Source organism: Vicia villosa, linkage group LG1 (assembly GCF_029867415.1).
Source record: "Vicia villosa cultivar HV-30 ecotype Madison, WI linkage group LG1, Vvil1.0, whole genome shotgun sequence".
Taxonomy (NCBI): Eukaryota; Viridiplantae; Streptophyta; class Magnoliopsida; order Fabales; family Fabaceae; genus Vicia; species Vicia villosa.
Genome location: NC_081180.1, coordinates 117134956 through 117207044, shown reverse-complemented (window position 1 = coordinate 117207044; position 72089 = coordinate 117134956). Strand labels below are relative to the sequence as shown.

The window sequence follows — 72089 nt, the reverse complement described above, 5'->3', positions numbered from 1 at the left end:
AAGAAACATCGGGAAACTGACAGCTTACCTTAAGGTCACCAATATTATTCAAGTCTGCATCTTGATCAGAATTATTCTTATTTCTTGTAGTAGTTAAAGGATCTTCACCAATATTGACGTTTGGTAAGACCTGTGGACCAGTAGAATCTGGGATAGCATTTGATGCCTCCTCTCTTAAAGTTTTGGACAATCCAGGAGTCACAGTTGTACCAAATTTTGAACCAGGGGGGCTTTTGCTTGTATTCCTTCCCCCTAATTGCCCCAGCTTGGAATCTTCAGCCTCATCCTCAGAATCCTTAGCCTCTTCCACCACTATCTCCAATTCAAAACCACTGTTTGAGAATGAAATAAAGTTGAGTTATTATTTGAAAATGGATAACATGGAAAAGCCCAGGGAAATAAACATGTAAATGATTATGACATCTTAAGAATGAATGATTTGCATCGGTTCTTAAAGCTTTTAAAAAATAATATAACAAGTATTTTCAATTACATATTGTATGCCTATTAAAGTAATTCATTTAATTGCCTTAAAATCAATCAGTTGGAAGTTGGAAAGTTGAAATCCCAAATATGATACGGGGTAGGCACAGGTTGCATGATGCATCAAGATATTATGATGCATCATGATATTGTGATGTTGGTCAAAGCAGCAGCTAAGCCTTGCCCACTAAGTGGAGTCTGCTACATGGATCAAGTTATGCCATAATGTTCTAACAAATACTAGGTTTCTATCTAATTAGTTAATCTCAAGATCTTTCTTAATAGTTTCTCTAACAATTTTTCGAGGTCTTCTTCTACCTCTAGTTGTTTGACTTCTCTACATTTGATCTACTCTCCTTAAAACTGACACTACAAGTTTTCTCTCTATCTAAACCACCTACTTACCACACATCTAACGCAACATCCTTATCTATACTTATTTTATTCTCCTGTTGCCACTAAACCGCCCAACAAGCTCCCATATTATATTCCTATATTCCATAGAATAAGCTAAAATATATTGTCATAAGATCAATCATCACAATCATTATCAAATTGGTCAATAATAACAGAAAAATATCGTCAGCAATCCTCAAATACAAGACTCTTGATAATGAGGGGGAAAATATGGTAACAACTAACAAGAGTGTCCACGATAAATATGCAAGCAGAGAAAAATATTCCCCCTCATCAACCTTCATGAATGTTAGTACGTTAGAGGTGAAACACAACAGTTACATTGCCTGCTACAACGTGATAAAAACATATTCTAAATGATGATTAACTTTTATCTAGACTATGGTACAATGCCTAACCTCTTGTTATATTTGTCTTCAGGAAGAAGCACCCAATCCTTCAAGCTTGAAAAATAAACAGCAAGTTAGACTTGGAAAACAAAGAAAAATGTAACCATTTGAACCTATCACTTGTAAGAGCTTAAATACATAAGATTTCATCTATATCTATAATCCATGAAAAGTGATAAACCTCGTAATTCCAAGTAAAGCAAGGGATAAGGCATACATACCAATCTTCCAGCCAACGATGATTAACTAGCTTTATTGTGCCCATTCTCTTTGCAAGCTCATACTTTTCCCCTAGATGCCAAAGTCAAGAAAAATGTTTTGAAATTTAAAGTCAAATTTCAAAAAGGAATTTAAAAGAAAGAAGGAATGAAATAATATTCCTACTCATCAATGATGAATAAAGTACCAATTTTGTCTCTGAAATTACACCACATCTCTTATTTTGTCTCTCAAGTCTCAAGTTAATGAAAAATGATCAGTAGTCACTATCACTTTGTCACATCTGTTATGTTAGTCCGTATCATTTTGTGACATTTATCAAAATATAGGAGCAAGAACTAAAGATACAAATCTGACAAAGTGTTGGGACTACTTGTGAAACTTAAGGAATACTAACTTACTACAAATTATTTTCATTTACTTTGTGTAAATCCAGAGATAAAATGGGTGGTTTACGTCATCAATAATCTATGAGCGAAAGCAATGAATTGATCAAAAGTAGTATAGGTATGCTCTTGATTGCAAATACCAAGAACAGATATAAAACACACCTTCAAATTTGTAGCATACAAGATGAGTAACCTTGTTTGCCACCAACGGCTTAGAAAACCGTGCACCCATCAAGCCAACCATAGTCTGAAGACAAAAAATATGGTGAAGTCAAAAACTGTTGCATAACAATGTGCATAACCTCTTCAGCAAATTAAAAATGACAAAGTATAACAGATGCTCGCCATGATGTCTTCCCGATCCTGGCGTAGATAACCAGTCAAGCAGACAAACAAATCTTTTGCACCAGGAATTCCATTCAAGTCTTTAAGCGGTCTGTACATAACCTAGTAAATGAAAAACACAATTATGACAATTAGAAGGTGACATTTCAACTAATACTGATGATGACTGATACAGAAATTCATGAATTACAACAGTAGCGAAAGAAAGAAGAAACAAACCGAGGTAACATCAACGGGCATTCCAATATCGGCACTGTGCTCAACCCACAACGATGTAACCAGCGTCTTTCCATTATCTCTTGCAGCAGCACACACGGGATCATCCTGCACAAAAACAGTTAACTTCCTTGAATCCAAATTAAGCAAAAACAAACAAATGAAAAGAAATAGATAAAAACCAAACTTACATAAACAAGGTTATCAACAATAACATGAGTACAATTCCCACTGTTCCTTCCCGCATCAATTCCACCGCCATTCACAAGTTTGAACCGTATCTACACAGCAAAAAATAACAATTTATCAAATTAAATAAAAAAGAACGTTCTAGATCGGAAATGAAAAATTGAAAAGAGGGAAAACAAAAACCTTGCTTTCAGTGAGAGGGTCGAAACCAAAGAGGGAGAAATGAACACCGCGAAAGACTCGCGGTGAGTGACTGTTTTCGAGCATTTGATAAGAAATTGAAGCGAAGTTGCAGATTTGGTGCAGATGACAGAGAGAGGCAAATTTCCCCTTTTTTTTATTTTTGAAAGCAAAAACTTCTCCTGGAAGACTTGGGATATGGTAATAGTTCAGTTTAGCGGCGAAGGGTTTTTAATTTATTTTCGTTTTTATTTATTTGTATTATTCGGCTTTAAAAAATGGGAGGGAATGTTTTTCTCATTCGTCTTTTTGATTTTAGTGGCGGGAGGGTGAAATCTAAAAAGTGCATGGATTCAGGGCCGTATTAATTCCAGTTGGGCCGGTCATTCTAGATTTTTTTGGACAATTTTTTTTTTGGAATTTCTTAATACACCCTTATAGAGGTGAAATAAATCTTTGAAAATTCAATAATGTCTTTCGGAAATTCATCTTGAAACGCATTCTAAATCAATTTTTAAGGTATTTCGAAAATGTATTTCCAAAAACATTCCTTCATTTAAAAAAAAATAACAGGGGTTATTTCGGATATGCATATCTGAAAATCCCCTATTTTCGTTAAAAAATGGTGAATTTGAAGGTTAATATCTGAAACATGCTCTGGTGGCAGGATAAGAATTATTAGGTTCAAATTGCTCCAAATCTTCTATAAATAGGGTCTCCAAATCATTTCTTTAACATCACACACCACGAACAAAGATGAGTCACACATATCTTCATCTTGCTTTTGTCTACTTCAGTGGTGAGATGATGTTATTTTAATTTAGGTTCTCCGAGGACACGTCTCTCATCGAGCTGATTGGCATACTAAATTCTCTCTTGCAATAACCAGAAAATCGAAAGGTGGTCAAGCTCGAGTATCGTTCGCTCTCACTTGACACTAAAAGAAAGATAAAGTTCACACAGTTTGTACTGAAGACGGATGACGATTTAAGTCGATGTGAAGCTTAAATTTTGCTCTACCAAGGGTATGATTTGAAGTCAATGTGAAGCTTCAAAGATCGGAAGAAGATGTTATCAAAACGTTGCAACGTCCTCAGCTGCTCGTTTATAATAATATGTAATCTTAAATTTTTATTTCATTATCTATGTAATTTCGACAATCTATGTTAAGTTGATTTGGTTTTGAGTTTTTTGTTTCTTTTTGGTAATCAATGTTTATTTCGAATATGTGTGTCTGAAAGCTACCATTTCGTGCCTTCGGATTGGCATCTCCGAACCTATTCAATAAAAAACTAAAATATGGTGAGTTCGGATATGCATATCCGAATTAAAGGGGTATTACGGGAATTTCGCCAAGGTCCCCTAAGAACTCATAAGGGTGTATTAAAAATTTGTCTTTCTTTTTTCACTATGTTACTTTCTCTCAGGCCTCTGGTGAAATGTCAAAAATATCTTATATTTTTGGAGATGTATTTTCGAACGCACCATTTGTTCATTTTACTTAAATTAAATTCGAAGATGCATATGTGAAGGTGTCTTAGGGTCAGTTCGCAGATACATCTCAAAATTAACCCTTTTTTTAATTCAAGTATTTGTTCGGAGATTCATCTCCGAACAAGGTAAATGTATTTAAATCTCGCGTTAGGCCCTCCCTCTTATCCTTCTTCATTTTCAGAAACTTTTTCTTCCCATTAGAGCCTGTGAACAACATTGTTCAAGTAAAATTTATCTTACCCATCCCAACTCACTCTACCTACTACATTCAACATTTTGCATCATCATTAACACTTTTTTTAGTAAGTTTCTCATTTAACGTACTTTGAGTTTTGAGTAATGTATTATTAGGTAAAATAGGTTACTTTTAATGCATTATGTAGTATTAGCATTCGAAATGAGTAATGTGCAGGAGATGTTTATATGATTTGAATTATTTTTGAGTGGTTATGGCGAGTGTGGGAGATGTTTCTGCAATTGAAATAAAAACTAAAGCTTTTTCGAAGATGCATCTCCAAAATGTGTCCTTTCTGGTATTTTTTTTATGTTTTTTCGAGGAGAATGGCTGTAAATAACAATAGAATGAGACTTGATTGTGAAACCCCCTAACCACGTTTGCTCGTCGCGAGAGGGCTCTTCAGCATGAGCAGGCCAAAGATACGGGGGAGTCGTCCATGTGGCTCACGAAGGGAAAGCGTCGGCTTCTAATAGCCGACTATCACAAGGGTCGTTATCTCAGGCTCGTGTACACCAAGAGGGTGAGGCTCTAGTTGCACATGATGATTGTAACATCCCAATTTTATTAGCTATTCTATTAATTAACTTATTTGGTGTTTTTAATAATTATTTATATTTTAAGTAATTATTAGGTGGTATAATGATTATTTGAATATTTAATTATATGTGTAATTGTGCTATTTGGGTTAATAGAGTTATTAATGAGATAATATGTTATTGGGCCTAATTGGTAGAAGTATGATAATGAGTGAAATTTGTGGGTTAAGCCCAACCAGCTTAAGGGAAAATAGTAACGGAATTAGGTTTTTAGAATCATAATTTTATTTTGGGGAAAAGAGGAAGAAAAGAGAAGAGTAGAAGAGAGAAAATAATTATGTAGAAACTTGAAGAGGAAGGAGTTTTGAATCAAGTAAGGGGGAGAATCCTCATTATCTTGTTCATAGACTTATGCAATGTGTAGTACTATGATATGTGTTCATCTCTCTATTTCATAATTTTCAAAATGTTAGGGTTGAGTATAAATCCATGTAATCTAACGCTTGAACATGTTTTGGTATAAATTGTTGGTAGTATGTGCTAAATACTAGTTGTTTGTACCATAAATCGTTGTATGCAAGTGGTTTATAGGGGTGGAAGTACCCATTTGGCAGAACTGATTGCTCCGCAGTTTTTCTGCAAAATCGCGAGTCCGCTAAGTGAACTTGGCCTGCTAAGCGAGATTTTGGAAACCAAACTTTCTATTTATAGTTTTAGCTAGCGCGCTGGGAGTCCGCTAAGTGAACCCGGTTATGCAGAATTTTCTGAAACTTCTAAATATCATAACTTTTGATTTGTAACTCCATTTTATGTGTCGTTCGAAGCGTTAGGAAGATAATTTGATATTCTATATGTTATGATAGGATATGTTATCACTTGATGAATTAATTATGATGTTGTTGTGTAAACACCATGTAATTATCGTTATGTGTGCTATGAGTTGGTAAACGATGAATGACACTTGTGGTATGATATGTGGTATGATATTCATGATGATTGTGATTGAATATATGTTAGTTGTTGTACATTGTTGTGATTGTTATTTTACATGTGTGTTGTGTACAATTGGTGGATAATTCATTGTGTGAATTATTGTGATATGCGGTATGTTAAGATTGTATGATAATCTTAATTGCATAGGTTTGGTGATAATTGTACATGCATGCATGGTTGACTTTGAAACATAAGCGGTGAAACTTTGGATTCACAATGGGTGACTTTGAAACATAGGTGGTGAAACTTTGAATTCACAATGGGTGGCTTTGAAACATAGGCGGTGAAACATAGGCGGTATAACATACAAGATTATACATAACTGCCTACCCGCTAATCAGTCCCATTTACATACAGGACTCTGCATAATCACCACATAAACTACCCACGCCGCCTTTCTCTTCTCTAAACACCTCATCTTTATCTTTCTTCCTATTTTTTCAAGCATATACTCTCCATATTTTAGGAACACCGAGTGGACTACTAGCCACGCTATCATTTATATATTTGTCTCGCTAACTCCATCAATTATAAATTATTAACATTTTTTATTTTGGTAAAAACATAAATATTTTTATATTTTATTGAATATATTTTGTTCGAATTTATTTTGTAATATTTATTTTATAAAAGGATTGTTTTTTAAAGGATGTTTGTAAACTTTCTATTAACAAAACATTTTTTATTTTTACAATTTTTAAAACATCTCTTTAACCATATCAAATCTTTTTCTTACACAATATATCAATTTTTTTTATTGTAGTAACTAAACAATATTAGATGATATAAATTCATTCAAAACTTTAAATTTAATTTTCAAATAAAATACATAGTTGAAATTTGAGATAGAGAAATTAATTGTGGTAGTTAGTTAGGTGTAGAATGTTCTAGAAACACAGTAATTCAATCAATACAATGAACTGGTTAGACGGTTTTGGCAGATAGAAAGAGTTAATAATCAATAACAAAGCATATTATAATTTGCTCCTTTTTCACCCTTTCAACCATCTCACCAGTCCTTTGTCAGAACCACCATAACCGCCGCAATCAATGGGTAGAGCCGCCCTCATAACAACGGCGGTAGTCTTCTTAGCCGTCGGAGTAATTTTCTCTCCAGAAACATTCGGATCGAAATCAACCGCTCTTTCCACTTACCTCAAACTAGCTCACCTCCTCGGTTTCTCCATCGCTTTCGGCGCTGCTCTATGGGTAACCTTCATCGGCGGGATCATCATGTTCAAGTACGCACTTTTTAATTTTCACCTATCAATTTCTTGTAATTGTAATTATATGTTGATTCAATCTATGATTAGTGCTAATTTGTTGTTGAATTTGTTGGTTTAGGAATTTGCCTAGGCATCAATTTGGTAATCTTCAGAGCAAGATGTTTCCGGCTTATTTCTCGATGGTTGGTGTTTGTATCTCCGTCGCAGTGGCTTCCTTTGGATACCTTCACCCATGGAAAAGTTCATCTACTAGTGAGAAATATCAACTTGGATTCTTGCTTTCAGCTCTTGCTTTCAATCTTACTAATTTGTTCGTCTTTACACCAATGACAATTGAGGTATTTTTTTTGTCCTCTTTTAATTTCTCTTTGAAAAATTCTGTTATTGGTTGTTTTTTATCAGATTTTGTTATTACAATTGTTATAATATGTCACTCGAATATTCATGTAATTTAGGGTTAGTTAGGTTAAACAGATCAAATAAGATTTTGCTCATCTTACGATAGTGTTTATATATAATTTAGAATTAGGATATGTTTAAATATTGTTAAACAAACGGAGCGGAACGGAGCTGAGAGGAATGAACTAAAGAAGTTGTTCCATTGTATGGGTATTTCACGATAGAATAGAGCAATTTTGTTATTTTGCCCAAATTGGAGATACAAAAAATGATGAAAAGGGATGAAATGCATTTCATCTGGTTCCGCTCCATTCCATTTTTTTAATTAACCCAAACAATAGAACATAAGTTTATACCATCCCATTCCATTTCATTCCATCAATCCAAACGTAATCTTAGTTTTCCGAAATCCAACTCCCGAACAAACCCTAAAAATCTACAACCTTGAGTGGTTGAGATCTCTTATAAGCGTGAACTCTTTTCTTGAATCTCAGTTTGATTTTAGTTTGCATAATTCAATCAGTTTGCCAAGTATGTCTGGTGAAACATTATGCAAAAAAAGCTTAGTATTTGCCAGAATAGGGAAAAAGCTTGCTCATATTGCATAGTTTTAAATGAAGACAATGTTTAAAAGTAGTTTTTCCTTAAACCTCAGTAAATTTCACGATGTGTATAACTTTATAATCTCTTCTCTCTACTCCCACATTTTCTCTTCTTCCATCATTTCCTGTTCTAGTAACTACCAAATTTTCTCCCTTGTTCTTTCTCTTTGGTACTTTTCTTTTTCTCATTGTTGTCTATCATTAACAGCAGCACTGATGCAACAACAGTACTTTTCCTCTTCAATGTTGACAACATATGTTCAGGAACTAAATTATGTTTTCAGGCTAAATGGAATTTGACTTTTTGGTTGAGTTCATTAGCCAAGCCATGTTTGGCTTCAAATGTTGGTCGACACCGAAGTAATAGAGCTGCTATTTTGTTTGTCATTGAGAAAGTTTCATTTACCATTTTTTCCTATATCTGTTATACTTTGCTTTAGCACTCATAACATTTTTGGTTATTACACATTTATAAGTACTTTTGATTAGTATCATACTATCATCCAAATAAATTTCACTTTATCAAATATATTTGAAAAAAATGAACTAAAGTATAAATTAAGTTACAACAAACTTAGTTAGTTTTAGCCAATTTTATATTTACAAAATGAGGTTTAATTGAACACAAGGTCGCCAGCATTTGTCAATTTTCCCCCTGGAAGCTGTAATCATATTCAGGTTATTTCATGACAACATTTTATGTTGTCAAACTACCAATAGTTGCTCAATGCTCGTTTTTCTTGTTTATAAATAATGCAACCATTTTGTTGGTCTGATACAGATGATGAAACAAAGGCATAAAGTGGAGAGAGAGAATAAGATTGGAGATGAAGTTGGGTGGTCAAAAAATGTTGAAGTTGCAAAGAAAAACCCAAAGCTTGCAGCGATGAATAAGAAGTTTGGTATGATTCACGGATTATCTTCCCTTGCCAATATCTTGTCATTCGGAAGCCTTGCAATACACTCTTGGTACTTGGCTGGTAAACTTGATCTCTGATTCAGTTTTTGCCTCCCTTTCTAGTAGAAGAGAAACTTGTCCACACAATGCAATTTGTGAAATGTATTAGCAAAAACATTAGACAGTATTGGTTTACCAAGAGTATCTTGTGTCTCGCTGTGAAAACCTAATGTATTGCCTTAATTCACATGAATAAAATAATTAGTCAGTGTGCCTTTCTGCAGTTGAAGGTAACTTACATTATGGTATAAATTATATAAAGCACCAATTTGTGATTTCTCAGTGTGCCACTCTGGTTTTCTTTTGTTTGGATAACACTTTCATAAAATTACTATTTAGGTGCTTGTCCTACTGTTCTCTAATTAAAAATCTAACTCAATAAATGGCGACTGACAAGTTTGTCATGTAGGAGCATTTTCCTCAAACGGTCTAAAACAGTGATTACAATCGCAGTTAAGTTGGAAACACAGAAACTGTCAACTTGCCTTTCATCGGTTCAGCTATTCTTGTTTTGAAGCATTCTCTCCTTTTAGCATTCAAAACAGTGTAACTAGAACACATTCTTTCATACATCACTTGTTTTTCCAATACTACTCTGTTACCCCTTTGTTGTACGGGAAAATGATATTGACCATATTCCCAAAAGGGCCTCTTTTGGAGCGAAAGTGTTAGTCCTATGAAGGTGAAACCTATGAAGATGGAGAGAGTGACAAGAGTTTAAATCCATAAATAAGAATAATACCGACAACCTTGAGGTTTAATTTGTTGATCTCTTAGATTCATAGTCCATGTTCTCTGAAAAGGAGGTGATCTCATCGAAATTTGGTGATCACAGTATGCAGCATCGCAGATGACCCTCGTAGACACAATTGTGTTCGCCTGTACCAGCTAGGTGCTAGCACCCCATCAGAAACTACTCTTGAGACAATTCGCAACAATCTCTGAATTCAAACAAACCTTTATTCTCCGAAAATCTCGAGCTTTAGCGCCATGGATAAGCTTTTAAAACACCTCAAGTTTTGTGAGACAATTCAAATGTTTTTGTTTAATTCCAATCAAACCCCACAATCGACCTGCCTTGGCACACATGAATTAATTGTGTTTAAATGAAGTAATTAAATTTTTGTACAGAATTTTAAAATTATAAGTAACTTAGATGATTCAATTGATATTTATTTATTTTTAAATTTTATTGTATGGATAGAGTATTAGAATTATTTCTTTTAAATTTTTTAGGGTTATTTTTATAAATTATAAATTTTTTGGGTCAAATTAAAAAATATAAAAGTAGGGACCAAATTGCCATTTTAAAAATTTAAACAAATTAATGTGTAAAATTTAAAACTTATTAAGGGTTAATTTTCAATTTTTGGGAAATTTTAAGACTCAATTTATAATTTTTGGAAAATATGAAAATTAATTTGCAAATTTTGAAATAATACTAATAATATTTAATTTGACATTCACATTCTATAGAGTATGAGAGAAATTTTAAATTTTTTGATTTTATATGTCATTTTAAAACTATTAAATTTAACTTGATTTTATGTGTCATTTTAAAACTATTAAATTTAACTTGGACAAATATTTCATAGATTTTTATAATAATTTTTTATATTTTTTATATTTTTTATTTAATTTATAAATTTTGTATAAATAATTTTTTAAAAGGCAAGGCTTAAGGGCCAAGTATATATATAGATAAAAACAGCGTGCATACAAAAAGAAGGAGGACCGAACTAAAACCCTACTAAGATATGTATTTATCGTAAAGAATACCTTTTACATGCTTAGCTTTAAAAAGTCCACTTTAATGGAATCATGCATATGATCAAACTATTTTATTTTGTGTGAAATCAATGGTAACAAGTTTATCTGCACAAGCATTCAGTTTCCTGAAAGTGTGAGAGACGAAAAAGTGTATATTGAGGGTTATATTTATGCAATCCAACCATCCATCTAGTTTTAAGTTGCCAAGAGACAAAGTCAAGATTAGAGAAAGCTTGCACAACAAGCAAACAATTAGATTCAAGCCAAAAGTGAGACAAATTATTTTTTACAGCAAACTCCATTGCCACCATAGCACAAATAAATTAAAAACAGATGGCATTATCTTTGTTAATGAAGATGGAGAAGCTTCCCACATGTTCACTCTTAGAGTTCCTAAAGATGCAAGATGCTAGAGAGGTAGTTCTAAATGCCATATCATCAGAGTTATTTTTAATCCAACCAATTGAAGGAGGTTGCTACAACACTTTCAATATATTATGGATAGAATTAAAACCAAATTATGTGCTTGGAAAGCTTCCCTCTTATTCATTGTTGGTAGAGTCTAATTGGTAAAGTCTATCATTCATAGCATGCTCACCTAATGCATCCAAAGTTTATGATGGCATGTTAGTTTAATCAAGACATTGGAAGCCTGGATGCAAAACTTTATTTGGAGTAGTGACATTGAGAAAAGGAAGCTCGTGGTTGCGGCTTGGTGGAAATGTTGCAAACCACTTGCAGCTTAAGGCCTTGGCATTAGATCACTATTTACTTTGAACCAAGCATCAAATCTTAAGCTTTGTTGGGATATCCTCTTGTCCTCAGAAAATTGGGCTCATCTCCTCAAAGATAGAGTTTTGAAAAATATAGGAGCTATCAAACATCATATATCCTACTCCATATGGAGTTCGGTTAAAAAAATTTACCAAGTAGTCATGGACAATTCTTCTTGGATTCTTGGAAATGGAAAGAAAATCAACTTTTGATTGGACTCTTAATGTGGACCTCCATTGTCTCATACACTTAATTTTTCTTTTTTGGGTGCTTCCTCATATTCTCATGTTGGCATTTCCAAAGTTATACTCCACCAGGTCTGCTTGTCACATTCTAGATGGAATATTGGCATAATTCCTTTCTAATATATGTGGGAGCTCCAATCTTCATAGGATATGCCAATATAGAAGCCAATATGAGAGGCAAATTGTAATCTCCTAAAATTACTCATAACACCTGCATAGACAATGGATTTGGAAGCCAGAACGTTTCATATCTACAAGCAGATCACAAATAACTTTTATGGATCTTAAGTCTCTTTTATAAAAAATCATAATGTCATGAACAAACAAAGTATAGGATGGAACCGGAGTATCCCTAGTTACCTTCATAGGAAAGATCTTAGAAGAAACAATAAGGTTGAAAATACCCCTACTAAAAACTATCTCAACAACGAGAAAAAAAAAAGAGATACGGGGTTACTCTATCTCACTCTTTGACAATTAAAGAAGCTCTGCAGGTTGCCATTTATGGACACAAATATGCAGGCAGACTGAAGAATATTGTGGATCCATAAACAAAATTTGATGAAACACCAAATTTCCTAAGGACTAGAATAATGAATTTCTAGTTTAAAGTGTCAAAAGCTACATTCATACATTTTACAATCATATTTGATCAAGGGGACCATAGATATTATTCCTGTATATGTAATAGGGTAAATCTCATCTAGGTCACTTACATCCCCCAATTTGATTTGTAGAGTACCCATCAACCATCTTTATGGTCATCCTGTTACGAATAATGTTTGATTAATAATAAGATACCCGATTCCATATCTATGGTCCTTAGTGGTTTCAGGTTGAATGGTAGTATACACCACTATCACTATGAGAATAACATATGACACTTACATAACATACTATGTATTATTCTCATGGTGGGCAATCCAGTATGAATATTACATCTACACACACACACACACACGCACACGCACACGCACACGCACACGCACACGCACACGCACACGCACACGCACATGTTGAATAGTATTTTCAAGGCAAATATTTTTATATCGTATCCATAGAGACTGGGTGATATTACCGCCGTTCTATAGTTACTATCGCTTTAAGTTCAATTTGTAACAAAGTTGGTTTGAGTTGAGTTTCTATTTTTCTATTCAAAAGATAAAGTAAGCAATAAAATAAGATTTGTTCAAAGATAAAAGATTGACAAGATTGGTTTGGTTTCACTATCCCTATCTTCCATGTGACTTTAACACCAAATGCATAACTTCAATAGTGGTGAAATGCTCTAGTATCCTCCCAACAATGTTTATGTCTAAACAAAGTTGTGAAAGTTAATATATTAATCTTTAGATGATCTCTCACTCTAACTATCAATATACTAATCTTGATTGTTTGATACAAATAGAAAAGTGACAAATAAATCTATCTCTAGCATTTATTCACTACTTGATAAAATGTTGTAGATCAAGACTTGAAATATATTTCTCAATCATAAATCAAATCTAAATATAAAAGATAAAACAAAAACATTCATCCATTTCAATACCAGTGAAGTTAATACAAATGTGCTAGAGAAAATACATAGTTAACAAGGATAGCTACTACCTCCAATCTTGTCAAAGTGGGATTTATCTACTCATCACCATGGTTGACAGCAAGAAGAATGAAGAAGAAGCTAAGAACATCAATCTCTCACAAAGTTGTTCTTTTCTCTCCCAAAACCCTAGCCTCAATGTTTGGTTCACAATGAATAGAATAATCTAATTTCACTTTTTTATCTCCCTAAATAACCCCTAATTCGTACTAACTTTTAATCTTCAAAAGATAAGCCCATCTCTCATGACAAGTGGCAACAAAGTAAAAGATAAAATTCTGCAGCGCAGTGTTTGCGGGGCAAACAATGTTTGCGGGGCAAACAGTGAATCTTTTGCCACATCAGTTGCAATTTAAAACTGGACTTGTTCAGCATCTATCAGTTGGCGGCGCAAAGGATGTTTGCGGGGCAAATTGGCTTCAACAACACTTCTTTTGCTATTCCAAGTCTTCAAGTAATTCCTCTTTGCTTCCATGATCTTCAAACCTTTTAAAAACACTACAAAACTAACAAACATGTGAAATAACAATTCAATTGAACTAAAATGAACAAAATTGCAAAATTATTAAATTGTATGAATAAAAGTGTGATTATTGAGTAAAAAGTGGTTAAAGGGACCAAAAACAATATATGAAAATTAGTACTATTTGGTCCCTAACAACTCTCCCCAACTTACCATTTTGTTTGTCCCTAAACAAAAATTCACAAGAGTAGCAAGAGCAACGTACAAGAGAATGATGACAAGGTAACCGAACACTCAAATTGCTCAAAAGTATAAGTCTTTCCAAAGTACACTCACCACAATGCTAAAACAAAGCATGAGAAAGAATGATGGTAAAGTGCAAATTATTATCAAGAAATTCCAAAAGAGACATGTCAAAATTGAATCAAACCTACACACACATCATAGTAATGATGAATACAAGAGGGTTTACTTTCATTCATCCGGGCATTTAAATCAACAACAACTCAAATCATGCTTTTACCACAACAAGTTCAAAATTATGTGCAAAGTGAGAATCAAGAGGGCTTTCATAGGTTGTAATGTGGCTTGGGTTACAAAGAAAGGGTTTTATTAAAGGGAAATTAACAAAAACGCCTATCCTAAGGGAGCATTCCTATCAATTCACTTAACAACAACACTTATTTGAATCCTTTTTTTTTTCTTTTTCTTTTTTTTTTCATTATTTTTCAACAACACATAACGGGAACAATTTTATTTCTTTTTCTTGCCCCATACTTTCAAAATGTGTTGTTCTTTTCTTACTACCACAAAACTCATAAGTACCACTTTTTCATTTGTTTTTCAATCAACTCTCCCCAACTTTAGGATTCAAACCATATTAGATACAACAATGCTCCCTACATAGACATAGGCACAAGGCAAAATTGCAACCATAGTGGTTGAAGGTTTCAATGAACAAAAAAGATTAGGATTCACATATAAAACATATTCAATAATCACATGAATCCTAATATAAGCTCAATGGGGTTAACTAAGAATCACTCCTCACAAGGTTAATTGATTTAACTTTTTGGACAAGTGGTTTTTCTCAAATTCAAACAATGCCTCTATCACTTTCACACTTTTCACAAACAAGAATAATGCATGGTTTAGCATGATAAAAATGAGTTGAAATAAATTCCGGTATCCCGCATTTAGTGTACAATGGAAAGTTTCCTTACAATTGGTTAAGTTCTAAATTTTGATTCAAAAATGACATGTGACTCAAGGAATTTATGCTAAGCAATTTGCACACACCATCAACTAACCATGTTAAGTCTAGAGAGCGATAAAGTGTACCTTAATCTTTCTTGATACCGATTCTCATCATTGCCACTCGAAGTGTTCACAACATCATCTCTTGTCCGTGCCCATTGATTCCTCAAGCTCCCTTTGAATAAGAACAATTAAACAAAAACACTTTGAAAAGTTGGGTTAATCAATTTCCACCAAAACACACAATTAAACTACAATAATAAAAATGCAAATTTTAAAGATGTTCAAATGGTGAAACGAGAGCCACCATAAAGTACACAATTAAAAACCAAAAAGTGAAACCATAAATAAAGCAAAACAGAATTAAGACTAAAATAAAGTAAAAATAAAAAAAAATACAAAAAAAATTGCTACAACACCACTTCAATCTTCTTCATCATCACCGCCACCAACTGTCCCGATCACATCTTTTATTGCGTCGTCCTCATTTCCGGTACCGCTGCCTCCTGCACCCCCCCATGAAAAGTGGCCTGCCCACAGGCCAATTTGCGTATGCATCATACTCCGCTTCCAAGGAATGTGGGTGAAGATAGGGTATTAGAATGGGAGATGAGTTTAGTGAGGACGAGAGCGGTAGAGTGAGAGGAGAGAAGTAAAAATAAAAGATGAAAATAAAAAACTAGGTTAAATTAAAAGCTTTTTTTTTTAAGTGGAATTTTTTTTGTACTGAAGTGTTTGCGGGGCAAACAAGAAAAATTTTCTTTGTAAAATTGGCTTACTCACTGTTTGTGCTCTGTTTGCGGGGCAATCACTGATGAAAATTTCTTTTTCAAAATTGGCTGACCTGTTTGCGGGGCAAACAGGAGAAATTTTCTTTGTAAAATTGGCTTACTCACTGTTTGTGCTCTGTTTGCGGGGCAAACAATGTTTGCGGCGCAAACAGACTTGAATTTTTGAAAAATGCCAATTTTTACACTTAACTTCCACTTCCTTTCAAAAATAGTTACTAAATAACTCTGAAAACAAAAATCAAAAAGCATAATAGAATTTACTTACGACGTTGGGTTGCCTCCCAACAAGCGCTTTGTTTAACGTCGTTCGAGCTCGACGGTTCGATGGTGCACCAAGGCTTGACGAGCGAAATGACACACCATCGCGGCTTGCTTATCCATCGTGGTGGACTTTGAGTCTTCGTTCCTTTACAGTCCAGCTTTCTTGTGTTTTAGGGTCCTCCACCATAATGGATCCATAATTTCGCACCTCTTTCACAACAAATGGCCCCGACCACTTTGACTTTAACTTTCTAGAAAACACCTTGAGTCTTGAATTGCACACAAGCACCATTTGTCCAACTTTAAAGTTTTTGTGATGAGTCTTTCCCTCATGATTTGCCTTGTCCTTGTCCTTGTGAAATTGATTCTCCACCTCAATGATTTCTCCTTTTTCATCATCGATTCGGAAGTTGTCATGTTCATCCTTAGGAGGCTTCATAGACTCAAAAAGAGTAAAAATTACCTCTTTATCTTGCACCCTCACTTTCATAATCCCATCATCGATATCAATCATCATTCGAGTGGTCTTCATGAATGGTCTTCCAAGTATTAATGGCACATCACGATCCTCCTCCATGTCCACTACCACAAAATCAACCAGGAACAAAAATTTGTCCACCTTTACCAGCATGTCTTGTACAACTCCATATGGTGAAATGATAGACTTATCGGCTAGTTGTAAAGTTATCCTGGTGTGTTTCATCTCAATGTTCCCCAATCTCTTGACAACGGATAAAGGTATTAAATTGATGCTAGACCCCAAATCAACCAAACCATTACTAATGTAGTTACCTCCAATGGTGATCGGTAAAATGACTCGTCCCGAGTCGGCTTCCTTTCTTGGGGGAGTTTTTTGAATAGTTGCACTACAATGAGCATCAAGCACAACTGTCTCTTCATCCGTGTACTTCTTTTTCTTTGTGAGCATCTTCTTCATGAATTTTGCATACTTGGGCATTTTCTCCAATGCTTCGGAAAATGGAATATTTATGTGAAGTTGTTTAAATATATCCATAAATCGAGCGTAGCGCCTTGCGTCTTCCTTCCTTGATTGCACATGCGGGTAAGGTAGATGTTGGAGAGGAATTATGCTCACATTCTCATTTCTCTTTTTATTCCTCTTCACTTTTTTGTCATTTTTCTCTCTTTCTTCTTTTTCTTTCCGCTCTTTTTCAACTAATTCTTCCTCTATCTTCTCCTCACTCTTTTCTCCCTCATTTTCAACTGTCACTTCCTCCTCTTCATCTTCAACTATTATTTCCTCCTCATCTTCCACTATAACCTCTTCATTTACGCCACTATTCACCTCCTTCACACTTCTTGTAACAATGGCTTTGCAATGCTCCTTTGGATTGGTTTGGGTGTTGGCGGAAAAGGATGCTCCTGGTTGTTGCTCGGAAAATTGCTTTGCAAGTTGACCCACTTGATTTTCTAAATTCTTTATGGACGCTTCATTACTCCTTTGATTAGCCATGGATGCTTGCATGAATTGTGTAAGAGTGTCTTCCAACTTTGAGCTTCCACCTTGAGATTGTTGACCTTGGCCTTGTGGGTTTGAATTTTGATAAGGACTTTGACGTTGATAGTGTTGATTACTGAATCGTGAAGGTTGGAATCCTTGGTTGTTTCTTTGGTAAGGATTGTTGTGAGGTGGAGGTTGCCTTTGATAGCCTTGGTTTTGATTGTTGACATAATTCACTTCTTCACCATCGGGAGGAGGGCAAAACCCGATAGGATGGTCACCTTGACAAAGTTCACAACTTGCTACGTGAGACGTCATTTGCATCCCATGAATTTCCTTCATTTGTTGTGGGAGCTTCGACATTTGCTTGGTGAGTAACTCAAATTGTTGAGAGAGAATCTTGTTTTGAGCAAGGATGGCATCATTGGTGTTTAATTTAAGAACACCCGGCTTTCTGTGTGATGGACTCCTATCATGTTCAGTTTGGAGATCATTGAGTGCCATACGATCAATTATCATTATTGCATCCTCCGCGCTTTTTAACATTAAAGATCCACCCGCGGTAGCATCCAAAAGTGTCTTGTGCACCAGTTGAAGCCCATTGCGGAAGATGTGAATTTGTGTGAGAGCATCAAAACCATGACCCTTGCATTTTCTAAGCATGGATTTGAATCTTTCCCACGCTTCATTAAGAGATTCGTTGCTTCCTTGGTTGAACACCGCGATTGCCGTTTTGGCTTCCATGAATCGGGATTGAGGCAAATATCTTTCTAAAAATTTTTCTTCCAATAGATTCCAATCCGTCATCACATTTGGTAATTGATCAAGATACCATTCTTTGGCTTTCCCAATTAATGAATGTGGAAATAATCTCTTGAACAATGATTCTTCATTCGCTGCATTAACTCCCGTTGAACCCGCAATCTCGTAAAATTTGGTGAGATGTGCGAAAGGATCCTCATGATCCATTCCGGTGAATGGATTTGCATAAACAAGTTGGAGGATTCCGATCTTCATCTCCGTATTTGCTCCACCTTGAGCATTGCGTGCAAATTGGGCGGTGCGTCTTGGACTATTGGCGGACATTTCGGTTGGAACAACACTCGCCATGTCTCCTTCAAAAGTATCTACAACTACTTTGTTGAAAGAGTATTGTGGTGTACTTTTCGTTATTATCGTATCCACAGGGATTATTGCGATATCACCGCCGTTCTATAGCCTACTTTGTCTTGAGTTAATGTTACTTTAGTTTTAGGTTTGCAAAAGATCATTCAATTCTTTTAGTAGCAAAGAGTAAATTAATGAAAGTTCTAAGTTAAAGAAAATGTATCAAGATTCGATTTCATCGACCTAAATTTGTATGTTTCCTTATAAATAGATGCTTATGAACTTGCTAATGATCAATATAATTACGTATCGACACCTATATCGTCCGTGTCCGCAACGATATAGTTAGATTTACCGTATTGTTTAACCGACGATTTCTCCACCGTTTAAACGATACAAATAACGTTTTAAATCCGATACTTAGTAAACATCAAACTCTAAATCCATGTCTGCAACTTATAGTTTGAAAGATGATGAGTTAGGTTTAGATACAAACATTGATGTCTCAAACATTTATACCAAAGAAAAAGCTTTAATAAACAAACTAAACCATCTATATTGATCATCACTTGTTCATACACATATATTCACAAGAAAAACATACAAAAGGCTAGGAAGATTACATCTTATCTTGATACAAAAGGGATTTAGCTATCCATGAGAATGGTAGCTTGCACAAGAAGGAAAGGATGAAGATCGACAAGCATCAAAGGCGATTAATCGACGATCAAGGCTTCCAATCTTCAACTCTATATTTGCTACAGTGTATTATGCTCTTGTTTCTCTCTAAAATATCTCTACCTCCTTCCAAAAGTGATATGGCCCATAAACAAATAAACAAAGTTTCGCAGACCGCGCTTAGCGCGGTGCAGCCCGCTAAGCGCGCTATCAATAATTGCTTAAACCGCCCAACCGCGCTAAGCGGGCTCCCGACCTCGCTTAGCGCGGAACTCTCTGCCAGAACTTCCTTCTTTTCTTCAAAAGCGCGCTTAGCGGGCTCACCCTCGCTTAGCGCGCTACCTCTTTTCAGCAATCCTTGGCTTTGGTCTTGGAACATCTTCAAAGTGCTTTTTCCATGGTCCAAGCTTCCAATTATCTATAAAAACTACAAAATCCAACATAGATTGCAAAGATAAGAACTATTCAACAATAATATAAATATAAGAATAAATATATACCAAATGACAATAAAATACTACTATTAACCACAAAAAGACTTGAGAGTTACCAAAAATTACCTAAGATATTTACACAAATTGGTAACTAACAACTCTCCCCAACTTAAACCTTTGTTTGTCCTCAAACAAAACAAATACACCAAGAGATCACAAGGTAAGACAAAAACAATTGGGTGGTTCAAATTCCATAAGCACACAAGTAACATCTTACCTTTACTAAAATAACACCATGATGCAGATACTAATACTAAATACATATTTGATGTCTAAAATTCCTAAAACAAAATAAGTTCAAAATTGAATCACAACCTATACACTTCTCTAGTAAGAGACAAAATTGAGGTCCTAACACTCACACAACAATGTCGCCAACATCCAGAATTAATTATGCATTCATCTACACAACATTTATATAAAAAGCGTAAAAGCAAGAATCACAAAGACTTTAGGGTTGAAACTTGGGTTGGTTAACAAGGAAATGTCATTTCTCAAGGCCATTGAAACAAAAGGGGTCAATTCCTAAGAGAGCATTCAAATCATGATTATATCCACACATCCTTATCAACCGATCACACAATTTTATTGCTCAAGAGTTCATCTTTTTATTTTAAAGGAACTAGCTATATACAAAGCTCTTTTCTTTTCCTTTTTCTTTTTCTTTTCATTCATTTTCTCTTTTTTTTTTTTTTTTTCTTTTTCTCTCTTGAGCAATTATTTATTTTCTTCTACACACCAATACAACCAAGATCAAAATTTTATTCTCCCCAACTTGAATATTACCACCACATAATCACGAATGCTCCCTATTCTAAGGCGAAAAGGAATCAATCCTAACCACATTTCATGGTACTTTTCAAGGTTCAAAGAAAGTCATCAAGATTCAAATCAAAAATCGGCAATTATAAGGCATGACATGATATCGATTGAATCTTGGCAAAATGGCTCCAAGTGGTTAGCAAATACTCACACACTCACCGGGTAGGTTATATTTGGAAGAGAAGTTATACTCGTAATGCGAAACAAAATGCTTTGATCACTTTCATGCTTTACACAATTAAATAAAACCGCAAGATTAAACATAATAAACACGAGTTAAACGCACATTGTTGGTAACCACAAAATAATATATATATGTACAATGGAAAGGCTCCTCACACTAGTTTTAGAGCTAAAATGATTCATTATTGAACTATATTTGTTAAATAAAATATGACATCTAATTTGTACAATTAGAAGTATCTACTTCATGGTATATTAAAGAAACGATAAAAATGTACCTTGTACGTACTAGTTTTACATTATATCATGACCGCCCCAATTGGATGTAAAACTTGCTCCCTCAAGGAAACACTTTCACAAGAACAACAACAAAAATTTAAAAACACAATTGCATATGTATATAGAAATAAAAGCAATTAAACTAAAAACTTAATAAATTAAAAACAAACACCAACAGGTGTCAAAATATCCAAAAACAAAAAAAACTAGCAAGCTTCAGACAAAAATAATTAAAAAAAAAAAACTAGCACTAAACATACTAACTAAACATACTAAGCATCAACTAAAAAGAACTACTCATCCTCATCATCTTCCACATTCTCATTCTCGCCACCATCTCCCTCCTCCTCAGGAAATGGACTGACCTCAGGCCAATTAGCATAATCCACCAAATCTTGGCGAGAACTCCACAGATGAGCCACACGGGGCTCCATCATCTGCAACCTCAGCTGAGACATAGCGTCATGCATAAACATGAATGCTCTCTGATGTGCCATATGAAATGCCAAGTTCTCCTCTCTATCAGGATCACTACGGCGGCGAGCAGGGCGAGCAGCAGCAACAGGAACAGCAGTTAACCTGGATAAACAATAACGCTCAATAAAAGTATCATCAATAAAAGTGTCAATGGACATAAGCCCCTCAGAAGGAATCTGCACTCTCGCTTTCCTGCACAGATTCATGATCAAACCCGGGAATATCAACTTGCAGGGAGCACGATCACCATGGCGAGTTCCACTCAAAGCAACCCTCTTCAGCTCATTCGCAATAATGCGAGTAATATCAATCGGCTCATGCTCAATCATACGAGCAACCAAAGCAGCAGACTCAGCAGGTAAAGAAGTGTGACTCCTAGGCCTCAAATTATGAAGGACCACAAACATGAGAATCTGAGCATTAGTAGATAACGACTTCCTAGAGAATTTCTGGGGCTGTTGTGAAGGATTAAGATCATAAGACTGCCCAACCGAACACAAGACCTCCCTCAGATGCTCCCAATCGAAATTACCCCTTGCTAATTGCACATGATACCCACACAGCTCACCATCCTCAAAAGGTAATTGAGTTCCAAGAAACTCACGGATAGCCTGACGAGAAAAATCAATTTCCTTACCACGCACCCAAGTTTTGAACTCAAAGGGGACACCTTCGACCGGAAATTCTTCATTTGGAACGGCATTAGCATAGAACTCTCTTACTATCTCCAAATGAAACTTAGGTGCAGGCTCACAAAGTCTAAGCCAACCATACTCCTCAATGGTGCGATGACACCATCCATAGGTTCCCTCAGGATTGATTCTCACGATTCGCTCAGGCCACCATGTCCTAACCTCTAACTTTTTGTACCTCTCCTCTTGGACATGACTCTTAAAACGGTTATGATTAAACGGAATAGCCCTAGGTGCTTGAGAAGAGCTGCCACCTTCGGTTCCGGACTTTCTTTTCTTAGAGCCTAGGAATTTCGGTCCCATCTGAAATGATTAAAGAAATAGCACACAAAAACCAATATGTTAACACATTATATACAAAAAATAAACAGCCCTAGTATGAATCAAAGAACAAGATCACTCCCCCTGCATCAAACAAAAACAGGCAGAAGAGGGGATTTTTCTGAAATCCCCAGACCGCGCTAAGCGCGCCTACCGCGCTAAGCGGGCTCTGCGATTTGCAGAAAAAATCCCCTGCGAACCAGGGTTATTTCCAAACATCTCCAGCACCCAAATACGATTTTAAACACAACATGGTACTGGAAAAGAGGTTCTACTACTAGGTTTTCAACACACAAATCCTAACCACAAAATTTCTATTCCTAATCTAAAATTAAACCCTAATATATAAAACAAACATAAAGAAATAGCAAAGGAAATGGAGAAATTACCTTGGTGAAGATGAAGGAGAAGAAAAAGCAAGGAATTTGAATGCTAAGCAACACAAAAATGGAGAAGCAAAGAGAGAAATTTCTTTAGGAGAGCAAAATGAGGGAAATGAGGCAACAAGACCTCAAAACCCTATTTTCTCCACTTGGTAACGCGCTGGGCCGGGTCAAAAACATAAAGGCCCAAAATTGCAATATTTTTTTTTCTGAAAAACCAACCCGCGCTAAGCGGGCTCTGAAGCGCGCTAAGCGCGCAAGTCTCTGGAACTTGGGGTTCCAAAATTGCAAAAGCGCGCTAAGCGGGCTAGTGGCGCGCTAAGCGCCCTTGACAGAACACAGAAAATTTTTTCTTCTACCAGCAAGTGTAACTTTACCGGTAGACTGATTTTGGCTCGACCAGAACGCAAAAAAAACATAAACGGTAAAAAACACATAAAACAAGCTGAATATTTACAAATTGGGGTGCCTCCCAATAAGCGCTTTGTTTAACGTCGGTCAGCTCGACGGTCAAAGGCAATCAAGGATCACCAAACGATAAAACACAAGTTTCACGATTAAAATCTCATCCTCGATAAACCTTCAACCTCTGACCATTAACTACCCATTCTTGCTTTGATTTTTGGTCCTCTATCACAATAGCCCCATGGCTTCTAACCTCTTTGACCAAAAACGGTCCGGACCATTTAGACTTCAACTTTCCCGGAAAAAGTCTTAACCGGGAATTGAAAAGTAAAACTAATTGCCCTACCTTAAAGTCCTTCATTCTAACCTTACTATCATGATAGAATTTGGTCTTTTCCTTGTAAATCGAATTAGACTTATAGGCATGCAATCTCATCTCTTCCAACTCATTAAGTTGGATTTTTCTTCTCTCTCCACACAACTTGTGGTCAAAATTCAAAAGCTTCAAGGCCCAATATGCCTTATGTTCTAGTTCTACGGGAAGGTGACAGCTTTTACCATACACCATTTGGAATGGTGTAAGACCGATCGGTGCTTTGAAAGCGGTCCGATACGCCCACAAGGTTTCATCAAGCTTCGTCGACCAATCCTTCCTAGAGCTAGACACAGTTTTCTCAAGAATTCTCTTAATTTCTCTATTGGTCCTCTCAACTTGCCCATTAGTTTGTGGATGATATGGAGTAGCCACCTTGTGCTTTACTCCATATTGCTCCAACACTTTCTCAAGCGGGGCATTACAAAAATGAGATCCACCATCACTAATTAATACTCTTGGCGAGCCAAACCGCGAAAATATATTTTTCTTCAAAAACTTTATCACGGTCTTACCATCCGCTTTGGGTGAAGCAATCGCTTCCACCCACTTAGACACGTAATCCACAGCTACCAAGATGTATTCATTTGACATAGAGGAAGGGAAGGGTCCAACGAAATCAATGCCCCAACAATCAAATACTTCTACTTCTACAATACTTTGGAGGGGCATTTCCTCTCTTTTCCCTATTCCACCAGTTCGTTGACAACTGTCGCATGAGGCAACATGGTGGTAAGCATCTTTGAACAAAGTAGGCCACCAAAATCCCGATTGAAGGACTTTTGTGGCCGTACGCAAACCATTAAAATGACCACCATAAGGCGAATTGTGGCAATGCCACAAAATGCTTTTTGTCTCCTCATCCGCGACACATCTTCTCAAAAGATTGTCACTACTCAACTTAAACAAGTGAGGATCATCCCAAACATAGAAATTAGCATCGTTCAAAAACTTTTTTCTTTGATTCCAAGTTAGATCCTCAGGTATCCAGCCGGATGCTTTGTGGTTAGCCATATCCGCGAACCAGGGTCTAACTTCTTGTACCATGTACAGTTTTTCATCAGGGAATTCTTCCCTCACCTCTTTTTCATTGTTTGTCACCTCGGTATTCACTAACCGAGACAAATGATCCGCAATCAAATTTTCTGTACCTTTCTTATCTTTCACTTCAAGATCAAATTCTTGAAGCAAAAGAATCCACCGAATAAGCCTCTGTTTTGAATCAGGCTTGGTGAGAAGATATTTGATTGCGGCATGATCAGTATAACACACCACTTTAGAACCAATGAGGTAAGAGCGAAACTTTTCTAATGCAAATACAATTGCAAGCAATTCTTTTTCGGTAGTGGCATAGTTAACCTGTGCCTCATTTAAAACTTTGCTCGCATAATGTATAGCATGGAATTGTTTGTTCTTCCTTTGGCCTAAGACCGCACCAACCGCATAGTCACTCGCATCGCACATGAGTTCAAACTCAAGCGACCAATTAGGAGCGACAATTATGGGTGTGGTGGTCAAATTTGCTTTAAGTTCTAGGAAAGCTTTTAGACATGATTCATCAAAATTAAATTCCATACCTTTGTTGAGCAAATTACTCAAAGGCTTTGCGACCTTGGAGAAATCCTTGATGAATCTTCTATAGAACCCAGCATGTCCTAAGAAGCTCCTTATGCCTTTCACATTCACCGGAGGGGGAAGCTTTTCAATAACTTCAATTTTTGCCGGATCGACCTCAAGCCCCTTTGAAGAAACCTTGTGGCCAAGAACAATCCCATCCGTCACCATGAAAGTGCATTTCTCCCAGTTGAGAACCAAATTTGTTTCAATGCATCTCTCCATTACCACATCAAGGTTCTTTAAGCACAAGTCGAATGACGACCCGTACACAGAAAAATCATCCATGAACACCTCAATGCTTTTCTCGATCAAATCTGAGAAGATAGCTTGCATGCACCTTTGAAATGTTGCAGGAGCATTACATAGTCCAAATGGCATTCTTCGGTATGCGAAAACGCCAAAAGGACATGTAAAAGCAGTTTTCTCGTGGTCCGCCGGATTCACTGATATTTGATTGTATCCCGAATAACCATCCAAGAAACAATAGAAATTTCTTCCGGCTAACCTCTCTAACATTTGATCCATAAAAGGTAATGGAAAGTGATCTTTTCTTGTTGCTTGGTTCAACCTCCTATAATCAATACACATACGCCACCCGGTCACCGCTCTTGAAGGAATCAACTCGTTCTTCTCATTTCTCACAACTGTCAATCCACCCTTCTTAGGAACCACATGCACCGGGCTCACCCATTCGCTATCGGAGATGGGATAAATCATCCCCGCCTCTAATAACTTCACAACCTCTTTTCTAACAACTTCTTTCATGGTTGGATTCAATCGCCTTTGAGGTTGTGCCACGGGCCGAAAATCATCTTCTAACATAATCTTATGCATACAATAGGCCGGACTAATACCCTTCAAGTCGGATAAAACCCATCCTATTGCTTCTTGATTCTTTGTCAACACTTCCTTCAATCGATGTTCTTCCTTGTTAGACAAACCACTATTAATGATAACCGGCTTAGTAGAATTGTCACCGAGAAACACGTATTTCAAGTGAGAAGGTAACACATTCAACTCCACCTTTTGCTCTTCAACTTTAGGTTCATCCTTCAACTCTTCAATTCGAGTTTCAAATGGATTCATCTCCTCACAAGCCTCTAAATTTCTCAAGCAATCTTCAATTTCCTTCTCTTGATCTTTGGTGAGAACTTCGAGAGCTTCCATTAAAGTCTTCTCAAGAGGATTTGACAAGTGCATTTGATTCTCCACTTTCATAATAGCTCTTTCGGTAGCATCGATTCTAAAACAATCATCCTCATCATTAGGATGCTTGATGGCTTCAAAGAGATCAAGACATAATTCTTCATCTTGGTACCTTAATTTCATTAAGCCATCATCAATATCTATCATCATTCGGGCCGTCTTCATAAAAGGCCTTCCTAAGATCAATGGAATCTCAGGATCTTCTTCCATGTCTATGACGATAAAATCAACAGGATACCAAAATTTGTCAACCTTGACAAGCAAGTCTTCCGCAACTCCATGAGGATGAGCTGTGGATTTATCTGCTAATGATAACGTCATTCTTGTCGGCTTCAAATCGTTGATTCCTAATCTTCTCACCATAGACAATGGGATCAAATTAATGCTAGAACCGGTATCTACCAAACCTTTGCCTATGTGAACATTTCCAATAGACACCGGTAAGGTTACCCGCCCAGGATCATTTGATTTTATCGGAGTAGTGCGTTGAATTAACGCATTACAACAAGAGCTCACCGTTACTACCTCCGGATCCAAGAATCTTCTCTTCTTAGTGATGATGTCTTTGATGAATTTTGCATACATCGGCATTTGCTCTAATGCTTCGGAAAAAGGAACATTAATTTGCAACTTGCTAAAAATATCCAAGAACCGAGCATAGTGCTTTGCATCTTCTTTCTTTGACGGACCGGGAGGGTAAGGTAATTTCTTCACTTGTATAGAATCATCCACCTTCTTCTTTCCCTTTTCACTCACACTCAATTTTTTTCTCTCTTTTTCTACAACTTTCTCAAGAGTTTCTTTTTCCACTAATTCTTTCTCTTTCTCATTTTCAACTAAATCACCCTCAACATTTTTTTCTACTTCAATCACCCTATCTTTTTCACTCTCAACAATTTCCTCCTCAACTATTTCTCCTACACCCATATCAATATTTCTACCGCTACGAGTTAGAATTGACTTACAATGCTCACGAGGATTTTCTTGTGTAGTAGCCGGAAAAGGACCTTTGTTTTGATCGGCAAGTTGCTTTGACAATTTCCCGACTTGAGTTTCAAGGTTCTTTATTGCGGCATCCGTACTCTTTTGGCTTGCAATTTGCAATTGCATGAATTGGCTAAGAGTGTCCTCGATTGAAAGCTTTGTTTGTTGAGGTTGTTGATTGTAACCGCCTTGATAAGGATTTTGACGATTCGATGGGCCCGCTTCCGGCCTCCATCCTTGTTGATAACCTTGATTACCTCTTTGTTGGTAACCTTGGTTATTGTTGTAAGGTTGTTGTTGTGGTCTCCCACCATATCCTTGATTAGGATTAGACACATAATTCACCTCTTCATCCGGTGGAGGACAAAAACCAGTTTGATGGTCACCCCTACACAATTCACAACACATCACATGTTGATTTTTAGAAGGGCTCCCATTTATCTCTTTGATTTGTTGAGGGAGTTTTGACATTTGTTGAGTGAGCAATTCTACTTGTTGTGTCAATAACTTGTTTTGAGCAAGTATTGCATCACTAGTATTCAATTCAAGAACTCCCGGTTTTCTTTGCAATGCACTACGGTTGTGTTGCCCTTGATGATCATTCAAAGTCATTCTATCAATGATAGCAATCGCTTCTGCAGCAGTTTTTGACATCAACGAACCACCCGCGGTAGCATCTAAAAGAGTTTTTGGTTGAGGTTGGAGTCCATTTCTAAAGATATGGATTTGAGACAAATCATCAAACCCATGACCTTTGCATTTTCTAACCATGGACTTGAACCTCTCCCATGCTTCATTGAGAGATTCATTCGAACCTTGAGAGAACACCGCAATAGAAGTTTTCGCTTCCATGAACCTATTGTGAGGAAAGAACCGATCCAAGAACTTCTCTTCTAACTCGTTCCAATTTGTCATGACATTATTTGGTTGATCAAGGTACCATTCCTTAGCTTTTCCAATTAAGGAATGAGGAAAAAGTCTCCTGAACACCTGTTCTTCTTGGTCTTCCGGAGCACCAATTGTTCCGGCGATCTCGTAGAACTTTGTTAGATGAGTAAATGGATCCTCGTGATCTGCCCCTGTGAAAGGATTCTGATAAAGTAATTGAAGTAACCCCGTTTTCATCTCGGAGTTTCTTCCATTGGCTTGATCACGAGCAAATTGTGCATTGAGTCGAGGGCTATTAACACAAGGCCCTCGAGCTGGAACATTAGGAATCTCTCCTGCCATTTCTCCCTCAACTAAGTTTTCAACCGGAGTTGAAGAAGAAGATGCCTCTTGTTGTTGTCTTCTTTCCCTAGCTAGTTGTCTCCTCCTACGAGTTTTGCTATTCTCTCTACGAGCAGTCCTCTCAATCTCAGGATCAAAAAGGAGTTGATCTGCAGGTACACGTCCTCGCATAAACTGTAATCTGAAAAACTAACCAAGCAAATTAACAAACACAAGGAAAATAAATTTAGAAACAAGATATTAATTATAAGACTCAATACAAACCAAACTATTGCAATGCTTGCAATATCTAAACAACAATCCCCGGCAACGGCGCCATTTTGTTGAAAGAGTATTGTGGTGTACTTTTCGTTATTATCGTATCCACAGGGATTATTGCGATATCACCGCCGTTCTATAGCCTACTTTGTCTTGAGTTAATGTTACTTTAGTTTTAGGTTTGCAAAAGATCATTCAATTCTTTTAGTAGCAAAGAGTAAATTAATGAAAGTTCTAAGTTAAAGAAAATGTATCAAGATTCGATTTCATCGACCTAAATTTGTATGTTTCCTTATAAATAGATGCTTATGAACTTGCTAACGATCAATATAATTACGTATCGACACCTATATCGTCCGTGTCCGCAACGATATAGTTAGATTTACCGTATTGTTTAACCGACGATTTCTCCACCGTTTAAACAATACAAATAACGTTTTAAATCCGATACTTAGTAAACATCAAACTCTAAATCCATGTCTGCAACTTATAGTTTGAAAGATGATGAGTTAGGTCTAGATACAAACATTGATGTCTCAAACATTTATACCAAAGAAAAAGCTTTAATAAACAAACTAAACCATCTATATTGATCATCACTTGTTCATACACATATATTCACAAGAAAAACATACAAAAGGGTAGGAAGATTACATCTTATCTTGATACAAAAGGGATTTAGCTATCCATGAGAATGGTAGCTTGCACAAGAAGGAAAGGATGAAGATCGACAAGCATCAAAGGCGATTAATCGACGATCAAGGCTTCCAATCTTCAACTCTATATTTGCTACAGTGTATTATGCTCTTGTTTCTCTCTAAAATATCTCTACCTCCTTCCAAAAGTGATCTGGCCCATAAACAAATAAACAAAGTTTCGCAGACCGCGCTTAGCGCGGTGCAGCCCGCTAAGCGCGCTATCAATAATTGCTTAAACCGCCCAACCGCGCTAAGCGGGCTCCAGACCTCGCTTAGCGCGGAACTCTCTGCCAGAACTTCCTTCTTTTCTTCAAAAGCGCGCTTAGCGGGCTCACCCTCGCTTAGCGCGCTACCTCTTTTCAGCAATCCTTGGCTTTGGTCTTGGAACATCTTCAAAGTGCTTTTTCCATGGTCCAAGCTTCCAATTATCTATAAAAACTACAAAATCCAACATAGATTGCAAAGATAAGAACTAGTCAACAATAATATAAATATAAGAATAAATATATACCAAATGACAATAAAATACTACTATTAACCACAAAAAGACTTGAGAGTTACCAAAAATTACCTAAGATATTTACACAAATTGGTAACTAACATACTTCTTCAATATGATTGTTAGAAGAAGTAGACGCCTCTTCTCTTTGTCGCCTCTCTTTGGCCAATTTCCTTCTTCTTCGTGCTTTACTATTGAGCTTTCGGAGTGTTCTTTCAATTTCGAGATCGAATTGAAATTGTTCTTCGGTAGCTTTTTCTCGCATGCACAAGAATCTACAAAACTAACAAACCAAGTGAAACGCAAGAGTAATATTAATAAAGTAACAAAACTTAAAACAATGAACTATTGCAATGCTTGCAATATCAAACGCCAATCCCCGGCAACGACGCCAATTTGTTGAATAGTATTTTCAAGGCAAATATTTTTATATCGTATCCACAGAGATTGGGTGATATTACCGTCGTTCTATAGTTACTATCGCTTTAAGTTCAATTTGTAACAAAGTTGGTTTGAGTTGAGTTTCTATTTTTCTATTCAAAAGATAAAGTAAGCAATAAAATAAGATTTGTTCAAAGATAAAAGATTGACAAGATTGGTTTGGTTTCACTATCCCTATCTTCCATGTGACTTTAACACCAAATGCATAACTTCAATAGTGGTGAAATGCTCTAGTATCCTCCCAACAATGTTTATGTCTAAACAAAGTTGTGAAAGTTAATATATTAATCTTTAGATGATCTCTCACTCTAACTATCAATATACTAATTTTGATTGTTTGATACAAATAGAAAAGTGGCAAATAAATCTATCTCTAGCATTTATTCACTAGATAAAATGTTGTAGATCAAGACTTGAAATATATTTCTCAATCATAAATCAAATCTAAATATAAAAGATAAAACAACAACATTCATCCATTTCAATACCAATGATGTTAATACAAATGTTCTAGAGAAAATACATAGTTAACAAGGATAGCTACTACCTCCAATCTTGTCAAAGTGGGATTTAGCTACTCATCACCATGGTTGACAGCAAGAAGAATGAAGAAGAAGCTAAGAACATCAATCTCTCACAAAGTTGTTCTTTTCTCTCCCAAAACCCTAGCCTCAATGTTTGGTTCACAATGAATAGAATAATCTAATTTCACTTTTTTATCTCCCTAAATAACCCCTAATTCGTACTAACTTTTAATCTTCAAAAGATAAGCCCATCTCTCATGACAAGTGGCAACAAAGTAAAAGATAAAATTCTGCAGCGCAGTGTTTGCGGGGCAAACAATGTTTGCGGTGCAAACAGTGAATCTTTTGCCACATCAGTTGCAATTCAAAACTTGACTTGTTCAGCATCTATCAGTTGGCGGTGCAAAGGATGTTTGCGGGGCAAATTGGCTTCAACAACACTTCTTTTGCTATTCCAAGTCTTCAAGTAATTCCTCTTTGCTTCCATGATCTTCAAACCTTTTAAAAACACTACAAAACTAACAAACATGTGAAATAACAATTCAAATGAACTAAAATGAACAAAATTGCAAAATTATTAAATTGTATGAATAAAAGTGTGATTATTGAGTAAAAAATGGTTAAAGGGACCAAAAACAATATATGAAAATTAGTACTATTTGGTCCCTAACAGCACACGCACACGCACACGCACACGCACACACACACACACACACATTATTGTGAAGCAGATTTTAATCATTCCAATCTTTTATCCACCTATTTTTGCTTTTGTTTTTACCACCTCCGTTAGAAATGTGTTGTCATCATTATAAAGAGGTAGAATCTGGATATATATGCTCGCAGGTAAGATTGTCTATAATTGTAGATGTTCTATTTGGTTTTGATGATGACAACACTTTATGTCAAATGAAATTATGTGAAGTCTCTATCTGTTAAGAAGGTTCAATGATCAAGATGTTATTTGTGAAGATCAACATGTTCTTTGTGATATCATATATCAAGCCATTTCAATGATAAGAACACCTAAGGTTAAACAACATTCGATGAAGTCTTTGGTGAGAACTGTACATCAATATCTAATGACTGCGTCTGAACAAAGAAGTTATATCAAGCCTCATTAGTTAGAAGAGTCAAGTTCCAAATGAACAACTAAATAAATGTTGAATAAAGCAAGGAAACTTGAAACTTCAAAGTTATGAAAGAAAGGAAAGGTGAAACTTTGCCCAATCTTGCGCTTAGCGGCTGTATGAGTGCTTTGCTTAATTTAAAGGTATAAGAGTAACTTTCAAGATATTAAGACCACTCACACAAACATACTTAAATATGCTTCTAATCCTCTATTTTTTTGTTGAAACAACTAAAAATATTTTTATACGTGTACTTAATTTATTACTAATTTTTTTAATCAATTAGGAGGACTTTTAAATTGATTAACTTATTTATAACGCTGTTTACCCAGAAATATGGTAAACAATCGCTAGTTTCCTTTTTAAAGGTTACTTTTGCGGAATCAACTAGAATATTCCAGGACTGATTGCTTTGATTTGTCTATTATGTGTATCTGGTCTGTATTAAATGCAGTAATAACCTTAAAGTAAAAGTACACACTGAATTTTAAGACTTTAAAGTAAATGAAAACGATAAAATGCAGTAAATGTGCACTGAAAGTAATGAATAATGTAAAATGATTGCATAAATTAAATTGGTACGCATACATACATTCCAAAGTTGCACTCGTTACTCATTTTGCACAGAGAATTGAGTTTACTTGTGTTTTTGTAGAAAATGCGGACCCTAAACTGTTCATCTGGAACTTTCTTAAATAGTAAAAATACAATAACTACTACTAACGGTCGACCGACCACTAGCCAACACGTGTCCTCGACATGCAGCATCTTCGTCTGTGAGACTTCCACGCATCCTTCAGAAACTGCTGAAAACTGTCTGAAACTGCTTCCTTTGACTTCTGATGTCTTCCGACTTCAAAACTATACTTGGCAAAATGCCTAAGTTTTCTGCATACTTTAGTCGATCATGCATGGCAAATTTGCCAATTTTAGTCGAACCACCCCTGGCAATGATGGCATTTTGTAGTCGAACAGTAGTCTCGAATAAGAAAGCTTCTTAATCAGGCTGCTTTGCCTTAGACTATTTAATAATCTCATATATCTTAGAGATTATTTACCATTATTTAACAAGTCGAAATCCTAGGGTAACAAATTGCCCCCCAAGCGACTTCTTTCGACTGATTTTACAAAAGAGAAAGATGGTGTTTCATTTTCCTCGAAGGTTTCGACTTCTGTTATCTTTTAACGCCATGATTAATTTACGCATCCCTAGACACTAATTATTACCTAAATCCTAGGTAGTGGGCTATAACTGCTCTCCACTTTCTTGTACACGATTTTAGTGATGTCATTATAGCCCCTATATATGTGAGCTTCTTCTCCTTTTTCCTTTCTTCTCGTTTTTCTGTTCTTCGAAAGCATTTTCAGAGCTTTCTTCTTCTCTAACCTTTAAGCGCTTGTTTTCCTCTTTTCTTCAGCACATTAACAATGGCTGCGAACACCACAACCAACACAAACACGACGGTCTATGCCACAGGTTCCAACCCTTTAGGGGCCATTATCTCTCGTGAAGAAGAAGAGAAAGGGTTGGATTTCGTCCCTCAACCCAAACTCACGGAAGCTAAAGCCATTATCTGGCATAATCAAATGTTGATTCCTTTCCAGATTACTGATAAGTTGATGGCTTTCTCAGGGCCTCTTCCAGATCATCGTTCTCACCCAGCACAAATCACAGGTTTCTTCCCTTCGTTTCCAACCACGATGCCTGTAGCATTTGATAAATCACGCCCTCTCGACCTGAAGTTTATGGATCCTTCAGTGAGGGTTTTTCGTTCGACCCCAGCTCCTGGAAACAAGGAGTATCTGGCTTGGCTCAACAAGGTTCAAGCGAAAAAACAACAAAGATGGGAGGAATTGGGTATCTTCGACGCCATCCAATTGTCCAGAACTGGTCATAAGGTTTGTCCTCCTATGTTGCTTGCTTCGTTGTTCTTCTGGGAAGGTTCGACTAACACTTTTCATCTTCCTTGTGGAATGATGACTCCCACTCTCTTCGACGTGGCTGCCATCACAGGGCTTTCGCCCTTGGGTGAGATCTTCGACCCAACTCTCCCAACGGAGATGAACTTCAACTTCACCAATGCTACTATCACCAAATATATGCAGGATCACTATGACAAGTCCACTGAGGAAGTTTCTGACGAAGAACATGTTGCTTTCCTCACTTACTGGCTCTCGTATTACTTGTTTTGCCCAGGGTCGGTCCAAATAGCTAAAGCTTATATACCCCTGGCTATCCAGATCCATGAAGGTCGAAAGGTTTCCTTGGTAAGCTTTTACTTGCTTATCTTTACCATAGTTTGGGTATAGCGTCTCTAAGAATCAAACGCCTTCATGAAACCCCAAAGCATCTTTCTCTGTCAGGACCTTACTGGCTTTTACAACATTGGTTGAGTGCCACTTTCGAGTCACATATTGGTTATACTATTTCTAGGTCCATTCTAGAAGTCATGTATGACCGGAGGGTCGAAGGCATCAAACTTGCCTTTCAAACTCCTCTCTCATCGCATTGAGTCGACTGGTAAATGTTATGGGTTTGTGGGTTATCAACCAAATCTGGTCTCTCGACAATTTGGTTTGAGCCAAATGCTGCCAAAAAGCCTGTACACCCATGATGCTGACATCTGTTACTCTGGTCGACCATTCACAGCTCGTCAACATCTCGACTGCTTAAAATTCCATAATAAACAATCCTTGGAACATCCCACCTTTACGTTCCAAAATTCTTACTTCACAACTAAGGAATTTAGTGAGTGGTGGTCTGAATATTACCAACTGTATGATGGAGACTCTTTTGTCAAGAAACTGAATACTGCGTTCGACGTGCTGGAGGATCAACTTACTATAAGTAAGCATTTTACATCTAACCTCGTTTTCTTTAGTACCATTCGCAATGTTATAATTTCAATTTTAGACCTTTCAGGGCCTGATCCTACCACTCAAGTCGGAGTCCCTGCTCCTAAACCAGGTCGAAAACGTCCCAGTACGTCGAACACCACCACAACCAAGAAAATTAAAGCTGTAAGAAAGGTACTACCTTTAACCTTCATCTCTTATCAATACTCATTCATTAATTGTTTATTCTCTCTTTAGTTGGTAGTTCCTGAGGATTCAGACGAAACCACATCTCCACCAAATTAGGAGAGTGAAATTTTCTCACGACCTCCTCTTCCAACTCCAACAAAGAAACGAAAGGGTGTTAAAAACATTCCTAAAGTTGTTGTCCAACCACAAACAATTCCAACCACAACCCCTTCTTCGTCTCAAATTCTTGAGGTATAACTTAGCATAATCTTCTAGTGTATTTCTCTTACCAGATCATTTTCTAACAATATCCTTTTGAACAGAATGCACCAACTGTCGACCACACTCAAGAGAAGATCGTCGAGGTTGCTGAAAAGATTACTGAGGCTGCTCCTGACTCCAACCTTTTTAGCCCTCAAAGGACCGACGCTTTTGGGAGCACCACTGATTCAGCTAATACTCCAGGTCGAAGTCGAACGGAGCCCCAAGACAATCCCATCATCGACCAAGCTCAACCGGCAATTAAAAATGTTGAAGTTGCTGACCATGCCTCTCGTCCAGAGCACAATACTATTTCTCAGTCCAAACAACATCTTACTGTTGATGACACTAACTCCAACAGTTCTCTTAGTCAGGAGGAGATTCTGGACTTGAAAAAGACTAATCCTCTAGAGGCTCTCCTTCGACTTCAAAAACTGAGGCCAAGTTCTCTTGACATTCCTGTTCAGTCGACTAATCCTGATGCTGAAGTCGACGCTTCCCTTGTCGATGCTATGTGCCAACTACGAGCCCACTTGAATGAACCTGAGTTTCTTACTGTCCTTGAGAGCTCTGAACATCTTGGTGGAGAAATTCGCAAGTTACTGGACTCACTCATTAAAGCTTCTCTTCCAGCAGTTGTTGCTCAATTCTTCTTTGATTTTGAGGCGTACTTTGACCAGCTCTGGAGAGACCTCATCACCAAGAAAAACATTACTCGACAACTAAAAAAACAAAGAGCGCGAAATGGAGAGGGAGTGGGATGCCAGTGCAGCCTCGACTAAGAAGGTTGAAGAGTTTCAGGAAAAAACTTTAAAGTTTTCTGACAAGGAAGGAGAAATCAACCACAAAATTGTTGATTATAAGGCCCAAATTGATGCTCTCAACAAAAAAATTCAAGATCTTGAACAAGAGAAAATCACTTTGGCTCAAACTGAGAAGATTCCTTCGCCTTAAACTATTAATCAAGAGATTTTGAAGGGTCTTGGTCATGGTGAAAATTCTCTCAAACTGGAAAGTAACATTCGACAACTTAGACAAGGCTTATCTCGACTTGACTCTAAGATTGATTTTGAGTCAGCCAAGCTAGCCTATTTTAGGAACAACTTTCCTACTTTGTAATTTTTTGTTTTCGACTGACTGTCCACGTACTTTATAATGGACTTTTTGTAATGACTGGCCAAATTTTCAGCCATTTTAATATAATCTTTTGGTTTTATTCTATTATGCGAATTTCTTCAAGTATAGGTTTATATTTTTTCAAATATTTACCATTTATCCTCAAGATTCGACCATCTGAATTCAGTTCTTCAATTTCATATGCGTTGTTTGAAAACACTTGCAAAATTTTAAACGGCCCTTCCCAACTTGGGGACCATTTACCACAAAATTTATTCCTTTGATCCATGGGTAAAATAACTTTCCACATATAATCACCTACCACAAATGTTTTCTCTTTTACTTTCTTGTTGTAAGCTTTCGCCACTTTTTGCTTTTGTCTTATTAACCTATCCAACGCTATTAGTCGTTCTTCGTCTAACTCTACTAATTCATCTAACATCATACTCCAGTATTCATCTGTCGAAAGTTCGCTTTTTCGTTGAATTCTAGCCGACTGTAGATGAATTTCTGCAGGCAACACAACATCATGCCCAAAAGTCAAACGAAATGGGGTAGTATTTATTGCTTCTTTTGGTGACGTTCGACAGGCCCAAAGGATTTGGTCGAGCGTTTGATGCCAATTTTTTGGCTTTTTCCCTACATGCTTTTTTATCAAGTTTATAATAACTTTATTAGCAGCTTCGACTTGACCATTAGCCTGAGCATAATAAGGATTGGATGTTAGTAATTTAAATCCTGTCTCTGCTGCAAAAGCTTGCATCTTTCGACCAATAAAGACTGATCCCTGATCAGTGGTAATAGTCTCTGGAATCCCATATCTGTAAATAATATGTTTCTGTATGAAACTAATCACTGCTTCTTGATCAGCACTAACCAATGGAATTGCTTCTATCCATTTAGTAAAATAATCTATTCCTACTAAAATGAATTTTTGTTTAGAAGATGCAGGTTTGATTTCTCCTATTAAATCCAAAGCCCATCCTCTAAAAGGCCAAGGTTTGACAATGGCATGCAACTCACTGGCTGGAACATGTTGAATACCTGAAAACTTCTGGCATTCTTGGCACCCTCTTGCGTATTCAATACAATCTTTTAACATTATCGGCCAATATAAACCTTGCCTAAACAACAACCACTTCATTTTATGGCTTGACTGATGAGCTCCACAAACACCACTATGCACTTCTGACACGGCCAAATATGCTTCGGCTTCACTTAAGCACTTCAACAATACACCTTCAGCCGTTTTCTTGTATAATTTATTTCCCAATATCACATAGTTTAAAGCTCTGTATTTGATCTTTCGGTCAGTTCCTCCGACTGGATTATTTAGGTATTGGACTAATGGGTTTCTCCAATCAGAAACGGTCATATTGTCGATGGCAAAAATTTCCAAGGCATACAAATCTTCACTTTTAATTTTGTCTTCTACCCCCCCAAGGTTTGGTGTTGACAATTGTCCTAACTTGTCCAACACTACATGAGTTTCCTTCTCTTTGATATCGACCATATCTTCTAACTTACTTTTGGAAACTCTATACCCAGAAGCAATCTGTGCCAATTCATTAGCAATATAATTATCAGATCTCGGTACATGCAAAATCTCAACATATTTAAATTTCTCTAATAAGCGTACCACTATTGCATAGTACACTATTAGATTTTCTTTGATGCATTTATACTCTTTCTTGATTTGTCGAATTACCAGCTCAGAATCACCTCGAATTTCAACTCGCTTTGCCCCCAAGTCTATTAGGGCTTTCAAACCGATTATCAAAGCTTCATGTTCGACTTCGTTATTAGAACATACATCTTTCATTCTATAGTGGAACTTGGTTGGAAGTCCTTCAGGAGAAATAATCAGGACTCCAATGCCTGATCCATTTTTATGACTAGAACCATCAAAGAACAACTTCCAGTTAGATTGATCGACCAGATTTGCTGATAGTTCAACTAACCCATGTTCGACTATGAAATCGGCCACGATTTGTCCTTTCATAGCTTTTAAAGGAACATATGTTAAGGAGAATTCAGTTAGCGCCAAGGCCCATTTACCAATTCGACTATGCAAAATTGGTTTAGACAACATATGTTTAATAACATCAAAATGAGAGGACACATACACATCAACAGGCTTTATATATTGCTTAAGTTTATTACATGAGAAGTACAAGCATAAACATAATTTTTCAATATCATTATACCTAGTTTCAGCATCCACTAAGGTTCGACTTAGATAATATATAGCTCTTTCGACGCCATTATCATCCTCTTGGGCTAACATACTCCCAATTGTCGAACCTGATGCAGCTATGTACAACTTCATATTTTTTGTCTTATTGGGGGGTAACAAAATAGGAGGCTTAGCCAGATAAGCTTTTATTTGGTCGAATGCATGTTGATGTTTTTGCTCCCATTTGAATTGATCTTGATTCTTGAGCTTCACAAGTGGTGAAAAGATCTTCGTTTTACCACTTAAATTTGAAATAAATCTCCTCAAGAAATTAATCTTCCCCAACAATGACTGGAGTTGTTTCTTTGTTTCTGGCACCTTCAGCTCCAAGATTGCTTTCGTCTTGTTCTGGTTTATCTCAATACCTTTCTTGTGAACCACGAAACCCAGGAAATCCCCTGCATGTACACCAAAAGCACATTTTAAAGGATTCATTTTGAGTCCATATTTCATCATTCTTTTAAAAGACTGTCGAAGATGGTCTAAGTGACCATTCTCAGAATTAGATTTTATTACAATATCATCAATATAAACCTGCATAAATTTGTCAATAAAATCATGAAACATGGAATTCATAGCTCGTTGGTACGTAGCTCCAGCATTTTTTAAACCAAAAAGCATTACTACCCATTCATAAGTGCCTAAAGCACCTGGGCATCGAAACTCCGTCTTAGGTACATCTTCGTCAGCTATAAAAATTTGGTTATAACCTGAATATCCATCTAATAAGCTAAGATATTCAAATTCGGCTGCGGAATCGACTAACATCTCAGCAACAGGCATGGGATATTCATCTTTAGGGGTAGCACTATTTAAATATCTGAAATCTATGCATATACGAAGGCTACCATTTTTCTTTATGACAGACACTATATTAGCTAACCATTCAACATACCTTGCTGTTCGAATAAACTTGCTTCTCAGCAATCTTTCAATTTCTACTTTGATTTTTTCCATAACCTCCGGCGCAAATCTTCTAGGAAGTTGCTTGATAGGTTTCTTTCCTGGCTTTAAAGGTAATTGATGTTCTACCACACTTCGACTTAAACCAGGCATTTCATTGTAATCCCATGCAAAACAATCTTTATATTCTTTCAAAAGTCGAATCAACTTGGTCTTGAGATCACTTGTAAGTTTTGTACTTACATACGTAGGTCTTTTAGTGATTCCATCACCCAAGTCAATTTCTTCAAGAGGATCTTGAGCCTGCATTCTTTTTACTGATCCCAACGGATCCATCTCGAAGCCTAAAGGTTCGTCATCGTATATCCCATCAAATCTTTCGACCTGGTGATCGACTTCTTGATTGTTTTCACTTTTTACCATCATGGCCTCAAAAGCCATGTTTTTCTCCAATTCGGCTTCTAAAGCCGTTTTTCTCTTGTTTTTGGCCAAATAAGCCGTTATTTGAGCCAGGTATTCTGACTCAGTGGTCATCATCTTTGACTGTTGTCCTCTGCTCTGGAGGACTTTCATGATTCAATGGTTCATTGGGATCTTCCTTATTCCAAATGAAACCATAATTTGGGTCCAAGTTCAGATACTTAGACACACTTTCATTAGAAGAATACACCTCTTCTGCTTTGTAGCAAGGGGCTACATTTGCTAGATGCTGGTCGAAATGCCTGCGACCACTCTCAGTTTTATAATAGCTTTGGTCAGCCTCAACATTTTCAACTATACCATCTGGCCTCCAAATAGCCACACGCTGATGCAAAGTAGAAGGAACTGCCCCTATGCCATGGATCCATTCTCGACCCAGGAGTAATTTAAAATTTGCCTGGGATGCAATCACCATAAAGATGGTTGACCTGACAGTCGAACCAACAACCAATTTTACCTGAATCACTCCAAGTATTCCACTTGTCTTGCCCTCATAATTAAACAGCACCATATTATGGGGCCTTAGATCTTTATCAGACTTACCCACTTTCTGAAGTGAAGAATAGGGCATTAAGTTCACAGCAGCTCCACCATCAACAAACACTTTGTTTATTGGAACACCATCTACCTTTGCCCTTATGAATAAAGGCTTCAAATGATACATCATTCCTCGACCTGGCTTCTCAAACACAGCCTTTTGTTCTTCCACTACTCCTTTTCCCATTACATAATAACAAACAGGTGTTTCTTCCACATTTTCGTCTGGAAGAAAATCATCTTCATTCTCAGACACCTCAGATATTCTGTCGAACTCTGCTGGAAGTACAGATACAATTCCACAGTCAATTAACAACTCATCTGATTCTATGTCAAAGTTGTCGTCGACCTCTTCGTCTGACAATGGAGAATACTCAGCCTCTTTTCCAATATTGAGAGTCGGAGTATCATCGTCGACTAATTCCTTGATGAGCTTCTTTCCTAGGATCATTCCTGCAGCTAGTCTCTCATTTGCCACTTTGGCTTGTTCTTCAGTCAACTTCCTCTGAAAAGGTTTTGGCTGATAATGAGAAAAACCTGCTTGCATCATCTTCGAACTTTCCTGCCCATTCTTATGGCTTCTCTGATAGCGCCTCCACTGTGTTCGAGTCATAGGATTCTTTCCTTTGTAGTTTGGAGATATGTAATCTTTCCTCTTAGATCCACTATCAGTCCAAGAGCCTTCAGCATTTGCTCCAACACCTTGGATCTGCCATTCTGGACGTTTGCCTCCTCTAAAGTTAATGGGTTTTACCCACTTATCCTCAGGGACATCCGTCTTGGGGCGAAAAGTCTTTGGCTTTTCGAATAGCTTCCTGTATTCTCCAGCCCTTCGACCACTGTTTTCTCCTGTATACATGAACTGACGATTCTTGCCTCGACGAGGGTCGAACCTCACCCTATTTGCAGCATTAACGTTGAAAACAACTTCACACCTTGGACATAATCCAACTTGAGAGTTGTTGTTGTGACACCTCTCAAGGAATTTCAGAAGGCTTTCTCTTGGTTCAGGATACACCATGTTCAAGACTTTGCCATCAGTAGCACCGTCTTTCTTTTCACCGAAACCATCAGTAGTCTCGACCATCATCACATCAGCAAGCTCAATATAGTGAGCTTCTTCGACCTGCAAGGGATCATAATCAACTTGCATTGATGACTTTGGTTTTTCTCCAAACTGTAGCCTTCCTTCTTTCAAAGCTTTCTGCACCAAATCCCTGAAAAGGACACATTGAGAAGTCTTATGACCCAAGAAATTATGAAATTTACAAAATCCTCTTTTTTTTCTTTTGTTCAAGAGGAGGATTTTTAAGTCCTGGGGGTACTATGATTTGCCCATCAGTTACCAACAAATCAAATATCTCATCACATTTTGTTATATCAAACGACTACGTTTTATTAGAAAATTTCTCATTTTTACTTTCGATCGGATTTTTATCTTTTGAAGGCTTAAGTAATTTACAGATATAAGGTGGTCCTGGCTTCAATTCAGCCACATTAACCTCTCCTTCCTCGTATTCACTATCACTATCAGAGTCGAACTCATTGGTAGTAACATAAGCTATCTTTTCTTCTTTATGATATTTGTTAACTCTGGCTTTTTCAGCTTTTAACCTTTCGACTTGGCGCACCCTGTCTGCCAGTTGTGCCATATCCCTTAGATGTTGGGTATCTAATTTCTTCCTTATGGAATAATCTAACCCACCTGCAGCCATTTCGACTAACTCATGCTCAGGGATTTGGGTGAAACATCTGGCTTTCAATAACCTAAAACGGTTTAGATAATCATCGACCGCTTCTGTACCTTTTCGCCTGACTCCAGCTAATTCTTTCAAACTGATTTTCGACTGTCCCATATAAAAATGCTCATGGAACAATCATTCTAACTGGTTCCATGAAAACAAAGATTGTGGAGGTAAGGTCGTAAACCAAGTAAAGGCATTTTTTGTTAGAGAACTTGGGAAATATTTCATCTTTAGATTTTCATTGTTTGCTAATTCTCCAGCCTCTGTCTGGAACCTAGCAATATTTTTGACTGTCGATTCGCCAGTCTCACCAGCAAATTCGGTAAATTTTGGGATTTTCCAACCCCTAGGCAATTATGTTTGCCTGACATACTCTGACAATGGAGAAACAAAATTAGGTCTATGTAAACCTACATTTATTCCATTTTGAACTAAAATTTGTTCGACTACATTAGAGATATTATTATGTCCAACATTGACATCTTGCTGGATATTTCTAAGAACCTGATCAGCATCTTGATGTCTTTGTACTACTCTAGGGATCTCTTGTTCAATTTGGTCCCCATGTCTCGTAGTTTCGACTACTCTTACATTCGACCCTTGTGGAGTCGAAAGGTTTGGTTGTGGGGGTGCTCCAAAGAAGTCTGCTATTCTGGCCATTTGTCCAGCCAATATTTCATAACTTTGGTTCGTATTGTTTATCATGGGAGTAAAAACAGTTCCCATTTGTTGAGTAAGGGCATTCACCATTTCATGGTTGCTTTCGTCTATTTGTTGTCGGATTGACAACAAAGACGTAGTACTTAGAGATGGCAAAGCCTGGTTAATGTAACCTATGCCCATAGGTCGACCCCCTGGATTTGATGTGCTTGTTGCCATCATATTGTCGGAATATAATGAAGGATTCGTGTGCAAACCTTGCATCATAGAAGTGGGCATTCCAAACTGAGGGTTAAAACCTGGAGGAGGTATCATTCCTTGAAACGGCGGTCGTAATGGGTTAAACGGTGACCGTACATTCATTGCTGATGATACCAATGTTGCTGCCGTCGATCCACCAGTACTTGTTGTTCTAACTGGGGACGAATTTGCAACATTTTGTGATGTTGTTCCGGTTAGAAAAACTCCTTGATTTCCAGAAAGGTCAGAATCATTTGTATTAACTTCAGACATGTCAGTTAATTTTCGACCACTTCTTAATATCATACATAACTTTTACACTAACAAATATGAAACAAACAGCAATTAACGGGTCCCACTGGACGTGACAATTTGTTTACCCAGAAATATGGTAAACAATCGCTAGTTTCCTTTTTAAAGGTTACTTTTGCGGAATCAACTAGAATATTCCAGGACTGATTGCTTTGATTTGTCTATTATGTGTATCTGGTCTGTATTAAATGCAGTAATAACCTTAAAGTAAAAGTACACACTGAATTTTAAGACTTTAAAGTAAATGAAAACGATAAAATGCAGTAAATGTGCACTGAAAGTAATGCATAATGTAAAATGATTGCATAAATTAAATTGGTACGCATACATACATTCCAAAGTTGCACTCGTTACTCATTTTGCACAGAGAATTGAGTTTACTTGTGTTTTTGTAGAAAATGCGGACCCTAAACTGTTCATCTGGAACTTGCTTAAATAGTAAAAATACAATAACTACTACTAACGGTCGACCGACCACTAGCCAACACGTGTCCTCGACATGCAGCATCTTCGTCTGTGAGACTTCCACGCGTCCTTCAGAAACTGCTGAAAACTGTCTGAAACTGCTTCCTTTGACTTCTGATGTCTTCCGACTTCAAAACTATACTTGGCAAAACGCCTAAGTTTTCTGCATACTTTAGTCGATCATGCATGGCAAATTTGCCAATGTTAGTCGAACCACCCTTGGCAATGATGGCATTTTGTAGTCGAATAGTAGTCTCGACTAAGAAAGCTTCTTAATCAGGCTGCTTTGCCTTAGACTATTTAATAATCTCATATATCTTAGAGATTATTTACCATTATTTAACAAGTCGAAATCCTAGGGTAACAAATGCGTCCTTTAATAGATTAATAATGGTGTAGTTCAAAAGTCTTCCGTATTTAGCTTATCTAATCGATCAACGACTAGGGTTAATTGATTAGAACATTGATAGAGCCCATGGATCATTTCTTTTTTGAGCCAATTCTTTTTCTATAAACAGAGGGTTTCTCCTCATTTTATTTCACACCAGAATTCAAATTTGAAATCATTCTTTCTCACTTTCTACTCTCTTCTTCATCGAAGTTGTCTTAAGCCAAGATAGTGAAAAATATGTGTGAGGTTTTTGTTGTATAAGTGCTATGCTTATTTTGTACTTCACTCAAAAGAGAGCTGTCTCTTGGGTAATATATTTGAGAGAAGTTGTTGTTTAGTTGAGATTAGCCATTTAAAATCTATGTTTGGTTGTTGAGCTCACCTAGTGAAAAGTTCAGTTTGGTTAGAGATTACCTCGTATAAAATCTCTTGTTTAGTTTAAAGATTTTTGTTAAAATTTCTTGTTTGGTTCATAAGATTAGCTAGTTAAAATCTCTGTTTAATTGTAAGAAGGTTTGTAGACTTAAACTATGAAAAACTCACATCTCATTATAAAGGAACTCTCAAGAGGAAACTGTTGGAGACAAGAGTTGGCCAAATAGTTAGGCCGAACCAGTATATATTTCTAATGCATGCTCTCTTTCCCTTATCACTTTATTTTCTTTATATTGTATTTCTTTATTTTCCATCTCATCTTCATTTTTTCATATCTATTTTGTTGCTTAATCTCTGTTAGTTTTATAATATTAACTTAATTTTTTTTTGTAAATCAATATTTTTATAAATGAACTTCATTTTTCAATCAATACAATACAATTGATCTCTTTTATTGTGTTTATAGTCACTTAATCAACAATAAATATGCACATCTAGCATTCTTTTCTTTATAACCTTTATAATATATTTTGAAAGGCAACGGGGAGATTACCGGTCCTTTTGAAATTCTTATGTTTGTGTTCTCGGAATTTATGAAATCTTTCGAGGTATCGAATGGGATAAAGAAAAACTTCTAAACACGTTGCACTTGTGCGATCATATATAAAGAGAGAGAATTGTAGGAAATGTGATACACTCGGGTGGAAAATAAAATTTATTTTTGAAAATTTGAGTGATTATTTTCTTATAACTCTTTATAATATTTTGTAAGAACTTTTAAAAATATAATACATTAGAGGGCTACTCTCCCCCAAAAATAGATTCGTATGATCAACGGGGTAAACAAGTTTATTTTATTTTCTTGCGCTTTGTTGTTTACTTACCTTTACTCTTGGCAAGTTATCAAGTTATTGTGTTACTTATGACAATTTATTTTGGTTGTTATGGTTTTTTTGTCCTACACATAACTTTTTTTTAGTGTGTTTGAAACTGTCAATAAATTTGTTAGAATTTTCACAACAATTCTTATCTTTAACCAAATTCTATCAAATAAGTTTCTACATTTATGAACAACATCAAAAACACATTTATCAATTAAGTAATTGTATTTGCCCATTAATTATAAAAAACCCTTATCTTTATTTAATTTATATGCATTCCATATATATAAAATAAAATCATAGCATAAATTTAGAGATTTAAGATTCGGGTTGTTTTAAAAGGTACATACATTTAGGATCCGTTTGGTGCGCAGGATATGATAGAGACATGATAGGATATCAAGCAGGATAAATATAGGATATGATACAGACATGATAAGACTTATCATATCATGTGTTTGGTTCACACAGGATACTAGATAGTGTGTATATATATACACACACGCTTGTAAAATAACTATATTTTTTATAAATTATTTTGTAAAATATTTTAAAATTAATAAATTGGTAAAAAAAAATTTTCATTAATTAAAAAAAACATAGATACTATTTAGTAAATAATTTATATATATATACATATATATATATATATATATATATATATATATATATATATATATATATATATATATATATATATATATATATATATACCTTGTAAAACAATTATATTTTATAAAAATTATTTTGTAACATGTTTTAAAATTTATAAATTGGTAAAAAAAGATTTATAATTAAAAAAATTTATTGACAATATTGAGTAAATAATTTTAATTTTTCAAATTATCCTTTCAAGAACATATATTTAATTTGATAAAAAATAAAATCAATATTCATATTTTTTAAATTTTAATAATTATTTTATTTTTAAATGTTCTAATTTTTTATTTTATTAAATTAATTATTAATATTTTTAATTTTTAATTTTAAATTATATTTTATAGGGGCAAATTAGTAAATCGTTTTCTTATCCTATCCTGCCGGATTCTAACCCAACTCATATTCAGGATAACAATTTGAACTAGTGAGGCAGGATATGATAAGTTTCAGGATTAACTTATCATATCCTGTTGTGTCAGCAAACACTGGATTGAGATAAGATATGATACAGATATCCTATCATGTCTCTTATCCTGTGCACCAAACGGGCAAGGATTAGTAATAGTGTGACAAATATAAATGATATAAAAATAAAATTAACAATATTAGAGAAAAAGAATAGAAAAGAAGATTGGGTTGGATGATTGCAATTTGCAAGAAAAAAAATGACGAATTAATACTTTATTAAAAAAATGATAATAAATCATCAATCATACGATATTTAACCTCCAATGTCATGTCATCTCTATTAACACCATTAAGAGTGTTTACGGTGCGGAATGAGCAATTTTGATGCTAAAAATCATCCGAACCGCAAGAGAAAATAATATGCGATTTAGTTGACTTTTAAAAATAAAATTGAACCAAACTAAACTAATGCTGTTTGAGTTGATTCAATTGATTCAATTTTTTACAAAAAAGTTATTGAGCCATACATACTAGGGGTGTTCAAAAATATAGTTAATTGAATTGTATACTTGAACTGAACTGAATTGAACCATAAAAAACTTGAACCACTTAAATGGTTAATGAACTGAACCATTTAATTTAAACAATTCAAATTCAGTTCAAAACCTGTTTTTTTATAAACCGGTTTAATTATATAAATTATTATTTTTTAAAAACCCAAATTATTTTTTTCCAAAAAAAATTTAAAATAAAAAAAAACCTGAAAGTAAAAAAATATTTTTTTTTCTTCATCATCTGACCTATCCCTCTCTTTTGAAAAAAAGGTGTTGCTTTTCCATTGTTCTTAGAAATGCAAACAAAAGTTTAGAGTTTCGAAAGCCCAATGGTTTTTTATTTTGGATACAATGCAAGACAATTATATATATATATATATATATATATATATATATATATATATATATATATATATCAAAATACCGATTGAATCAAACATAATAAATAGGTAACTAGAAAACTAGAACATAAAACATTGTGCAAGAACCATAGCTCACTTTGGCTTTAAGTTTTGACCCTTGATTTTGACGCGGTGATGAGTCCTTGACATGAATCCATTGTCGCATTTTATATGTTTAAGAAGAAAATATAATTTTGAAACATACAGCATGTCAAGGATTCACTTGTTGATCTCATATCCTACACGGATCAATTAGTAGCAGAAAATAAAAGAATGTGCAAAGAACTTGATGCTTATTCTTTGATAATATTGCAGAAGAAAATAATCTTCAGATACATTAACTTGGCCAAGAAAAAATTACCATGTTACTTGATGAAGGAAATTATTTTTCTCAATTAACATGATACAGAGATGCATATTCCAATATTTCCTTTAGATAATACAGAGACAAAGATTTGATTCTAAGCTCCTATTCCTGTATAGGGGAAAAGAATTATCCTACAATGAATCCAATTCAATTTCTAAACCTTGCATTAAAACCAGTTTCAAAAGATTTCCTTTAGATCAAAATACCGACCGAAACAAACAAACATAATATATATATATATATATATATATATATATATATATATATATATATATAAAAGATTTTTTTTAAATAAAATTTCTAAATAGATTAATTTTAAAACAATTTTTAATATAAAATTGGTTATATAACTATAAATTGGTTTTAAACCGGTTTATATATACAAATTGGTTTTAAACCAGTTTAAATATACAAACCGGTTTAAACCAATTTATAACTGAATTAAAACTGTTTTAACAATTAACTGAATTGTTATTAATGTGGTTATTAAAAACTGAACTGAACCATTTATGTGGTTCGGTTCAGTGCAGTACAGATACACATATAGAGAAAAATATAATTTTGTATTTCATCAAAATAAGTTTAAAATTTTGATACATAATATTGCGTCTTACTAGTTTATCTTAAGTATAAAGAATGACATATATGAAATTGTATTCTTAAATAAACATCTTACAAAAATATGACAAAATTTATTTTATCAAAATAGTATTTATAAATAAATAATATTTTGTTTTTTATTGATATGTGAATTAAAATAAATATTCATACAAAGAATATGATAAAATATATACATAGTACCTGCTGATTTCTCTAAATAATTAAAAAATATATATATTGGTTAGTAAGATTTTGTAACATAATGCAGTTTGGTTTGATTTTGTTCGATTTACAAAATACAAACCGACCTGAACCGTTCGGTTATGATAAAAAATGACCCAAACACATCCGAATCAAATGCGGTTTTTTGCGGTTTCAATTTAGTTCAATTCAATTTTGCGGTTTTCAATTGGACCAGTTTGATTTTGAACTTACCTAGACACCAAAACACCAAAAGCACATTGACTAATAATTTACATACTTACAAAAATAACTTAGCATATTAATACTAGTTAGTAATTTAAAATATTCATAAAGTTATAGAAATTATTGAAACAAACTTAAAAAATTATATCTATAAATAGCAACAACTCACGTTGGAAGTAAGGAGAATACAATAATTGTTTTTTCAGACAATATTGATATGGGCAGCTTGATTTGGTTAGCGGTAAAATCTTATACAGAAATCAGAACCACTCAATGCACAATGCAATGAAATGAACGTTACTCAATTAGATGGTTTGGTAGCTAGAAAATACTATAAAAATCATCTTCTTTCTTCCAGAACCATAACCACTCAATAACCAGTGCTATCAATGGGTAGTAGAAGCGCTGTTATAGCAACCACAGTGGTCTACATAGTCGTCGGAGTAATTTACTCTCCAAATGCATTCCGATCAAACACTGCCTCTCTTTCCGCTTACCTCAAACTAGCTCACCTGCTCGGCTTCTCCTTTGCTTTTGGCGCAGCTCTATGGGTAACTTCTTCGGCGGGATCATCATGTTAAAGTACACACTTTTTCAGCATTCACTATGCTCATAAATACATATAAATTTTATATAGTAAATTAAATAATACTTTCTTAAATCACAACCGTCTGATCTTGATCTGACGGGTAATATCACATGAGTGCGTTAGTGCAAGAAACTTTTGATTGCAATATTTACTACTAATGCTTGTGGTGAATTTGTTGTTTTAGGAATTTGCCTAGACATCAGTTTGGGAACCTTCAAAGCAAGATAATTCCAGCATATTATTCAATGTTCGGTGTTTGTATCTCCGTTGCAGTGGCTTCCTTTGGATACCTTCATCCATGGAAAACCTCATCCACTAGTGAAAAATACCAACTTGGCGTCTTACTTTCCGCTCTTGCATTCAATTTTACTAGTTTGTTTGTCTTTGCACCAATCACAGTTCAGGTATTTATTCCTCCACTTTTAGTTCAAACATACCTATAATCAAAACGGCACTTAATGTTGTTAATAAACAATGCAACCATTTCGTTGGAATGATGAAGATGATGAAACAAAGACAAAGAGTGGAGAAAGAGAATAACATTGGAGAGGAAGTTGCAAAGACAAACCCAAAGGTTGAAGCGATGAATAAAAAGTTTCGTCTGTTTCACGGATTATCCTCCCTTACCACTACCATGTCATTTGGAAGCCTTGCAATACACTCTTGGTATTTGGCAAGTAAAATTGACCACTGATTCTAGTAGAGAAACTTCTCTATGCAATGCAATTTGTGAAATGTACTATCAAGCATTACATGGTATTGGTTACAAAGAGTATCTTGTCTTTTGCTATGCAACCGTAATGTAATCGGGTTGATTCACTCGAATAAAGTAATTAATCTCTATACCATTATGTTAGTTTTCTCTTTGCATTATTAGTGTAACATTCAAGGAAAAATCTCAATCCACTCCTTGAACTTTTAGGTACTGGCGAAATTCCAATTATGCCCATTGATTTTGTAGATGCACATTCAGAAGCATTTTTTATTTGCCAAAATTTAAATATTTTTGGAGGTGCATCTACTGAAGTATTTTAAAGTAGTGTATGTTGGAAAAATTTAAAGATTAATTCAATTCAGAGATTATTCCGTAGGTACACCTACGGAATGACTTAGCGCCAGAATATTCCGTAGATGCACCTACGGAAGTATCTGGTATATTTTGAACCAGCCTGATCATTCCTCCATTTTTACATTTCTTCTTCAACACACCACTCCACAACCTAAAAACCCTACGTCATCAATATCATTTTTCACTCCAAAACTTCAACTTTTTGGTGCAACAAATCAAAGGGAGCAAGAGAAGACTGAATTTCAGGTAAATAATCATCTTTGTCCATTGCATTGCTCACATTATGCATCAATTTTCTGTAAAAAAAAAAGTGACATTGCTTCCGTAGGTACATCTACGGAACGTGTTGAAGATGAACACGTTTCGGAGGTGCATCTACAGAACGTATCTGTGCTGTTTTTTCCAACAGTCTTGTGATTTTATGTTATTTGTGATATTGTTTACATATGGTGCACCCCGATAATCTCTCAAGAGAATTAGCTTCTTTAGTGGATGTTTCTCCGAATGTTGAAGGGGTAGTTGTAAAGGCGATAGATATCGACGGTGACTTTAATAACAAGCAAGAGTTTGATAATATCTCAAGAGAATTAGTTCCTTTAGTGGATGTTTCTTCGAATGTTGAAGGGGTAGTCGTAAAGGCGGTAGACGTCGACGGTGACTTTAATAACAAGAAAGAGTTTGATGATCGTGAAAGCATGCTCACATGAATTCGTAGGAATGCAACTAGCCTTGGGTTTGGTGTGGTAATAGGAAGAACGGATAATGGTACGACAAGAAGAAACGCTTTCGTAACAATTTTGTGCAAAAGAAGCAGGAAATACCGTACTCCTCTAAGGAAGTTTAAAAGAGACGGTACGGGTATTAGAAAATGCGAGTGTCCATTTAAAATTCGTGGTTATATGTTGGCTAGCAAGAAGTGGAAATTTAGTGCTATTTGTGGTTTGCATAACCATGATTTGTGCTCAAAGTTACAAGGTCATCCTAGCGTATGTCGGGTCTAACCAGAAGAGAAGACATGTATTAGTGATATGTCCTTGAATCTCGTCCAACACAAAAATATACTTGCCTCATTGAACCCGAAGGAACCGACAACATATCAAATATAAGGCAAGTGTATAACATCCAGTACCGCAATAATAAGGCGAATAAGGGAGATAGAAGTGAGACGCAACAATTGATGAAATTGTTGGATGATAACAAATATGTGTCACGGTACCGAACTTGCGACGATGGAGTTATGGTCCGAAATAATTTTTGGACTCATCAGAATTCAATAAAGTTGTTCAACACGTTTTCTACAGTGCTCATTCTCGATTCTACCTACAAGACCAGCAAGTATAGACTTCCATTATTTGAGATGGTCGGTGTAACATCCACCGAGAAGACATAAGCGGTTGGTTTTTCTTTTTTGGAGTGCGAAAAAGAGGATAATTTTACATGGGCATTAGAGGTGTGTCAGTCATTTTGAAGGAGCAAGTCGAGATGCCTAAGGTAATTCTTACGGACCGCGATACCGCATTGATGAATGCGTTGGCAAAGGTATTTCCTTCTTCTGACGCATTACTTTGTCGATATCACATAACATGTAATGTGAGAAGTAAGGTTAAACCCACGGTAGGGACGAAACAAGTAGAGACTGAAGGTGGAAAATCAATGAAGCCTGGTGTGATTGTTGAATAAATAATTGATGCATGGATTCGTATTGCAAATTCTTCGACAAAAGAATTATACGCCGAGTTCGTCATTCAATTTCAGAAAGTGTGTGAAAAGTATCCTGATTTATTGAAATATGTTGAAAGCACAATTCTTGATAAGGTGAATGAGAAGTTTGTGTGTGCGTGGACTGATAATGTCCGACACCTTGGGAATACAACCACCAACAGAGTTGAGTTAGCACATGCTAGTTTAAAAAATTGGTTGACTAATAGCAAGGGTGACTTGTGTCGAGATTGAGACTCCGTAAATCTCATGATTAAAATCCAACAGAATGAGATAAAAACAACATTTGGTCGGAGCATTACGGTGTTGGAATATCGATTCAAGGACAACATACTTTATTCTCAATTGATCGACAATGTGTCTCGGGCCGGGTTGAACTATATTTTTCACGAGGCCAAACGAGGTGAAGTTGTAGGTTCCGATAGCGCAAAGTGTGGTTATACTATTTCTAAAACGTATGGTCTCCAGTGTGCGTGTGTTATTGCTAAAAAGATGAAACTAGGTGAGCCGATAAGAATGGACGATTATTCCTCATTGGAAAAGACTTAATTTTGATGATGATGATGGTTGCATCGAAGGAGAAAAATCGAATATCTCTATTACTTCCGAATTGGAAGCGATACAAGAGAGATTTTTGAAGGCCGATGACAACATGAAACTCCATTTTAAAGAACAATTGTGGAAGATTGGATATCCCGAAACAACCAACATGAAACATCCTTCTCAAGCGGATAAGACTAAGGATGCTCTGAAGAAATTGAAGCCTACACCGAATGACAACTCGACTACACGGGCTCCATCATATTGTGAGCATGTCGATAAACTTTTTCTCGACTCCGACACCTATTCCGCTGAAAATTCCAATCATCGAAGATATGCCTATTCCACCGAAAATACCTTTCATCGAAGAGATGCCGATTTTTATGCCCAAATACATCAAGCAGATCGTCAATGTTACGGGGGAAGGTAATTGCGGTTATCGGGCCGTTTCGGCTTTGCTCGGTAAGGGAGAGGATAGTCATGCGCTTGTCCATCGTCAACTTATACAAGAGTTGAAGACGCTTAAAGACTCGTACACGCGTTTATATGGAGAGGAATTTAAATTTGAAGCGGTTAACGAAGCTCTTGTTCCTTGGTTGGGCGCTTACGCACCAGTGTCAAAATGGATGAGATTTCCATAAATGAGACATCTTTTTGCATTCACGTATGATAGGGTGTGCATTGACTTGACGCATTATGGTTTTTCGAAAACATTTTTCCCCCTACGTACTGCACCACCTACAAATCCAAATGATCGCATCATGTGTATTAGATGGCTTTCAAAATCGAGTCATTTTGTGCAAGTTTACTTGAAACCGGGATGCCCCATACCACCTACATCACTGGAATGAGATAGAAAAATAAAAGAATGACTTAGTAAGTTATATCTTAATCCATTATTCTGGAAATATATCTTAATCCATTATTCCGGAAACATCATTGTTTCAGATAAAGATATCATACAATTTGAACCATTACTTAGTAAGTTAAGTTTTCACTTATCACCAAATAGATTGGTAGACAAGCTTTAAACCAATTATTCATTAGAGTAAGCGTGCATAACTCACACATGAAATCTGGTATCATTGATCGAATTGTCAATATGACACATTTAATAAGGCCTTGTGTCTCATATCCTTTTCATGGGAATTTAAGAGTCAAGCCCTTGAACTCTAAGAAGCGGCACCACTTCATTTTCATATAGGTAGACTATATCAGAAATGCACCCATATTTATTCATTTCAACAAATATATGCTATATGTCTATTAAAAAGAAATCTCATCCTATCATATATATTCTTATGGTCCAAGTACTTTTACTCGTTTGGATGTATTTATTGTCAAGTACTTTAATCACTCTAATAGTGTATTTTGATCATTGAACTCAAGACTTAACATAAATCAAGTGTGAGTTGAGTTTCCACCATTGGTGGTTAATTAGATATGGGCTTGTTCGACATCCCTTAACAATGTCTTTCTTGTATTCAGTTATATCCAAAGACATCATATCCTTGTCAATCCTTTCGTCAAAGAATCGCAAAAAATTTCAAACTTTAATAAACTTCGAATATTCAATATTTCAAATAGTCATGTTTATGATTACTCTATGTACTCTTGATAGTATTTGTCAACTATCATCAACCCATGACATTTTGTTATTTTAGTACAATTATCATATACAAAATATATCTATATTCATGATAGTTTCAATAAACTATCATCATGACACTTTTGTCATTTAATTACATTTTGCATATACACAAATTTTATGTTATTCTTCATATGTTAAGCTTTTTAATTTTGAAGTTTTACTTCCACTAAAATATATCCAAAACATATTTAATGCACTAAACATTTATAACAATCGACAACCATGATCATATAAGTTTATCATAACTAACTTTATTTCATGAAGTGAATTTAAACATGTAGTTCATAAACTCCATAAATATAACACCATAGAATTTATTTCTATTCTTTTAAAATAAATAATTTTCTTGCATAACTTACATATGTATAACCAATTCTATGTGTTAAATTCATGTTTCATATTTAATAATCTTATATGGTAATGTCCAAATAAAAGTTACAACACGAAATAAACAATGAATTCACATCATTAATATTTTCTATAACTTTTTTCCATAGAGATTTGTCAGCTTACAATAATCTACAATATATCAAAGTTACTTTTGATATCAAGATGATCAAGAAACAATTTTTCATATTATGATACACACAGGGCCGGCCCTGGGCCAAGGCAAACAGGCCCACAGCCCAGGGCCTCAAAAAAATAAGGGCCTCAAAATGCTTGGGCTGTATGAAATTTAATGAACAAATAAACTACATATACCTTTTATTTTGATTTATTTACATGAGTTGTTTATTTGGTGTAGCGGCAGGCAATATCATGTTCAGGTAGGGGTCTTGGGTTCGAGTTTTATAGCCTCATTTTTATGCTTTTTAGTAGGCTTCTTTTTTATACTTTTGACTAGTTACTAGTAAAGGACATGTGCGTTCGCACGGGTCGCGTAACGTAATTAAAAAATCATGAATAAATATAATATATATGGATGTATTCTCCTATACAATAAAGAATAAAAAAAATTATAATTGATATTATGTATAAATATTGAGATTTATTTTTAGTAGTAAAAATAAATAAAATAATTATATAGTCATCGCACGGGTCGCGTAACGTAATTAAAAAATCATGAATAAATATAATATATATGGATGTATTCTCCTTTACAATAAAGAATAAAAAAAATTATAATTGATATTATGTATAAATATTGAGATTTATTTTTAGTAGTAAAAATAAATAAAATAATTATATAGTCATTTACTCGTGCGTTCGCACGGGCCGCACAATATTGCTATGAATAGCAAATCAATATAATATACTGAATGTTAAGAAATATATAAAAAATATATACAAATAAAGTAGTCTCGGCCCGTTAAAAATGTATTTCTTAGTAGAAAAATTAAAGAAAATAACTATATACTTTCCATATATAATCTTCGCTTCTATAACATGGTTTGTCAATCAGACTGATCATTATTTTAGAGAAGCATTATTGGTGTATCAATCTTAAATGGAATGTCAATATTTTAGTCTACATGGTAGTTCACTGTGAATCTTTTTGTTTTTACTATTGTGCAGCAATCATGAAACATTATTGAAAATAATTTATTTGTTTGAAAAAAATACTGTGTATTTAAATCTCTTTGTTCCAATTTAGAGTAACAAACATTATAATTAATAGTGAAATTCTATTTGTACACTAATGGTGACATATACACCGTAAAATATACGGTTTCGTTTTTGTAAAATGTTTAATTATTATTTTATATTTTTGCTTAGACAAACAATTGCATGGGGCCCTGTGTATTGGATACGGTGTATATCATACGGTGTTAGATTTTGGTGTAAGCATAGCAAGTCTCTAATTAATAATACAACTTAACATTATACAATATTTAAAAAGACTATACATAACATTACAACAAAACATATTTGATAATGGCCAAAATCCTAAGCCCGCATTAAACACTCAAAAAGTCAACGTTAAAGATAAGAAACAATACTTAGAGAGTAGACAACTAAATAACCAAAAGACCAACATTATACTTCACTAATAAGACTTAAGTAGTAACATGAATTCAACAGCAATTTCCTTCAAGAACTATTCCTTCGGTTACGTCTCACCAACTTGACGTGCAACATCTTTGAATAAAAGTGGTGGTGGAACAACAACTCTGGGAACAATGCATCCACTTGAACATCAATTGGGGGTTGGTTCACCTCTTGGACATGCTCTGCAAGGATCTCCCACATTTCATCAGTGTCAAGAGTAAAAAATCTGCAAAATCAGATAAGCTGGATCACAATATTAATTTCATGCAACACATAATACAAATACATAAAATAAACATATTGAAATATAAAGGAGTATTACCCATTAAAGGTAGAGAAAGACATTGTGAGACTTCTTCAAATTGATCACAAAGGCACAAATAATTTTAAAAGAATTGTGATATCAAAATCGCAATGAAACACTTTGATATATGCAAACCATATAAATACTCTTATGGCAAGAAATGATGTTTCTTGTGAGGCTTTCAATATGCATGTTGCAAAGTTAACTGTTGAGATTCCCAAAATATCAAGGAATTGGATTATGTAACTATGCTTAGCATTTCGTTGGGCAGTGAAATAGATATTGATGGGGACCTTCGAGTTTCAATAATCAATTGATGAGTAGCTATAAATCAGCCAAGCTAAATGACATCTAATATAGATAACATTAATCATGACAATTAAGCATGAAAAAATTCAAACTCAATGACATCCCAGCAAGATACATATATATCTCAATTGATAAATCCTTAATTAACATGACAATATGTTGTGGGTAGAAATATAAATTGTTAATCAAGAAACATACATACTACATCAGGGATGTTAAAAACTGATAAATAATGTTAAAACACAAAACTGATAAATATGTCACAATCTATATCGACACCGTTGCCCACTCCTAAGACCAATTTTGCTGATGTTGAGCGACTGTTCACATCGAGTTTATTTCCTCTACATGCAGTAATTGAATGCTACGAAATACATATGAAAACAAATGGTGAATATGTCCCTAAATCGATAATATTGTAAATTTGTACAAATGGAAAGCAGAGCAAAACATTCATAAAACTTATAGAGGAATAATCAACGTTCTCTTGACTTGGCATTGACATTTGCAGACTGTGATTTAGACTAATTATGTAAATTTGCATATGTGATTTAAAAACTTGTAGGTTTCATGTTAACAATGCCAACAACATTATCTAAAACATTGCAGTTACAAATATTGAATCAACTTTATATTGAGTCTGAGGATGCTTTGAACCTTAAGGTTTAGACTGGTTCTGATTTAATTTATGGGAACAACATAAGTACATTATTATAAAAGCATTCTGAGGATGCTTTGAACCTTCAGTTTTAGACTGATGTCTCTTTGGAATCATCTATTTCCTTTGCGAAGTCGAATCTTCAAGCCATTTTAGACTGTATATAGTAATTTAAATAACATCAGATACAATGAAACATTATTATTAAAAGCATGAAACAATGAAATAGTAAGAACAATGAAGATGATTTGTAAAAAAAAAAAAGAACAATGAAGATGAATGTGCAAAAAACGAATGAGTAGCACAATCGATTTGGAGAATTTTTTTAGCATTAATAACTTCATATACTGGGTAGCCTTTTCGTTTTTCACTAAAGTGATAATTGTGTAGAGTTTTTGGGAAAACGTAAAGACCTGTTGAACTTATCATTTCTGCCAATAAAAGCGAGTAAATGCATTGGAACAAAGTAAAGAAAATGTATGGTTGGAACGTTGGAATCTCAATGGGTTATTAATTGTTTGCAGATTTTGTAATGATTAATTAATTAAAGAAAATGATAATTAGGGACATGAATTAAGAATGTTAAAATGGATTAATTAGGTTAATTAGGTAATTATGTTGGTATATTACTTTCTTATATTGTTATTAGATTTAATAAAATACCAAAATGCAAAATATCTTTGAACAAGGATTGTACTTAGGCTTCTTTTTTATACTTTTGACTAGGGGTGGACATTAAAAGACCATCCGGTGATAACCAACCGGACCGAATCCGAAAAAAGCAAACGGTCAGTTTTATTCGGTTCAGCGGTTCTAGCGGGTGAACCAAACGGTCTAATTTGGGTTTGCATGGTTGGGTTCGGTTGGATTGATTGGACCCGTCGGACCCCGAACCCGACCGATACTATGTAATAGCGACTAGTAAGTACTAGCCCAGCCCAGTGCAAAATTTCTCTGGCCCAATCCTTTTTCTGAAACCCTAACCTTATAAACACAACACACACAAATCAAGTCTCAGAAATTTCCAAATCCTTTCATCTCGTTCTTCGCCGCCGTCACCATGCCTTAAAACCCTAACCCTAAACAACTTGTGCATCATTCTCGTTACCACCAACCATGTCGTTCCTCTCTCATCCTCGCATACCCATTAATCATTCTCGTTACCACCAACCATGTCGTTCCTCTCTCATCCTCGCATACCCATTAATGAGAAGCTGTGAAGGGTGGATCTACCACTTTAAAGCCATGAACTTCTTCACAAGGTTACTTTTTGGCTTCTTTTTTAGGATTGTGATTTAGATTTTGGGTTGCTGTATCTTTCAAAATGATTCATTCTTGGGTTTTTTTAGTATATTTTTTTCTTTGAGTTTTGAAAAAGTAAAGTTTCATCTGGGTTTAACAGTAATATTTGTGTATCTCTCTTAAAGTGATTTAGGGTTTAGGATAGGAAATTTGTAATTTGTGGTTTTAGAAATTATTTTGAGATTGATTCTGTTAAGTTTTGTATTTATACAAATGATATATATTTTCTCATATGAGTTTTTGTAATATTTTACTTTTATGTATTGATGATTTAGAATATTGTATCTGCAGATCAGATCTGGTGTCTAGAAGATATTCAGAGTCAACCCCTTAAATACAACCATGAGAAGCATAAAAAGGATTCCCTTAAACAGAGAAGAATGTTTCTTTGGAACCTTTCTAATGTAATGTTTTTTTCTTTTCTTATTTAAATTAGTTTTTGTTTGTTTGATCTCAGATTCTTAGTTTTGTATTTTCTTTTTAGTTTCTGTTTGTTTTATCTCATATTCATATTCTTAGTTTTATATTTTCAAAAAAGAAGCTGAAAATAGAACAGGTAAGTGATTAACATTGTATTGTTGTTTATAAGTTGTATGAACTCTTTTTTCTTTGATTGACATTATATTGTTACTAAGTTGTATAAACTCTTTTTTCCTAATTAAAAATTCTTTTGCAGGGCTACAAGTAATTCAATTTGAAGGTTAGTTTAAATTTGTAGGTTAGTTTAAGGCATAATATCTATTGTTCTTCTATATTTGCAGGGCTATATATCAGATATTTTGACCATTGATACACATTATATACTCCATAAACATGTTACTTTATGAGTATGTGTTTATTGCTTAATATTTCAATAAAAATTGTTATTTAATTAAGTTATTTTATAATAATAATTTTGAGACATTATCTAAGGAAATTTGCAGAATAAAACTTGTCTATGCTCATAGATATTCTATGAGCATGTTTATGGTATGCTAATCTTGACCATTTGAATCTGAAAATAATTTGTTTCGAGTTTTTTCATTGTTTTATTTTTTTATTGAAAATTTATTTGCAAACTTATATTTATTGTTTTTGTCATTTTTATCACTTTATATTGTTTTTGACTTTTATTCAATATCAATAAATTGTTATTATTGATTAGTTTTGTTTGCATTTTCAATTTCTCATTATTAATTGGTTGAATTATATTGACTATTACCACTTATGATTAAATTGACAGGTAATATAGGAGTCCATAAGAAAGAAGGGAGAAACTGCATTTAATATTTGTGAATATTATTAGAAATTGTAATAATATTATATTTAAATTTCATTGAATGTTGTATTTTCCTTATGTTTTTTTTTAGTACAATTTAGTATGTTTTTTATATTTTTAAAAAGATTTTAGGCTTAATAAACATTTTAAGATAATTTTTTTTTTAATTTTTAAATGAAATATTGTTTTTTCATGAATCAAAATAAGAAATATATATGAAATATTGATTTATCATGATTGACAAAAGTTAAAATAGTCTGTTTTTCTTAATGTGAATGTTGAATAATTTGATATGGGTCTTATAAAGGCCCAAGAAAAAAATATAAGGCCCAATAAATAAGAGATATAAATTTTTGTTAATTTTGAATCTGGACTAAAAATATGATATGAACCAACATGTTAATCGAAATAAACCGACTCACTAAACCGATCCGCTTAAAATCGAACCCGAAAAAACCGACATGTAAAATGGTCGGAAGTAGGGTTCACCCCCTCACCCGTGGGTTGGTCCGATTCTTGGATTTGGGCCCGAACCCAAACCGAATCAAACTGTTGTCCACCCCTACTTTTGACTAGTTATTTAATAAAATACCAAAATGTCTTTGAACAAGGATTGTACTTGGTTCGTTAACTATTGCTTTATAATATATATATATATATATATATATATATATATATATATATATATATATATATATATATATATATATATATATATATATATATATATATATATATATATATATATATATATATATATATATATATAATATCAGTTCATTAATCTTTCGGATTTTTATTTCTTTAATATAAATTTTAGATGATATTTTTTATAATTAAATATTTAACAATTTGTTATATTGTTATATATGATTAAATTATATTTAAAGATTTATTATAAAAAATATATATTACTAAATTTTATTTTATAATAACATATTTTAAAAAATTGAATATTAGTGTTATTTTTAATTAATTCTTATATATTATTTGAGACGGTCCTAGTTATGATTGATCTAATAGCTCTCAGACATGAAAAAAATTCGGTAAATAAATGAATTCCACACTTAAAAAATTATAAAAAATAATAATTGTATGAGTTAAAATTCCGGCCAAAATATATTTTAATATTTGTGTGAGAGATATCTTGATCACATAATCAAAATCCATTGAAAAATATAAAAGCAATTTGATGCTAATTTGTGCTCATGTAGCCATAACAACGAATAAATAACTTATCCCTATGTAATTACTACTAACAACTTTCCCTCGTAAAAAGGAGAAAACAGTAAAAAGGAGAAAACAATAGACAAATTTTATTTTATTTTTTTATAAAAAGATATTAAAAAATTAAAAATATTAGTATTATTTTTAACTAAATTTTTTATTAATTTCTAATTTTTTTTGTTAAGGGTCCATTTTTATTATTTGTTCTGAGTCTCTAAAAAATCAGGACCGACCCTAAATACACATATAGCATGAGATAAATCATTTTAAATTTAATGAATTCTTGCATAAACTAAAATACAATTAAAACATAACCCTTAATATTTTAGCATTATATTTATACTACTTTTATGTTAAAATAAAATAGTCTAGTAAAAAATAACATATGGATTCTCACTAAATCATTTCATCCCCAAATAATTACATTATTAATTAAAATAAATTATTTGTACCAAAGACTGTCATTATTTAACATGTATTTTACATTCAACTACACACCATAAACCAAATATATTTCTAATCATTCAAATTCACATGAATAATTTATAAATCATACATATATAAATTTCACATATGTTAAACTTAACAAAAAAAATATTATTTTCAACATATTTCATAAAAAATTAGAATATCATATAATATATATTTATTTAAAATAATCATGTACCTTTCACCATACTTATGAATAAACAACATGTATGTTTATCACTCCATCAAAGTTGCAACCACTAATTAATCACAAAAATCGTAAATCAAAATTTCACAATTTAAAAATTATATAAATTAACCGTGTACCTTTCACCATCATTAAAAGTTGCTATCATCTTCTTTTAAGTTACATCCTTTAATATTAATTATAAATAAAATATGAATCAAAATCGAACCTAAAGATTGTTAGATCTTGTGTTGGGGGTCTGCTATAAAACACGACCAGGAAGAAGACAAAAACGGTACGATGAAAGTTGTACAAAATAAATATCAAAGCGTGTGTTTACACTAAGCTTTAGGTTCGATTCGCCCCCACCAATATAGACAAATTTGATGCAGATGAGTTATTCGGTGAATCCCTTTGAGATACTTTAAAAACCTTAACATGACGCACATCACATTAAACATGTCGATCAACGATATTTTACAGAATAAAGTTCTCTCATTTATTCTCGAGCACTAGATAAATAAAAGAATGACTTAGATATAAATTTTGCCACCCAAAACATGTAATTTTAGTATCTTTATTTATAGAAAAACTTATATTATTTAGTGAAAGGAAATAACTTTTTAAAATATTTTGTTCATGAATGATTACAAAAACACCACATCTTTTTTCTAAAAGGTTTTTTTTAACTTTCGCAACTTTTCAAAAATATTTTGGAAATTTCTCTGGCATGTGAGAAATAAATTTGAAGAAAAAAAAAGTGATGATCAATAGGTATGAGTGATTTCACCTTTTGACAATGAAACTACCGATATTTCGAATCTTGACAACTACCAGTACTTGCTTAATTCGATATTTCGAATCTTGACAACTACTAGCACTGGCTTAATAATGCATTAATGCCCCTAAAAACAGTTGTAGTAGTGACCCACCAGTCGTATCAATGGATCAAAATCAGGTAGAAGAAAAAAAAAGCTTTGAAAGCAAGCACATATAAAATATCTACTTAGACCAGATCTACATTATTTTTAGACAGCGAGACATCATTATTAAAGTAAACTATTTATTTAAGGATATTAATTTTTATTTTTAAAGCTAACTCCCTTTTTTCTTATAAAAACTGAAAAGCCGTTTATTTGATCATATCTAAAAGACGTGTATATAGATGTAATCTAACTATTACCGCCAAAAATGAAAAGTGACACAACTTGTTAAATGGATAGGCAATGAAACAAATCAACTTGGACTGTTTTGTTTGAGAGTGAGAAAAAAAACTAGCCGTATAATAAAGACTAGAATTTGTAATGTGTTGTTGAGTAGACGAAAGAATCTGGTTCCAATTTTTGTCTGGTACTATGTTTGGTTTGACATGTGAATCAACATGTGCAATGCATAAAAATGAATCTTCCAGGGAAGAGAGGAAAAACAACAGAATCTACATCGTTTTCATCAATTGCCACTTTCTTTCTTTATCTACGTGTATCTTGCAAGTTAAGGATTTCATCTTCCACTTTTTCAAGAAACAAAGACCGTGCCTATCTTGAATAATATGCATGACTCATATATATGGACCAATTTTTCTAAAAAATTTACAATTTTTAAAAGAAATTATTTTTGTGACATTTTTAATGATGTCCACAAAATCAAATAACAGACACCATATAATATTTTAACATGTTGCTAAAAAATGGCAGACAAATCTTTGTTTTACCTTTCTATGATTGAGACAACCTGGACCAATAATATAGAAATGTTTATAAAAATTTCTCCTAACTTTTCAGTTAATTCAATTCAACCAACTAAGACCATTTACAATGGTTGAAAAACTCAACACCAACTTTTTCAACTCCCAACACTCCACATCATTTTCTCTTTCTTCCACCTAATAACTCAACACCCATTCAACTTTTACCCTCTCCAATGGTTTTTCATTCAACACCCTACCCCACCACTTTTTATTTTCATATTCTTATTTAAATTTTATTTTTATGATTACATAAAATTACAATTATCGATTAAAATTAAATTAAAATAATAAATACTTAATAATTTATTTTTTAATTTTTTGTAATAAAAACAAAATTTATTTAAATAATTGGATACGATACAAATCATCTTAAATTAATTTAAAATACAACACACAATTAACGTAATTAGTACGTTACAAATAATTTAAAATTGTTGGGATTTTGGTTAAATGGAAAATTAGCAGAATTTTGAGTGTTAAAGTGATTATTGGGATCCATTTCACTAAAATAAGACACTTAACTTAAAAAAAACACTAATAGAAAGATAATAATAGAGAAAGATAGTGAAAAACTTGGTTTTTTTTTCTGTGTCCAAATCAAATGAACCAAGTCTCTATTTATAGAGAAAAAAAAATCATGAATTTTGGTATAAAAAAAAAAAATAAAAAAATTAATTTGCAACGAAATAATTGAGTTCAAAGTATTAAATGGATAAAAATCTGGCCAGCCAATCAGAAACAGCCAAGTGTCATTAATTATCTCTTTTTTCTTTCTCTCTCCGCGTGGGATAAAGCCCACTCTCACTGCTGGAGAGTGGCTCACACGCGCCAGATTTGGACCAGTGAGGCGCTGCCACGTCAGCCTCTGGGACAGATTAATTGGTGTTGAGTTTATTCAACATCTCTCTCCTCCAACACACACTCAACACCACTTTACACACACCACTACACACCATTTTCCCATGTTGACTTCAATTCAACTCCCCATTGCACTTGGTCTAACTCAACTTCTATTATTAAAGTATTGGGTAAATATTAGCATCACTTGAATATAAGTACTAAAAATATAATTTAATTTAATTGGTAATATTGTGAGGAATATTCCTCTACAAAAGGTAGCATTCATGAGATATTACATAATATATTTCATTTCTGAAATCAATGAATAAAGAATCACCTAACAATAACATCCACAACTAACATGTGTTTACCACCAGTAGTATCGGTCTACTAGACCGCCTAATCTGGTTTACCACCAGTAGTATCCAGTCTACTGGACCGTCTAATCTGATTTACCACCAGTATCCGGCCTGGCCTACTGAACCGTCGCCTAATCTGGTTCGAGGACATGTGCCCTTGTTTTGTTTATACACTTTTCTACTCCCTTTTACCTTCCTTTTAATAAAATTAATGAATAATTGCATTTGCATATTCATCGAAGGCTAATTAAGCTATATGCACCTAAGATTAACATCCTAGCAGGGAAAAAAAGCAGCACAAACAACTGCATGTGTTGAGATGCAATAAGCCTGCTAAACCTTTTCAAGGACTCTTTTCCTGTCTTCATTATGCCAGAAAACGGCACCTGGCGTTGAGCGATATTAATCGACACCACAGACTTCCCCATGACAATGTTGGTATCCACTCGTCGTGGTAGTACGAGTGGCCACCATACCTTGCGCCTTTTCTCTCGCATTGATTTGCGGATTTGGTTAAGTTCTTGTCGAATCACGCTTCTCACAGTCTTTAAGTAGGAATTCATGTCGTGATCTCTTTGTATGCTTCCTCCAGATCCGTATGCGGATCTGTCGCTTAATATCTCAAGTGGATGAGGTGTGTTCAAGAACGTCAATTGCGCGGCATGGAGCTTCTTCTCAGTGTCGTTAGGTTCTGACAAAGGACAGCACAGAAGATATAAGCCACTGCCTTGTGGCAGAAGCTGGTGGCTTGGTGAAAATTTCTCATTTGGTTGTAGAATCAATAGTTCACCCATTGGTGAATAGAGTAGCTTCTGCAGTAAGAAAAATTCACTCATAAGTTATAAGCTTATAAAAAAAAAAGTTGCATAAGGCATTTTATTTTCAATAGGCAGGACTTTACTTGGTTATTGAGACACGGGTGATTCCGAAAGTTCGCATTGATAGCCTTTAAGATTTTTGCAACATGGTCGGGGTAATTGCAAGAAAACGCCCGTGGTACGATGTCTCTGTGCATTATAATTGCCTGAACATGACTTCGCGGAAGACCGAGCTTGTCTAGTAGAGTGTCACCTCCACACATGATAGAAGGGGCACCAAATGTTATCACCGGGAGTAAAGAGGAGATAGGTACTTCTTCTCTTATGAACAGCATGAGGTTTACAAGTAATGCCAAGCTTCCGCCAAGAGAATGTCCGGTGAAACGAAAATTTGCACGAGAGCCTCGGGATTTTAGGTGCGCATGAACTTCCGGCAGCATCTGTTGATATATCCCTTTAGCAGCCTCATAAATACCTCGGTGAACAAGGACATCCAAACCCTGGGTAAAAAAATGTGTACATTGTTATCTCAATTTTTGCAGGCTATAGTTAAATATCAAGATTCAAGACTTGATTCAAAAGTACTTATTCATAACCGTAAAAGGCGAATTTACCTCAAATTTAATTGGCTCAAAAAGTAGATTTGCTTGCCAAGATGCTAATGACTCAGAACCCTACACGTTTTATCAAACTTTAGCGATCACAAATAATAGCAACTTATTACTCGCAAAAGAGCAAAAACAGATTTTTCCTACCTGAATAACGAAAAATCTTGTACCACTCTGGTTGTCATCGCAGATGAACCATTCACAAGGTGATGAACGAGTTGAGTTAAGATCATCTGCAACAGCTTGTTTTGCTTCCTCTTTTGCTGCAACAACTGCAGTCACTGAATCAGTAGTCGCCATCAAAGATGCCACCTCTGCGTCCGTCATGTTAAGGCCTTCATTGCTTCCTTCACCAGCCACCGTATTTGAAGATTTGAACGGAAGTATGCTCTTTGTCTGGGCGTGCAGATACGAAGCAGCGGAGGCAGCAATATTATAAGCAGCCGTCGCACTTATCCTATATCCACCATTATTTGACTCCTTTGTTTCTTCTGGCTTCTCTTGACTTTCAACTTCCTGAGGATTTTTCTCAGATTTTGCTGCCAATTCCTTTTTCTCTAGCGATGAAGTTACAAAACGCAGACCGTAATGTTTTAACAGTTTCCCGGGCTAAATTATCAAATCCAAAAATATAAATTAGTTTTGATTTTGTGGAAATCAGATTCCTGATTTATCAATCCTTATCCAGACATATAATAGTAATAAAATCAAGAACAGAACTTAACAAAATAAGTGTTTCAAATTCCAATTCAATAAATGCAATTGAATTGCACGCAAATGATACAGAACAGAAACCGCATTTGCAGCAAAAGATTCATATTACAGCCGTAGTATCTCGTCAAGTTTAAACTAAGACATTCCAAGGATTTCTGAATTTAAAACCATATATATTCTTCTCCATAATCCAACACAATGTTACCAATAGGAGTTGCAGATAAGCTGCACTCCTTGATATTGCAGCATAATATGGGCAAAGGCGCCCAATGCGGTCACAATTTTATTGCATCGCGAAGACCTCTCATACATTTATAGTGCAATTGTTGTTGCGACGCGAAGACCTCTAACTTCCAAGACTTTTCTATTGCCACCACAATCTTCGTTGAGGGCCGCAATTATAGAACCATGGGCTACATCATGTTAAAACAAAAATACAAACCTTGACATTCCAATTCCAAATCACCGTAATTCAAGTTAGTAAATTCTAATAACAACAAATTAGGCCACAAAGTCTTCAACTAATCAATATTTGAAACAAATCATCCAGATCACAAGACAACAAAAATAGATCTGAGATCTCAAAAGCCAATGAATGAAAAATCTACAACCTAACCAACTCTGAATCAATCAAAAAACATCGAAAGATCTCAAATCTAAACAAAACTCAATCAAGTTACCTTAATATTGGGTATAGAATAAGCCAAACTCCCCAAGTGCGACATCTGCGCATACAATCTAGCCTCAGCCAAAGACACCCTCCTCAACATTTTCGAAAACGACCCTCTATCAAATTCAAAATCCTCTCCTTTTTCGCCATCATCATTCTCAACCGCGCAACCATCACAAACCTCATCACCACCACCATTGTTCTCATCGTCCTCGGTTCCTTCCCTCTCATTCCCTCGTTCCCCTTTCCACACAGACTTCACATGCAAAATCTTCAAAACCCAATTCTCTCTCTTCCCCTCCCCGCCATTCACGCTTCCTTCCTCCCCCTCATCTTTAACCGATTCCGTCTCTCCATTCTCCGCCATAACAGCATCATCGAGAGACAAACCGCTAAACGTTTTATTCTTACTCACAGAACTCCGTTGTCCCGGCCATAACGACTCCAGAGGGTACCGAAACGAGAATCTAGAGAATATAGAATTTCGCGACGGTTTATCCACGGCGGAACGACCCACCGCACTAACCTGAGACGGGGAGGCGCGTGTATCTAACGATCCGGAAATGGAGATCGAGGGAACAATCCCAGTTTTTAAACACATAGTTTCCATTATTTTGTTCTTCAGAAAATTAAAAAATTTATAATAAAAAAAAAACAGAAACAATGTTCGCAACGATGATGTTTTTCGGAGTTGCTACGTTGGTTTTGAATTTAGATGTTGTTTTTTTTTTTTAAGATCGAAAAGAAAAAAAAAAAACACGAGAGAAAGAATGAGAGAAAGAAAGAACGAAGGAGTTTATTTTAAGGGAAGGGAACCTAAAACTAAAAACAGGTGACCGAATTTTTGTTATAATTGCGTAAGTGGGTTGTTTTAATATACTTGGGTTTAAAACGACTGCGTTTTGGGGGGAATAGTGTTATTACGTGTTTGATTTTTATTTTTTAGGGGTTAATAGTTAGGAATGGTGATGGTCACGTGGAAATGAGGACAACGTGTCGGGGGAGTGTATTTGTGTTTTGCGATTTCGTGGGAAAGCGCGTGATTTTGAAACTTGTAGTATTTCCGAACTTTTAGATGAAACTGACACGTCATTGGGCTGGTTCTATAACATGTGGATATTCACTGACGTGTCGGTTATTGATTTAAATTTCAGATTTTCATAAATATTCGGCAGCATAGTTCCAACTTCGAACTACCAAGTTGTAGAAACTTTAAAGAACTTTTTTATGATTTTTTTTTTGTCTAGGTAGGTACTAGTATGTGTTTGTCTATATGGTTTGTTTTTATATTGTTCAAATTCTCACTCCATATTAAGTTGATTTTTTACCATTCTTTTAATTCAATCCTTTTTACCTCATCTAAAAATTTTACATACGAATACAATATTCTTGTCATAAAATAATAAATCCTACTAAATTAATTATATTAATATATTAAAAGTGGTGTACATAATAATAATTAAAAAAACACAATTAAAAAAATAATAATAATTAATATTAAAAAATGAGAATGACAGTCATTTTGAAATGAATTTTATTTACTAAAACGAACCGTCATTATGAAAAAAGAGACCATAATTCTATCATTTTTTCTGTGATATAAGTTACTTAATACCGCATAATGTTTATTCGTCTAGAATGATTTGATTATTCTTCTATTAAAATTTATGAAAGAATTTGTAAGTCTTCTCGCTACATATCGAAACTATCTAATTCAACTTTTCAATCATGTTTTTTATTATTGAAGATATGAATTAGTTACGAGTTACTGATAATGACTGTTAGCCTGGTAATTCGAGCTAAAAGAAAGTCAACAAAGAGTGATGCATTGAGAAAGGTAAGGGTGTGTTTGTTTCTGTAAGATAATAGAATGTTTGCCTTTTCTCATTGATCTGAATAGAATATATATACATCAATATGTAACGTTTGGTCAACTATCTAATTATGATACAACATAATTATAGGAAACTAATTATGACTAATTATAACAAATATTCTATTCTATCACACCCCCGCAGTCGAAGCGGGAGGTTCACGGACGCTTAGACTAGTCCGAAAATCATCGAAGAGAATGCGAGGAAGTCCCTTGGTGAAGATGTCTGCGATCTGATGTCTTGAGGGAACATGAAGGACGCGAGCTTGACCACGAGCTACCTTTTCCCGAACAAAATGAATGTCCATTTCAATATGCTTAGTACGCTGATGCTGCACAGGATTACCAGATAGATAGATGGCACTAACATTGTCACAATATGCTTAGGTCTGGTGTCAGGACATCCACCTCAATCAGCATCAGTGTATGAGATAAGCTTTGTAATGGGAGATGTGGATAAATGTAGTCCAAAATGTAAGGTGCCTTGTACATAGCGCAAAATGCGCTTCAGAGCAAGCATGTGTTCCGTGCGAGCATGTCTGGCCTGACCTGAAGGCCTATTTAAAAGTCTATTTCTCATTAATGTTTTCAATTAATCTATATTATTTAAGAAGCCTTATAAGTCGACTTATGTATGCATATATAGGCCGAAATGTTTGACATTTCTTCTAATATATATATATATATATATATATATATATATATATATATATATATATATATATATATATATATATATATATATATATATATATGCCAAACTATTTTAGCCTTTTTCCCCCTAATATATATGCATATAAAGGGCTGCCTATTTAGACTAGTTTTAATATATATGAAAATATAGGCCGACCTTAGGTTTCATAGGCTTTTTTTTAATAGTCTAAGTCTGACCTATTTCATTAAATAAGCTTTTAAAAAACCTAAGCCTAGCTTTTTTATTTAATAAATATGATTTTAAATGGGCTGGACTATAGACCCCTGTAGATTGGTCTGGAATGTTTCACAATGTGTAGTTTTTGCTCCACCATATGTTGCCTTCACATCTTTGAGCTCATTGAGACGTAATGTTTCTTACTCCATATTTTTTTTTGAAACAGCTAAAAGTTTTATTAATATGCACAAGGCATGAGTCATGCTAATATCCACAACTATAATACAAAATGCTAACATGATAGCATACAAACAAAACCTGTCCAACTAAATTAGATAAAAACTCCACTACACCAATACTGCACACAAACTACCATTCAATCATAGAAAGCTCACACTTAAATTAGATGTACCTAAACTCTCTTGTTCCAGAAAACTATCCAAACTCAACAACTGCTAGTTGATTATCCACACAAAAAAAAAACTACCAGCATTCCAAAGCCTTGACGAAGAAGCCAAGACATAGCACCGACAACAAGGACGATCACCAACCATAGACTCTAGCAACGCCACATTAGATCATA

At 34.7% G+C, this 72089-nt stretch overlaps 4 protein-coding genes and 1 pseudogene across 4 annotated transcripts in view; 2 read left to right on the top strand and 3 right to left on the bottom strand.

Moving 5' to 3' along the window:
• The window catches only part of LOC131643954 (BRCT domain-containing protein At4g02110-like), a 6890-nt gene extending 3854 nt beyond the window's left edge, over positions 1-3036 (bottom strand). The window contains exons 1-8 of the mRNA XM_058914327.1: positions 2831-3036; positions 2650-2739; positions 2462-2566; positions 2243-2344; positions 2060-2144; positions 1511-1580; positions 1299-1343; positions 29-332 (exon numbers count right to left, since the gene is read on the bottom strand). Of these exons, the coding sequence (XP_058770310.1) occupies positions 29-332; positions 1299-1343; positions 1511-1580; positions 2060-2144; positions 2243-2344; positions 2462-2566; positions 2650-2739; positions 2831-2914 (885 nt within the window). The 5' untranslated portion in view covers positions 2915-3036. The remainder of the gene's footprint in view (positions 1-28; positions 333-1298; positions 1344-1510; positions 1581-2059; positions 2145-2242; positions 2345-2461; positions 2567-2649; positions 2740-2830) is intronic.
• Positions 3037-7013: 3977 nt separating this feature from the next.
• Positions 7014-9548, top strand: LOC131643953 (uncharacterized). Its single transcript, XM_058914325.1, has 3 exons — positions 7014-7329; positions 7433-7652; positions 9097-9548. The coding sequence occupies exons 1-3, from the start codon at positions 7139-7141 to the stop codon at positions 9310-9312; spliced, it is 627 nt and encodes a 208-aa protein (XP_058770308.1). The 5' UTR covers positions 7014-7138; the 3' UTR covers positions 9313-9548.
• Positions 9549-16543: 6995 nt separating this feature from the next.
• LOC131652428 (uncharacterized) lies at positions 16544-19003 on the bottom strand. Its single transcript, XM_058922280.1, has 4 exons — positions 18811-19003; positions 18175-18675; positions 17528-18102; positions 16544-17359 (listed from the first exon to the last, which is right to left on the bottom strand). The coding sequence occupies exons 1-4, from the start codon at positions 19001-19003 to the stop codon at positions 16544-16546; spliced, it is 2085 nt and encodes a 694-aa protein (XP_058778263.1).
• Positions 19004-50125: 31122 nt separating this feature from the next.
• LOC131615200 (uncharacterized) lies at positions 50126-51115 on the top strand (annotated as a pseudogene).
• Positions 51116-65798: 14683 nt separating this feature from the next.
• LOC131643952 (phospholipase A1 PLIP2, chloroplastic-like) lies at positions 65799-69671 on the bottom strand. The gene is made up of 5 exons (XM_058914324.1): positions 68773-69671; positions 67526-67987; positions 67385-67444; positions 66854-67270; positions 65799-66764 (listed from the first exon to the last, which is right to left on the bottom strand). The coding sequence occupies exons 1-5, from the start codon at positions 69370-69372 to the stop codon at positions 66186-66188; spliced, it is 2118 nt and encodes a 705-aa protein (XP_058770307.1). The 5' UTR covers positions 69373-69671; the 3' UTR covers positions 65799-66185.
• Positions 69672-72089: the final 2418 nt, after the last annotated feature.

Excerpts from the sequence above, each read along its gene's own strand:
- LOC131643953 (XM_058914325.1), top strand. The coding sequence starts at position 7,139 with ATGGGTAGAGCCGCCCTCATAACAACGGCGGTAGTCTTCTTAGCCGTC. Across the intron at positions 7,330-7,432 it reads GGCGGGATCATCATGTTCAA|GAATTTGCCTAGGCATCAAT; the intron begins GTACGCACTTTT and ends TTGTTGGTTTAG. Across the intron at positions 7,653-9,096 it reads TTACACCAATGACAATTGAG|ATGATGAAACAAAGGCATAA; the intron begins GTATTTTTTTTG and ends GGTCTGATACAG.
- LOC131652428 (XM_058922280.1), bottom strand. The coding sequence starts at position 19,003 with ATGGCGAGTGTTGTTCCAACCGAAATGTCCGCCAATAGTCCAAGACGC. Across the intron at positions 18,676-18,810 it reads CAAATTTTACGAGATTGCGG|AAAAATTTTTAGAAAGATAT; the intron begins GTTCAACGGGAG and ends ATCTATTGGAAG. Across the intron at positions 18,103-18,174 it reads AAGTTGTGAACTTTGTCAAG|GCTATCAAAGGCAACCTCCA; the intron begins GTGACCATCCTA and ends ATCAAAACCAAG.
- LOC131643952 (XM_058914324.1), bottom strand. The coding sequence starts at position 69,372 with ATGGAAACTATGTGTTTAAAAACTGGGATTGTTCCCTCGATCTCCATT. Across the intron at positions 67,988-68,772 it reads ATTCTATACCCAATATTAAG|CCCGGGAAACTGTTAAAACA; the intron begins GTAACTTGATTG and ends TTGATAATTTAG. Across the intron at positions 67,445-67,525 it reads CAAGATTTTTCGTTATTCAG|GGTTCTGAGTCATTAGCATC; the intron begins GTAGGAAAAATC and ends TAAAACGTGTAG.